This window comes from Cervus elaphus, chromosome 18, assembly GCF_910594005.1.
Source record: "Cervus elaphus chromosome 18, mCerEla1.1, whole genome shotgun sequence".
NCBI lineage: Eukaryota > Metazoa > Chordata > Mammalia > Artiodactyla > Cervidae > Cervus > Cervus elaphus.
The window spans coordinates 111,826,027-111,896,998 of record NC_057832.1 but is presented as its reverse complement, the minus strand read 5'-3'; the positions used below and the strand labels follow the sequence as shown (position 1 = coordinate 111,896,998).

At 45.2% G+C, this 70,972-nt stretch overlaps 2 protein-coding genes and 1 non-coding gene across 7 annotated transcripts; 2 read left to right on the top strand and 1 right to left on the bottom strand.

The window, feature by feature from the left end:
- Window positions 1-38,824: 38,824 nt before the first annotated feature.
- Window positions 38,825-65,389, top strand: KEL (Kell metallo-endopeptidase (Kell blood group)). Of its 5 annotated transcripts, none has more exons than XM_043873496.1 (19): window positions 38,825-38,983; window positions 39,361-39,466; window positions 39,669-39,813; window positions 40,073-40,249; window positions 42,211-42,335; window positions 42,647-42,793; window positions 49,415-49,474; window positions 49,568-49,756; window positions 49,993-50,141; window positions 52,336-52,465; window positions 60,753-60,863; window positions 61,931-62,029; window positions 62,269-62,346; window positions 63,020-63,120; window positions 63,275-63,385; window positions 63,533-63,600; window positions 63,824-63,993; window positions 64,351-64,446; window positions 65,020-65,389. In XM_043873496.1, the coding sequence occupies exons 2-19, from the start codon at window positions 39,419-39,421 to the stop codon at window positions 65,179-65,181; spliced, it is 2,166 nt and encodes a 721-aa protein (XP_043729431.1). In that variant the 5' UTR covers window positions 38,825-38,983; window positions 39,361-39,418; the 3' UTR covers window positions 65,182-65,389. The 5 variants fall into 5 exon arrangements, with proteins under 5 accessions (XP_043729431.1, XP_043729432.1, XP_043729430.1 ...); XM_043873497.1 differs by having other exon boundaries at window positions 38,903-38,983; window positions 39,381-39,466; XM_043873495.1 differs by having other exon boundaries at window positions 38,916-39,038.
- On the top strand, window positions 43,792-43,863 carry TRNAY-AUA. The gene has a single exon. It is a non-coding gene; the product is annotated as a tRNA-Tyr (tRNA).
- Window positions 65,390-65,595: 206 nt separating the features above from the next.
- LLCFC1 (LLLL and CFNLAS motif containing 1) lies at window positions 65,596-66,763 on the bottom strand. Its single transcript, XM_043871625.1, has 2 exons — window positions 66,577-66,763; window positions 65,596-66,035 (listed from the first exon to the last, which is right to left on the bottom strand). The coding sequence occupies exons 1-2, from the start codon at window positions 66,716-66,718 to the stop codon at window positions 65,857-65,859; spliced, it is 321 nt and encodes a 106-aa protein (XP_043727560.1). The 5' UTR covers window positions 66,719-66,763; the 3' UTR covers window positions 65,596-65,856.
- Between the last annotated feature and the right edge of the window lie 4,209 nt (window positions 66,764-70,972).

Sequence of the window (70,972 nt, the reverse complement as noted above, 5' to 3'; positions counted from 1 at the left end):
GGTCTTTTCCGATGAGTTGGCTCTTCACATCAGGTGGCCAAAGTACTGGAGCTTCAGCTTCAACATCAATCCTTCCAAAGAATATTCAGGGTTAATTTCCTTTAGGATTGACTGGTTTGATCTCCTTGCAGTCCAAGGGACTCTCAAGAGTCTTCTCCAGGATAACAACTTCTCCTTTAAATCAGTAGAAGTTATTATCATGAATAGAATTGTTTTGTCTGCCTGAAACTCCTCCCTCCTTTCTCTGAGGCAGCACCTCTTTCTCTTGGTTTCTTTCCCCTTTGCAAACATTTGGCTTAAAAAATATGCAATTTTCTTTCCAACTTCAAGCTCCCCACAAATATAATAGTCAGTCCAAAAGGCAGGTATCTAATCCAAACTGAGTCAATCATGTAACCAACCACTTCACCCCAATTATAATTGATCATGTAGGTATCTAGCTGACCCTGGCAAGACCAATCACAGCTCTTTTTCATCACTTTTCAAACTGGACTTGGAGGAGGAGAGTCACTCCTTCCTTGACAGTGAGAATTAAGAGACATGCATCCTTGGAACTGTAACCACCCCTGTGAAAGAGGCCAGGCCGCACAAGATCATGGAGTCAATATTAGAAAGAAGCCGTGAAGAAGGATGGTGAGCAAAGTAATCCAGCTATAACTACTGCTTTGCATTCCTTCTCGCTGTTACATGGGGGAAAATTTTTCCTTTTTGATTAAGTTAGTTCAAGCTGAGTTTCTGTCCTTCACAACCAAAAACATGCTGGTTAACTAGAACAACAAAACAGAAAAGGATGGGCACACGAATATGTTTATTTGCTTCCAACTTCATTTCAGTGACAGTGTAGTAACGCTAAGTTGCTTCAGTCATGTCCAACTCTTTGCAACCCCATGGACTGTAGCCCACTAGGCTCCTCTGACCTTGGGATTTCCCAGGCAAGAATACTGGAGTGGGCTGCCATTACCTACTCCCAGGGATCTTCCCGACCCAGGGATCAAACCCACATCTTTTATGTTTCCTGCATTGGCAGGTGGGTTCTTTACCACTATGTGAATCTAAAAAAGACCTGATAATACTTGCAAGTGTACAGATTAGGATAACTATAACGTTTAGAATCTAAATGATAAAGTTCTGGAATAGGGGAATATTTGTATATTCTTAAAGAATATGTTTCCCCAAAGACCATTTTTCTCGTTGAGTAATCAATCATTTGGGGAAAAAGAGTAGAATGAATAGTCACAGTTTCAAAGACCAGGGAGAGATCTTCTGACCACATATCTCATCTCTAAATAAATTTAAAAGTTATTTTCAGCAGGTTACTGTGTGAAAAAACTAAGTTGAAAACAACTGCTAGGTGAATATCATAATCGCTATAACGCTGAGCTTGAAAGAATGTATGAGATCAAAAAAGGGAATTTCGACATGGCACAACTGGTGCAAAGCTTCATGTCAGAGAATGGAGTCCAAAGTTCCTGTTTCTGGTGTTTAGCATGAATAGAGATAAGAATGTTTTTGTTGTTTAACCTTTTAGAATTGAATTAAATGAAGCTATCTTCAACCCATTTTAGAAAATAGTACATGTAAATGTAGTCTATGTATAAAAAGGCATAACTGTTAAAGCAAAACAAAATGACAAGTAGAGAGGGGAGAAAAACAATTTAGTAGAGTGGATTTCAGGCTTAACTACTATTTTTCAAAAACATAAAATTCACTTTTCAAGAAAAGTCTCATCCTATATTTAAAAACAAAGCTAATTTATAAAGCTTAGAAACAGAAAATGAACTAAGACCTCACTACTAATTTATAGAAAAAGTGTAAATGGCATTCAATATACTAGAAGACAAGGCATAAATCATAATAGTCACTGAATACATAGTGAAAAGGCACAATAAAAAGAGAACATTTAAAAAATTTTGCATTCAGTCAAGGTAAGCCTTAAAACATGCTGGTGTTGTTGTTGTTCAGTTGCTAAGTTGTGTCCAACTCTTTGCGACCTCATGGACTGAAGCATGCCAGGTTTCCCTGTCCTTCATTATCTCCCAGAGTTTGCTCAAACTCATGTCCATTGAGTTGGTGATACCATCCAAACATCTCATTTTCTGTCATCCACTTCTCGTGTCCTCAATCTTTCCCAGCATCGGGATCTTTTATTGGAACTTCAGCTTCAACATCAGTCCTTCCAATAAACATTCAGAGTTGATTTCCTTTAGGGTTGACTGGTTTGCTCTCCTTGTAGGCCAAGGGACTCTCAAGAGTCTTCTCCAGCACAGTTCACTAAAGGTAACAAAATACCTCCAATCCAGCTCAGCTTCCTTATCAGATTGACTGGACCCCTCAAACTTACAAGTGGATCCCCCTTCAAAAAAAGGCTTGCCAATTTCAAGGAATAAATGCTATCAACCTCAGTCTCAACTGTTCTATATATAATGTGCAGAATTTAATTTAAAAACTTGAGAGTGGGACGAATTGAGAGAGTAGCCTGGAAACGTATACATTGCCATATGCAAGACAGATAGCCAGTGGCAATTTGTGTATGACTCAGGGGGCCCAAACCAGTACTCTGTGACAACCTAGAGGGGTGAGATGGGGTGGGAGGTGGGAGGGAGTCTCAAGAGGGAGGGGACACATGTATACTTGTGGCTGATTCATATTGACGTAAGGCAGAAACCAACACAGTATTGTAAGGCAATTATCCTCCAACTTAAAAAAAAACCTTGCAGTCAGGTTCTAGTGGAACATGAGCATAACAACACAGGTGAAGGTGAAGCTGTTAGTCGCTCAGTCGTGTCCGACTCTTTGTGACCCCATGGACTGTAGCCCACCAGGCTCCTCTGTCCATGAGAATTTCCAAGCAAGAATACTGGAGTGGGTTGCCATTCCCTTCTCCAGGAGATTTTCCTGACCCAGGGATTGAACCTGGGTCTCCTGCACTGCAGTGGATTCTTTACTGTCTGAGCCTCCAGGGAAGCCCTAAGAACACAAGGGATTCCTCATTTTCTGTCTGATCTGTTCAGTCAGTTCAGTTGCTCAGTCATGCCTAACTCTTTGCGACCCCATGGACTGCAGCACACCAGGCTTCCCTGGCATTGCACTGACCTATAGATAAATCTGTCATCTGCACCCCACTGACATCTTCTTCTTTTGTAAATAGCAGATACATTTCATTGAGTATTTACTGTGTCCAGACTCTGTGCTAAGTACTTTAAACACATGATCTGATTCAACCCTCACAGCAACTACCAAGTCAGTCAGTTCAGTTAGTTCAGTTGCTCAGTCGTGTCCAACTCTTTGCGACCCCATGGACTGAGGCACACCAGGCTTCCTTGTCCATCACCAACTCCTGAAGCTTGTTCAAACTCATGTCCATTGAGTCGGTGATGCCATCCAACCATCTCATCCTCTGTCACCCCCTTCTTTTGCCTGCAGTTTTCCCCAGCATCAGGATCTTTTCCAGTGAGTTGGCTTTTCCAATCTGGTGGCAAAAGTATTGGAGCTTCAGCTTCAGCATCAGTCCTTCCAATAAATATTCAGGACTGATTTCCTTTAGGATTGACTGGTTTGATCTCACATTCCAAAGACCCTTGAGAGTTTTCTCAAGCATCACAGTTCAAAAGCATCAATTCTTCAGCCCTCAGCCTTCTTTACGGTCATCCATACATGAGTACTGGAAAAATCATAGCTTTGACTATACGAACATTTGTCAGCAAAGTGATGTCTTTGCTTTTTAATAAAACATACTAATGATAAACTATTTAAAATGGATGAAAGAATGGCAATTGTCAGAACTCTTCTTGCAGTCCTGCAAGTCCATGTACTAACTGAGGAGAGTGCCAGCTGCTGGCTCCAAAATCCATCACAGTGGGAGGCTCTGCCCCCCAAGGCTGTTTCCATGGCATCTAAGGCACATCCATCCCTGAAGACAAGGGACTCCTCTGACTGATGCTTTAGTGTGAGGACTCCCCAATGATTTCCCATGCCTCCTTCAACTCTGTGGCCGTTTAATACTCTTCCACTTTCCCTCTCTCCTTCTTCCCTTCACTCCAGGTCAAGCACTTCATGGTACTTGATGCATCTCCCAGCCTTCTCTGGCTCCCTCCCCATATTCTCTCCCAGGCATTTCCCTAGCAAACATATGCATAGTTAACCTGCTTCCCTGTATAACCCAGACTAACCTAGTTCAGTTCAGTTTCTCAGTCATGTCTGACTCTTTGCGACCCCATGGACTGCAGCACACCAGGCCTCCCTGTCCATCACAAACTCCTGGAGTTTACTCAAACTCATGTCCATCAAGTCGGTGATGCCATCCAACCATCTCATCCTATCATCCCCTTCTCCTCCTGCCTTCAATCTTTCCCATCATCAGGGTCTTTTCAAATGAATCAGTTCTTCACATCAGGTGGCCAAAGTATTGGAGTTTCAGCTTCAACATCAGTCCTTCCAATGAATATTCAGTACTGATTTCCTTTAGGATGGACTGATTGGATCTCCTTGCAGTCCAAGGGACTCTCAAGAATCTTCTCCAACACCACAGTTCAAAAGCATCAATTCTTCGGTGCTCAGCTTTCTTTATAGTCCAACTCTCACATCCATACATGACTACTGGAAAAACCATAGCCTTGACTAGACAGACCTCTGTAGACAAAGTAATGTCTCTGCTTTTTAATATGCTGTCTAGGTTGGTCAAAACTTTTCTTCCAAGGAGTGAGAGTCTTTTAATTTCATGGCTGCAGTCACCACCTGCAGTGATTTTGGAGCCCCCCAAAATAAAATCTGCCACTGTTTCCCCATCTGTTTGCCATGAAGTGATATGACTGGGTGCCATGATCTTTGTTTTCTGAATGTTGAGTTTTTTCACTCTCCTCTTTCACTTTCATCAAGAGGCTTTTTAGTTCTTCGCTTTCTGCCATAAGGGTGGTGTCATCTGCATATCTGAGATTATTGATATTTCTCCTAGCAATCTTTATTTCTGCTTGTGCATCATCCAGTCCAGCGTTTCTCATGTTGTACCCTGCATATAAGTTAAATAAGCAGGGTGACAATATACAGCCTTGACGTATTCCTTTCCCTATTTGAAACCAGTGTATTGTTCCATGTCAAGTTCTAACTATTGCTAGAACAAGATGACCTGCATACAGATTTCTCAGGAGGCAGGTCAGGTGGTCTGGTATACCCATCTCTTTTAGAATTTTCCACAGTTTGCTGTGATCCATAGTCAAAGGCTTTGGCATAGTCAATAAAGCAGAAGTAGGTGTTTTTCTGGAACTCTTGCTTTTTTGATGATTCAATGGATGTTGGCAATTTGATCTCTGGTTCCTCAGTCTTTTCTAAATCCAGCTTGAACATCTGGAAGTTCATGGTTCATGTACTGTTGAAGCCTGGCTTGGAGAATTTTGAGCATTACTTTGCTAGTGTGTGAGATGAGTGCAATTGTGCGGTAGTTTGAGCATTCTTTGGCATTGCCTTTCTTTGGGATTGAAATGAAAACGGACATTTTCCAGTCCTGTGGCCACTGCTGAATTTTCCAAATTTGCTGGTGTATTGAGTGCAGCACTTTCATAGCATCATCTTTTAGGATTTGAAATAGCTCAACTGGAATTCCATCACCTCCACTAGCTTTGTTTATAGTGATACTTCCTAAGGCCCACTTGACTTCACATTCCAGGATGCCTGGCTCTAGGTGGGTAATCACACCATCGTGATTATCTGGGTTGTGAAGATCTTTTTCATATTGTTTTTCTGTGTATTCTCTCCACCTCTTCTTAATATCTTCTGCTTCTGTTAGGTCTATACCATTTCTGTCCTTTATTGAGCCCATCTTTGCATGAAATATTCCTTTGGTATCTCTAATTTTCTTGAAGAGATCCCTAGTCTTTCCCATTATATTGTTTTCCTCTATTTCTTTTCACTGATCACTGAAGAAGGCTTTCTTATCTCTCCTCACTATTCTTTGGAACTCTGCACTCAAATGAATATGTCTTTCCTTTTCTCCTTTGCCTTTCACTTCTCTTCTTTTCACAGCTATTTGTAAGGCCTCCTCAGACAACCATTTTGCCTTTTTGCATTTCTTTTTCTGGGGGATGGTCTTGATTACTGTTTCCTGTACAATGTCATGAACCTCTGTCCATGGTTCTTCAGGCACTCTATCAGATCTAATCCCTTGAATCTATTTATCACTTCCACTGTATAATTGTAAGGGATTTGATTTTGGTTATACCTGAATGGTCTAGTGGTTTTCACTACTTCAATTTAAGTCTGAATTTGGCAATAAAGAGTTCATGATCTGACCCACAGTCCACTCCTGGTCTTGTTTTTGCTGACTGTATAGAGCTTCTCCATCTTTGGCTGCAAAGGTTATAATCAATCTGATTTCGGTATTGACCATCTGGTGATGTCCATGTGTAGAGTCTTCTCTTCTGTTGTTGGAAGAGGGTGTTTGCTATGACCAGTGCGTTCTCTTGGCAAAGTTCTGTTAGCCTTTGACCTGCTTCGTTTTGTACTCCAAGGCCAAATTTGCCCATTACTCCTGGTATCTCTTGACTTCCTATTATTGCATTCCAGGGCCCTATAATGAAAGGGACATATTTTTGGGGGGTGTTAGTTCTAGAAGGTCTTGTAGGTCTTCATAGAACCATGCAACTTCAACTTTTTCAGCATTACTTGTCCAGGCATAGACTTGGATTACTGTATATCGGATGGTTTGCCTTGGAAACAAACAGAGATCATTCTGTTGTTTTTGAGATTGCATCCAAGTACTGCATTTCAGACTCTTTTGTTAACTATGGAGCTACTCCACTTCTTCTAAGGGATTCTTGTCCACAGTAGTAGATATAATGGTCATCTGAGTTAAATTCACCCATTTCAGTCCATTTTAATTTGCTGATTCCTAGAATGTCAATGTTCACTCTTACCATCTCCTCTTTGACCACTTCCAATTTGCCTTGATTCATGGACCTAACATTCCAGGTTCCTATGCAATATTGCTCTTTACAGCATCAGACTTTACTTCCATCACCAGTCACATCCACAACTGGGCGTTGTTTTTGCTTTGGCTCCATCTCTTCATTCTTTCTGTAGTTATTTCTCCACTGATCTCCAGTAGCATATTGGGCACCTACTGACCAGGGGAGTTCATTTTCAGTGTCCTATCTTTTTGCCTTTTCATACTGTCCCTGAACATACTGTTCCAGGACTGTTCAGTACTGTTCCATACTGTCTTGGGGTTCTCAAGACAAGAATACTGAAGTGTATTTGCCATTCCCTTCTCTAGTGGACCACGTTTTGTCAGACCTCTCCACCATGACCCATCCATCTTGGATGACCCTACATGGCATGGCTCATAGTTTCATTGAGTGAGACAAGGCTCTGGTCCATGTGATCAGATTGGTTAGTTTCCTGTGATTGTGGTTTTCAGTCTGTCTGCCCTCTGATGGAGAAGGATAAGAGGCAGAGAGGGTGAAAAAACAATGCATTTGAATTGTATTTTATATGCAGTCAGTACTCAATACTGTCAGAGTGCATAGTGTCAGGACACAAGTGACCTTGGCAAGTTCAGTAGCAGGCCTGCTAGAAGCTTCACATGTGAGATGTGGCAGCAGAAGGCAGCGAGAATTAAACTTAACAACTTAGTGACTTTCCAAGGTGGGTAGATCCCAGGGGCAAGCAGATTTGGAGGAAGCAGAGTTCAGCACTTTGAGAAGGTCCCCAGTGGGGCCTCAAATGCAGGACGTGTTAGCACCAGGTAGTAACAGGGACACATAATGGTAAGTGGCTCATCTCTTCATTGAGAGCCGAGGGTTCAGGGATCAGCATCAAGCTTCCCAGGGAACAGCAGTCCTAGTGGGTGGGATCACAGACAGAAAGGGACACAGAAGTTCTATGGCATCGGTCATTGTGGAGGTCACAGTGGGAAAGTGACGACCCAGGAAGCTCATCCAGCCACCACAAACCATCTGTTAGGAGCACTCCTCGCAAACTCTCATGGTACAAATACCTGTATGTAATCTTATTGGTTAGGATTACCTCACAGGATGGTGATTCTTAGAGACAGGAAACACAGAGATGGACAATACCAACATTATAAAATAGTAAATGAAAATATTAAAAATGTGGAGAGTCCAATTATTCAGGCAATTTAAATAAGTGCTTAGAAATTAGATGAGAAAATGCAGAATACACTTGTATATACTGTCACCCAAAAAATTACAAACAAACCATGGATGTATTTTTAAAATATCAGCCACCAACCTCCTAACAGCAGGAATTCTGCTAAGAAATTCTCTAACCGTAACCCATCTGAAGAAGAAATGAATAATAAAAATATTAACAAATTGTTTAATTTCTTGGTATATTAAAAAATACTTTTAGTAAGTAGTAATTGGCTTAGGAAAGAAATTAAGAATGCAATAAAAACTATTTTAAAAATAATAAACATATTATTCTGCATATCAAAATGTGCTGGGATGTGGCCAGAACAGTGTTTAGAAGAAAATGTACTCATTTAAAGGTCTTTAATAAGAAGAAATGTTTAAAAAGAGATATTAAGGAAAAAACTATTATATGGTAAAACTCTAGAACAGAATGAAGTTTAAATTTAAAGCAAGATAGAAAAATAATGTAAAAGTATAAATGAATAACATGGAAAATAACTCGTGTAAACTATTTATAAAATTAAGAACTAGCTATTTGAAGAGGGGAAATTAATAAACTTCTAATAAATTAAGACATAGAATAATTCTAGTGCATAGAGAAATCTGGATAGATGCCCACACATCTGTCCCATCTCTTGGATTGTCTGCAACATCTACCTATTAAAATATCAAAGTACACACACATGCGAGGGCATGAACACACACACAGATGAAGAATCATAACATCCCCCCCAATTAATCTTCTTTGTTGGCTTCTCTTTCTGGTCTTCAAGTATTGGAGAGGTCCGTGCTCTCATCTCTTAGATAGATCTCTGTGTGATGTCCTCTAGTCTCTTGACATTAAAGGTAGTCTTTTAAAATTAAAATTTCCAGTGTGTTATCTCCATCTTTGACTTTTCTGTAGATCTCTAAATGTTTATATTTAGTTCCCTACTCAACATCTCAACTTCTATGTCTAATATCTTTCTCCAGGCACCCACTCACAGTTTGTTCCTCTCTCAATGCTCTTTCCCTTAGGAAATGACACCGCGATTCATCCAGCTATTCTGGTATCAAACTTAGGCATTGTGCTTGATACCTCTCTCTCTCTTTTCACTGCACATGGAATCCATCAATTCGTCTTATTGGCACTGTCTTAGAATATGTCTAGATTTCAGCTGCTTCTTACCACCTCCATTGCTATCACTTTAATCCATATCTTCATCATCTCTTGCCTGGATTTTGCAATGATTCTAACAGCCTCCTGCTTCTATTCAGCACCACCTCCCCTGGGAGACTGGGTGACTCTTTAAAAAACTTTCCAATGTCTTCCCATCAGACATAAAGGAAAGTTCAAAGTCTTCCTTCCAGTCACACGGCTGACTGACTCCTTCAATCTAATGCCAGAACACATTATCAAAAAATGGAACTTCATCATCACTAGCCTCCCCATCTCTCTCCAATCCGCTTTATTTTTTCTCACAGTTATAGCTACCAAAAACAGTTATAGCAGTTATAACTACCTAAAATTGCAGTATTTACTTGTATATTGTTTGTTGTCTGCCTGTCTGTCCCTCTGGGTGCCATAATATTGCACACACCCTTGCCCTACCCTTGACCCACCTTTAATACTTAAAAAAAAAAAATCTAGAAACAGAAATTTCCAAAAACAGGCAGAAAGGTGGCATGGAAATCTAGAAGGTAGTATATAGTCTGAAGCTGTGGGAAGCCTCCATGTATCATGGTCAGAGACAGGTAAAATGAGCACAGTAGTTTCAACACACTCTAGAGGTTGCAGTTTTTACACAAAATTAAGAAGCTATGACCCCAGTTTAAAAAAGTGTAGTAATGAATGTCTGCTAGAAATATAGGCAAGGCCTGGAAGTGCTCCCTGCAATCCATAAAGAAGAGAATTGGAGTTGAAGATCATTGGTTTAGATTTTCTAGTTCCTAGGTCACTTCGTGGCAAATAGATGGGAAAACAATGGAAACAGTGAGAGACTTTATTTTGGAGGGCTCCAAAATCACTGCAGATGGTGACTGCAGCCATGAAATTAAAAGATATTTGTTCCTTGGAAGAAAAGCTACAACCAACCTAGACAGCATATTAAAAAGCAGAGACATTACTTTGCAGACAAAGGTCGATCTAGTCAAAGCTATGATTTTTCCAGTAGTTATGTATGGATGTGAGAGTTGGACTATAAAGAAAGCTGAGCGCTGAAGAACTGATGCCTTTGAACCATGGTGTTGGAGAAGAGTCTTAAGAGTCCCTTGAACTGCAAGGAGATCCAACCAGTCCATCCTAAAGGAAATTAGTCCTGAATAGCCATTGGAAAGACTGATGCTGAAGCTGAAACTCCAATACTTTGGCCACCTGATGTGAAGAACTGACTCATTTGAAAAGACCCTGATGTTGGGAAAGATTGAAGGCAGGAGAAGAAGGGGACAACAGAGGATGAGATGGCTGGGTGGCATCACTGACTTGATGGACATGAGTTTGGGTGGACTCCGGGAGTTGGTGATGGACAGGGAAGCCTGGTGTGCTGCAGTCCATGGGGTTGCAAAGAGTCAGACATGACTGAGAGACTGAACTGACTGAGGTGGAGCTAGAATGGGTATATTTCTCTAAGTGCATCTCAAGGTGTCAACAAAGTGTGCCAGCTTTAACCCACATTTCGGGGAGAAACTTAGATCAAAGAAAGGATGAGAGAATTATTTTATGACTTCTCACTACTCCAGGGACAGACAGTACATGGAAGTGCTTGGAGAGAAGTCTGGGGGTCATCACCTTGACGGTCTGCATGCCCTCCAAGAAGTTGGCTGTATGTTTCACGAACCTCAGGGAGTTCAGGAGTAGTAGCCTGCACAGAGGTGCACGTCCCGTGGCTTCAAATATCCACAGACAGATAGCCTTTGGATCACCTCTTTTCAGGAGAACCACACAGTGTAGTTCTGACCCTTGTCAAGAGTGGCTAAGCGTTCCAAGCACAGTTTAACTCACTAGTCTTTTAAATATAGATTGTAAAAATCCAGCAACACTCTTACATTTCAAACATAGCATTGGCACCAAAATCCAAACTGCTGTACTAAAATCAAGCTACATCCGCCAGTTCTATATTTATGGACCACAGGCTTTAGAAAATGTAGAGGACAATCTGGAAAGCAAAGTAAGAGAATTTTATGTCAGAATAGCATTTGGTTGGGCGACTCCAGTCCCCAGGAAAAGAGTTGTCCTGAAGAGCCCTTACCAAGATAATCGATCACACAAGTAGATCTAAAGCAGGGATGGAGGCAAAATACACATTTTCTTGTTGTCATATGACAAAGCTGAAAATCTTATTTTGTTAAGAAGTAAAAACCACCTGGGAGCAGAGTTATGAGAATCTGGTGTTAGGAACTCAAATGGGATGAGGACACTTTTTAATCTCTCTACTTTTAACTCCATCTCCTGAATATAAGCTCTATTTTCACATGGGCTTCCTGCAGCTCTGGGGCTATGTGTTTTCTCCATTACACTAGTCAGACCTGGATGGTAGTAGAAGGAAGAAAACTTCCAAAAAACACGAGTCTTGAGTTTCTTAAAACTGGACCAACCTAGGTCATATGCTCACCCTTGAACCAATCTGTGGCCAGAAGAATGTCTAGCACTGTTTGATTAGAGCTGAACTAATCACCTTGGTGGGGCTTTGGAGAGTGTGTGTGTGTCTGTGTGTGTGAAATCATTCTGATTACCTTAGGTCAAATAGTTTGGTGGTAGAATCAATTTCACCTAAACTGCATTTACCATGGAATATGAGTAGAATAGGTATTGAGGAATTCACTAAAGTTATTACTAGATCCTAAATTTCAAATGATTTTTGTCTTCTTTCTTAGGGGTTTTTTTGATTTTCAAACTGGCTCCAATGAACTTGTATTTTGTAATAAGAAAAAAGAGCTGAAATAAAAAATAAAATTAGAAGTAAAAAGAATCTGTAGCAATGGAAGAAATGTTGAAACTAAGAAATGTTAGGCACACTGAAATCAATCAAAAAGGTCACTGAAATGAATGCCTTGTTAATAAAAATACAATATACCAATACTGAATCAAGATATAAGGAATAAAAAGAAATGAAAGGAACAATATGTAACTTCCTTCCTCCACCTACCCTGTTCAATAGAATTTGAAAATTTTCCTTAAATTTTCAAAAAGTAAATAATCCCTTTTTGGCAGAACATGGTATTATGACTGGGGTAGACATGTGCCATGTTTGGCTCTGACAAGTATCTTTTGAACACCTTACTATTTGGGGAGAGTTTCCCACATTATAAACCCCTCTTTTCTAGGGTAGAACCGAGGCCATTCTCCCTGAGACTCTCCTGCAGTCAGGCACAGTAGAGACACCTGCACCAGATATTAGTGGCAGAATAAATAATAGGAGAAAGAGTGCAGAGTGTGGATCAACTTTGGGCAAATGTGGTGCAGAGCTTCTGCTGTCTGTCCCCAGCATTGCTCATGGTGGCCACAGGATCCTGGCAGCAGTGGTGGCAGGAGGGGGTACTTCGGTCAGAGCATGGTGATCCTAGTCTTTTTGCTGCATAGACTCTGACTCTGCCTATCTCCGATATCTCAATATCTTTGAATAGATTTTCTTTCTGACTAAACTATCTAGAATAAATTCTGTTGCTTGTAATAAGGAATCAAATTGCTTCATTATCCAGTTTGCTCTATGGGAGAACTTTGGACCTATCTTGCAACTTGGCAATAAAAACTTGGCAAAAAAATAAAATTAAATTTTATATTTTAAGATATCTCAAGATTCACAAGTAGTTGTATGAAACAGCATAGAGAAATCCATGTACCCTTTACTTAGTTTCCCACAATGGTAACATCTTGCAAAACTGTAATAAAGTTTCACAACCAGGAGACTGATGTTGGTATGACATTGATACAAGCAACATATATAATACATCCATCACCACAGTTCAGTTCAGTTCAATCGATCAGTTGTGTCTGACTCTTTGCGACCCCATGGACTGCAGCACACCAGGCTTTCCCGTCCATCACCAACTCCCAGAGCTTGCTCAAACTCATGTCCATTGAGTCAGTGATGCCATCTAACTATCTCATCCTTTGTTGCCCCCTTCTCCTCCTGCCTTCAATCTTTCTCAGCATCAGAGTCTTTTCCAACGAATCAGTTCTTCACATCAGGTGGCCAAAGCATTGGAGTTTCAGCTTCAGCATCAGTCCTGCCAATGAATATTCAGGACTGATTTCCTTTAAGATTGACAGGTTTGAGCTCCTTGCCGTCCAAGGGACTCTCAAGACTCTTCTCCAACACCACAGTTCAAATGCATCAATTCTTCAGCAATCAGCATTCTTTACAGTCCAGCTCTCACATCCATACATGACTACTGGTAAAATCATAGCTTTGACAAGACGGACTTTTGTTGGTAAAGTAATGTCTTTGCTTTTTAATATGTTGTCTAGGTTGGTCATAACTTTTCTTCCAAGGAGTAAGTGTCTTTTAATTTCATGGCTGCAGTCACCATCTGCAGTGATTTTGGAGCCAGAAAAAGTAAAGTCTGTCACTGTTTCCGTTGTTTCCCATCTATTTGCCATGAAGTGATGGAACCAGATGCCATGATCTTAGTTTTCTGAATGTTGAGTTTTAAGCCAACTTTTTCACTCTCCTCTTTCACTTTCATCAAGAGACTCTTCAGTTCTTCTTTGCTTTCTACCATAAGGGTGGTGTCATCTGAATATCTGAGGTTATTGATATTTCTCCTGGAAATCTTGATTCCAGCTTGTGCTTCATCCAGTCCAGCATTTCTCATGAAGTACTCTGCATATAAGTTAAATAAACAGGGTGACAATATACAGCCTTGATGTACTCCTTTCCCGATTTGAAACCAGTCTCTTGTTCCATGTCCAGTTCTAACTATTGCTTCTTGACCTGCATACAGATTTCTCAGGAGGCAGGTCAGGTGGTCTGGTATACTTATCTCTTTAAGGATTTCCCAGTTTTCTGTGATCCACACAGTCAAAGGCTTTGGCATAGTCAATAAAGCAGAAATAGATGTTTTTCTGGAACTCTCTTGCTTTTTCGATGATCCAACGGATCTTGGCAATTTGATCTCTGGTTCCTCTGTCTTTTCTAATCCAGTTTGAATATCTAAAAGTCCACGGTTCATGTACTGTTGAAGCCTGGCTTGGAGAATTTTGAGCATTACTTTGCTAGTGTGTGAGATGAGTGCAATTGTGCAGTAGTTTGAGTATTCTTTGGTATTGCCTTTCTTGGGATTGAAATGAAAACTGACATTTTCCAGGCCTGTGGCCACTGCTGAGTTTTCCAAATTTGCTGGCATGTTGAGTGCAGCACTTTCAGAGCATCATCTTTTAGGATTTGAAATAGCTCTACTGGAATCCATCACCTCCACTAGCTTTGTTCATAGTGACACTTCCTAAGGCCCACTTGATTTTGAATTCCAGGATATCTGGCTCTAGGTGAGTGATCACACCATTGTGGTTATCTGGGTCATGAAGATCTTTTTTGTATAGTTCTGTGTTTTCTTGCCACCTCTTCTTAACATCTGCTTCTGTTAGGTCCATACCATTTCTGTCCTTTATTGTGTCCATCTTTGCATGAAACGTTTCCTTGGTATCTCTAATTTTCTTGACGAGATCTCTAGTCTTCATGTTCCACTTTAATGGCTATGCCCACTTCCATACTACATCTACCCTCCTTAACCCCTGGCAACTGCTAATTTACTCTTCTTTTCTATAGCTTTGGCGTGTTAAGTGTATTATGTAAATGGAATGCTATAGTATGTAATCTTTTGGGATTGACTTTTTCCACTAAGCATAATTCTTTGGAGATTTATCCAGCATGTTGTATGTATTGAGAGTTTGTTGCTTTTCATTGTTGATAAAATTTCCATGGTGTGGGTTCAATTCAGTTCAGTCACTCAGTCATGTCCAACTCTTTGCGACCCCATGAACTGCAGCATGCTAGGCCTCCCTGTCTGTCACCAGCTCCTGGAGTCCACCCAAACCCATGTCCATTGAGTCGGTGATGCCATCCAACCATCTCATCCTCTGTCGTCCCCTTCTCCTCCTGCCCTTAATCTTTCCCAGCATCAGGGTCTTTTCATATGAGTCAGCTCTTCGCATCAGGTGGCCAAAGTATTGGAGTTTCAGCTTCAGCATCAGTCCTTCCAATGAACACCCAGGACTGATCTCCTTTAGGATGGACTGGTTGGATCTCCTTACAGTCCAAGGGACTCTCAAGAGTCTTCTCCAACACCACAGTTCAAAAGCATCAATTCTTCGGTGCTCCGCTTTCTTTATAGTCCAACTCTCACATCCATACATGGGTTACTATAGTTTGTTTTCATCATCTACCCATTGAAGGACATCTGAGTTGTTTTCCAGTTTATCTATTATGCATAATGCAACTACAAATATTTGTGTACAGGTTTTGTGTGAATATAAACTTTTATTTTTCTGAGATCCATGCCCAGGAGTGCAATTGGTGTGTCATTTAGGAGTTGCATATTTAGTTTTTTTTTACAAACTGCCAACTGCTTTCTAAAATTGCTATACCATCTTACATTCATGGGAAATGTATGAGTGATGTAATTTCTCTTCGTTCTCATAGTGTTTGGTTGTCACTGTATGTTTTAGCCACTCTGATATTACTACTAATATCTCATTTAAGTTTTCATTTTCATTTCTCAAATGACTAATGATATGGAACATATTTTGGTGTGTTTGTCATCCTTATAAGCTCTTTGAAGAAATACCTTTCTGTGTCTACCACCCATTTTCTTTTTTAAAATTAATTAATTAATTTTTTCCTTCTTTTGTTTCAAATTATGAAAGGATGATAATACATTTACAGGAGACTTGGAAAATACAGAACAAAGTTACATATAGTTCCATTATATGTGTGTGGGTGTGTGTGCTAAATCACTTGAGTCATGTCTGACTCTGCGATCCTATGGACTGTAGCCCTTCAGGCTCCTCCATCCATGGGATTCTCCAGGCAAGAATACTGGAGTGGGTTGCTACACCATCCTCCAGGGAATCTTCCTGACCCAGGGACTGAACCCCTACCCTTACATCTCCTACATTGGCAGCGAGTTCTTTACAACCAGTGCTACCTGGGAAGCCCAGTTCCACTATATATACTGCACATTTGCTAACTGGCTTATTTATTTTTTTTAAGGTTGAGCTTTGAGAAGTTTTTAAATGTGTGTGTACATGTGTGTGTCATATATATATGACTTCCCTGGTCATATATCTGCCTGCAATGCAGGAGCCGTGGGTTCTATCCTTGGGTCCAGAAGATCCCCTGGAGAAGGAAATGGCAACCCACTCCATGACTTAGTGACTAAAACAACAACAAGCAAAGGACATTTAAATCTACTTTCAACAACTTTCAAGTATAAAACACAGTATTGTTAACTATAGTCACCATAATAGATCTCCCACATTTATTCATATTATAACTGGAAGTTTTTACCCTTTGACCAACATCAGTCCATTTTTCCCACCCTTTGTCACTGGCAACCACTATTCTAATCTCTGTCTGTACATGTTCAACTTTTCTTTAGTATCCACATACAAGTGTTATCATATAATATTTGTTTTTCTCTGACTTACTGCACTTGGCTTAATACCCTCAGTGTCTATACATGTTCTCACAAATGGCAGAATTATCTTATTTCTTATAGTGGAATAGTATTCCACATATATTTTACCACATTCATATATACTATGTATATATTTATGGGCTTCCCAGATGGCTTAGTGGTAAAGAATCTGGCTGCCAATGCAGGAGCCGTGGATTTGGTCTGTCTTTTTGGTAGTAGTCATTCTAACAGGTGTGAGATGGTATCTCACTGTGATTTTGACTTTCGTTTCCCTGATGATTGCTATTGTAGAACAACTTCTCAAATATTTGATGTCCTTTTGTGTGCCTTCTTTGGAAAAATGTCTATTCCATTCCTCTGCCCATTTTTAATGAAATTATTTATTTCCTTGGTAATGAGTCACATGAGTTCCTTACATATTTTGCATATCAACCCTTTATCTGATATACCCTGGTAGCTCAGACCATAAAGAATCCACCTGCAATGCAGGAGACCCACGTTCGATCCCTGGGTTGGGAAGATACCCTGGAGAAGGGAATGGAAACCTACCCCAGTATACTTGCCTGGAAAATCCCATGGACAGGGGATCCTGGTGGGCTACAGTCCATGGGGCCGCAGAAAGTCGAACACAACTGAGCAGCTAACACTTCCACTTTGAAAATATTTTCACCCATTCTATAGGTTGTCTTTTCATCTTGTTGATTGTCTCTATTGCTTTGCAGAAGCATTTTAGGTTAATGTAGTCCCATTTACCTATTTTTGCTTTTATTGCCTGTGTTTTTGGTGAAATATCCATGAAATCTTTTCTGAGATCAATGTCAAGAAGCCTCTAACCTATATTTTCTTCTGAAAGTTTCACAGTTTCAGGTGTAAGACCTGAAATTAAAACTTTAACTCATTTTTACATTGATTTTTGTGTGTGGTTTAAGATAAAGGTCTAATTTCAATTTTTTGTTTGTGGATATCCCATTTATTGAAGATACTATCCTTTTCCCATTGTGAATTTTAGACTCCATTGTCTATGATCAGTTGACTATATATGTGTGGGTTAATTTCTGGCCTGGCTATTCTAGCCTTTTAACCTGCATGTCTGTCTTTATGCCAGTGTCATACTGTTTGTTAGGTTTTTCTTTTTTTTTCAGGTTTTATTTTGTTAGAGCAGTTTTAGTTTTAAGTTCGCAGCAAAAGTGAAACTAACAGAGATTTCCCATCGTTCCCTACCCTACCCAAGCAAAGCTTCTCCATTTTCAACATCCCCTACCAGAGTGATGTATTACCATTGATTAATCTACATTGACACGTCACAATCACCCAAAATCTGCAGTTTACAAGAGTTCACTCACTGTATAGTATATGTGTTTGGACAAGACTGTAATGACGTGTATTCATCAGGGTTGTTTCACTGTCCCCAAATTTCTCTTTGTTCCACTTATTAATCCTACCTTCCTCTTCTGAAATCCCTGGCAACCACTGATCCTTTTACCATCTCCATAGTTTTGCCTTTTCCAGAATATCACATAGCTGGAATCATACAGAGTGAAGCCTTTTCAGACTGACTTCTTTCACTTAATAGTATGCATTGAAAGTTTCTCTATGGTTTTTCATGACTTGTTAGCTCATTTCTTTTCAGTGCTGAATAACATTCCATTGACTGGATACACTACAGTGTTTTTAATCCATTCTCCTACTGAAGGTTGCTTCCATGCTTTGTCAATTACGAATAGAACTGTTATAAACATATGTTGTGCAGGCTTTTGTGTAGACATAAGTTTTACCGACTCAGTGGGCATAAATTTGAGCAAATGCCAGGAGGCAATGAAGGACAGAGGAGTCTGGCGTGCTGCAGTCCATGGAGTCACAAAGAGTTGGGCACCACTTAGCGACTGAACAACCACAAAAGTTTCCAATTCCTTTGAGTAAATACCAAGGGGCACACTTGGCTGGATCATACAGGAAGAGTATGCTTAGTTTTGTAAGAAACTGCCAAACTGTTTTCCAAGGGGGCTGTGCCATTCACACCAGCAGTGAATGAGAGTTCCTGCTGCTTGGCTTCCTCTCGAGCCTTCAGTGTGGTCAGTGTTCTGGATTTTGGCCATTCTACTAGGTGTGTGGTGGTATCTCACTGTTGTTTCAGTTTGTATTGCCCTAATGACGTGTGGAGAAGACAATGGCACCCCACTCCAGTACTCTTGCCTGGAAAATCCCATGGATGGAGGAGCCTGGTAGGCTGCAGTCCATGGGGTCGCTAAGAGTCAGACACGACTGAGCGACTTCACTTTCATGCATTGGAGGAGGAAATGGCAACCCGCTCCAGTGTTCTTGCCCGGAGAACCCCAGGGATGGGGGAGCCTGGTGGGCTGCCATCTATGGGGTCACACAGAGTCGGACACGACTGAAGTGACTTAGCAGCAGCAGCAGTAGCAGCAATGACGTGTAATGTGAAGTATCGTTTCAAATGTTTGCTTGCCATTTGTATATCTTCTTTGGTGAAGTGTCTTTTAAGATTTTAGAACCGGATTTTGATCAGGTTGCTTGTTTTCTTAAGCATTATTTGTGCATTTTGGATAACAGTTCTTTGTTGGATGTGTCTTTGGCAAATATTTACTCCTAGTCTGTAGCCTATCTTTCCATCCCATTGACATTGTCCTGCACAAAACAGCAGTTTTAAATTTTAATGAACTCTGACTCAGTCAATTATTTCTTTCATGGATCATGCATGCCTTTGGTGTTTTAGCTAGAAAGCTATTGCAAGGCCATAGCCTGGGTCATCTAGGTTTTCTCCTGTGTTATCTTCTAGGAGTTTTATAGCTTTAAATTTGATATTTAGGTCTGTGATCAATTTGGGGTTAACTTTTGTGAAGAGTATAAGGTCTGTGTCTAGATTCTTTTTTTGTTCTTTTGCCTTTGGATATCTACTAGTTCTATCATGATTTGTTGAAGACTTTCTACTATATAGCACAGGGAACTCTGCTCAATGTTCTGTAATAACCTAAATGGGAAAAGAATTTGAAAAGAATAGATACGTGTGTATGTATAGCTGAATCACTTTGCTGTATTCTTGAAAGTAACATAAAGTTGTCAATCAAATATATTTCAATATAAAATACAGATTAAAAAAGAAGAGTCTCTTGCTACATTCTCTTGCCTTTGCTCCTTCATCAAACATCAATTGGCTATATTTAGGTAGGCCTTTTTCTGGGTTGCCTATTCTGTTCCATTGATTTGTTTGCCTAGTCCATCACCAATAGCACACTGTCTTAATTATTGTAGCTGTATAATAAGTCTTGAATTTTGTCGGTCCTCTAGCTTTGTTCCTTTCCTTCAATATTATAATGGTGAGTATTTCGCTTCTCCATATAAATTCAAAAACAATTTGCCAATCCACGGATAACTTGCTGGGATTTTGACTGAAATTTCACTGAATTTATAGATCAGTTGGAAAGAACTTACGTCTTGACAATGCTGAGTTTTCCTCTCCATGAAAATAGAATACTTTTTCATTTATTTAGTTCTTCTCTGATTTTGTTCATCAAAGTGTTGTAGTTTCCCTTACATAGATCTTGTACATATTCTGTTCTGTTTCTACCTAGGTATTTATTGGGGGGAGGAGTACTGATGTAAATGTTATTGCATTTTTAATTCCAAATTCTGCTTGTCCACTGATGGAGTGCCATGCTGTTTTGAATATATTTTGAAATCAGGAAGCATGATGCCTCTAGTTTAGTTTTTCTTTCTCAAGATCACTTTGATAGTCTGGGTCTTTTGTAGTTCCATATGAAATTTATGATTGCTTTTTCTATTTCTGTAAAAGAAAATATCATTGGAATTTTGACAGAGAATGTATCTAATCTGTAGATTGCAGAGTATCAGAGGAATAACCACGTTCATCCGAAGGATGCTATTTCTAGATGATGAAAAACATCTAAATCTCAAGATACTCATGAGATTTGTGTAAGAGAAGATAGAATTTTCTTCCCAGCTTTGAGTCAACATTGATTATCTGGGCCTTGAAGAAACAATGCATGTGCCCAATGCCTTGCAAATTCAAATACTCTTCAAATCACTTGATTCTGTTTGCATACCAGTTACCTGACCTCTTCTGTCCTTCTCTATATCACAAGGATCTAAGTTTCCTAAGGCTCCCTCCTCTGTGAATTTTAGGGAAATTCAGCCAAGAGGAAGAGGGTGGAGGTGCAGTCAGAGCCAGGGGATTCACCCGTCTCTCTCTGCTTCAGGTAGAACCTCCCGGGCCAGCGGTATCTCCTCTGGGGCTACAGCTCCCACTGGACTGCTTTCTCTTCTACTGTCCAAGCTTGCTGAGCAGATCCAATATGACTCCATCTTTGCTGGGCAGCCCCAACTCCAAATCTCTGGTAACTTTCATCCCTTTGTTTTCCAAGCCTAAAGGATCGTAGTAACTTCTTGATGTTAATTTTTGGGTTGTTTCTCCCCAGCAGCGCCCCCCCCGCCCCCCCCCCCCCCCCCGCCTTTGACTTCTCAATTCTTGCATCATTTGTGCATCCATTTACATGTATCAAATTTCCTCTGTTTGGAATATCTAGAGTGGTTCCTGTTTTTCTTGGACTTCAAATATTAAAGGCTCTTATAAAAATAATGCCAAGTTGAGCAGTTTGAACAAGGACATCAAGGTCTCTTGGCGAACCATAAAGCAGTATAGGGATAACACGGCAATATGAGATCTACTTGCTCTTCCACATTATGTCACTTGTTAAGTATAGGGTTGCCTTGTGACACCATGATATGAAAAACCATTCTATTCCAGGTACCTGGCATTCCTTAGCGTTGTGCAGTTCACAACATGGTCACCTGCATCTAACAAACTTGGGTAGGTAGATACTGCCCAAACATCATTTTTCTTGGTTAGTGGCATTTGGTTATTAGTAGGACTAAAGTCAACTCAGAGATAGATAGAAAAAAAAAACAATAGTAATCTAAATAAAACAGTAATTTTCTCACATATAAAAGTGTGTAGGGTGAAGGATGCAAATGGAAAGTGGATGTCATATTATAAATGTATCCAGTGGGCAGTATGAAGACAGATTGTGAGGACCCATGGGAACAAAGAGCCTGTTGAAGATGAACAAACAAGTTGTGTTTTTTAAGTAGTTGTGAAATGGAAATGGATTATTTTGTTAACTGAAGGTAAAAAATGGCAGCAACAAAAACCTCATAATGGGGCATTTTTCAAAATTATCAACTATTTTGGCCACTTCAACGTATTTCTTTTAAGAATTGACTGGGTTTTAAATTTTTATTTATTTGCCTCTGGCTGTGCTGGGTCTTTGTTGTTGCGTGGGTTTTTCTCTAGTGCGGCGAGCCGGGGCTACACTCTAGTTGCGGTGTGCGGGCTTCCCATCGCGGAGCACAGGCTCCAGGGCAGGCAGGCTTCAGGATTTGCAGCCCGTGGGCTCTAGAGCACAGGCTCAGAATTGGTGCATGGGCTTAGTTGCTCCACAGCATGTGGGATCTTCCTGGATCAGGGACTGAACCGGTGTCTCCTATTGGCAGGTAGATTCTTCTCCACTGAGCCACCAGGGAAGACCCTGAACAATTTTTAAAGCAAAGTAAAGTAAAAAAAAAAAAAAAAGATATAAATAAACCAATGTGGGTGTGCTAAGTTGCTTCAGTTGTGTCCAACTCTTTTTGACCCTGTGGATGTAGCCCACCAGGCTCCTCTGTCCATGGGACTCTCCAGGCAAGAATACTGGAGTGGGTTGCCATGCCCTCCTTCAGGAGATCTTCCAGGCCCAGGGGATCAAACCAGCATCTCCTATGTCTCCTGCATTGGCAGGTGGGTTCTTTACCACTAGCGTCACCTGGGAAGCCCCAAATAAACCAATATTCAATATTAAAAAATAAGTCTGTAGGGATGCAGTTTGGGGCTGGTATGGGTCCTCATCTCCACAAAGTCCACAGTCACCCAGACACTGGATTCCTTCTAGTTCACCGATTTGCTGTGTCTCAAGTGTGAAACTTATTCCTACTATCCATGAAGCATGTTGCTTCCAGACAGCAGACTGGAAGGAAAGACCAAAAAAGGCAGGAGGAGGGTATAGGCAATGGGAAAATGCCAAATATCTCCTAAGGAAGGTTTCAAATAGCTACCACATGACACTTATGCTGGGTAACCTTTGGCCAGAACTTCCAGGAGTGGGGGTGGGAGGGCCTAGTTTGTTCCTTCTCTGGTTTCTGCTTATTTTTTAAGGGAAAAGAGAAACAGTTCCCATAAGTTAATGCTGATGCTCTGACCTTGTATCTATAGAGACTTCTAAGACCTCCAGAGAAGGAAGAAATAGAGACTAAATCAGAAACCTAGACTCACAGGCTTTGAATATTAGATTTTACAGCTGTGGAAATGTAGGTAAAAATCACACAGCTAGTTTGTGAGAAATGTAGGATTGAAAACCAGGTGTTCTGATCCCTGGTTCAGTGATCTCTTCGTGATGTATCACCTCACGGGGAAGGTTGTTCTTTGTTTCCCTGTGGTATGTCGTTCCACCATTCAGTCGTGTCTGACTTTTGGGACCCCATGGACTCTAGCCTGGCAGGCTCCTCTGTTTATGGAATTTTCTAGGCAAGAATACTGCAGTGGGTTGTCATTTACTCCTCCAGGGGATCTCCCGACCCAGAGATAGAACCTGTGTCTCCTGCCTTGGGCAGATGGATTCTTTATCACTCAGCCACTTGGGAAACCCATAGCCAGAAATTCAGCTGCAGGCCCTCTCCTCAGATGGTGGGGTTTTACTTTTCTATTCCTTGAGTCTGGGCAGGCACTGAACTTGCATTGACCAAGAGAATACAGCAGAAGTGATAAATGAATTTTAAGCCTAGGTCTCCAGATATTTCCAGCTTCCCCTCTAGTTTTCTTGGAATCCAGTTGCCATGGGGCCTCTAGGGGGGTCCCGTGAAGAAGATTAAAGATGTCTTTGTCTGGCTGATTCATGTCAATGTATGACAAAAGCCACTACAATATTGTAAAGTAATTAGCCTCCAACTAATAAAAATAAATGAAAAAAAAAAAAAGATGCCTTGGTCAACAACCCCAGCCAACCACCAAATAGGTTAGTGAGACCATCCTGGACAAGGCAGCCTTGAGCTGCCATTTGAAACCAAACACATAAATGAGCATAGCTGACACTCCAACTGTACCTAAATTACCAAGCCATAGAATGGGGAGACAATACATTTTTTTAAGGCACCAAATTTGGACATTGTTTACTATGGAACAACAAATAACTGGTATATTTCTTAATGAGCCAATCAATCATATTTCTTGTGGATTTTTTTTAAGCTTCACAAAGGAAGACCACATAATGTGTTCCATTCTCCTATTTTCTATTGTTCCAAGTGGGAAAATCATTGTTCACCAATCCTTTAAGCAAAACAGAATACTCACTGAGCATTAGATAGGACCAGTCCATGCTAAATGCTTTATAGCATTCATATTATTAAGGTAGATCAATGCGTAAGTGTGTGCTTCCCTGGTAGCTCAGCTGGTAAAGAATGCGCCTGCAATGTGGGAGACCTGGGTTCAATCCCTGGGTTGGGAAGATCCCCTGGAGAAGGGAAAGGCTACACGCTCCAGTATTCTGGCCTGGAGAATTCCATGAACTGTATAATCCATGGGGTCGCAAAGAGCTGGACACGACTGAGCAAGTTTCACTTTTCACGTATAAGTATAGTTCTCTCATTCTTCACATGATAAGAAAAGTCAAGTTCCTTGTCCTTGATCATGCAGCTAATGTAGTTGGTTTAATAAAAGACTAGACTCCTCAAGGCCCAAGACCAATTGCCTTTATTCTCTCTTACAACTGTTCCCATAAAACCTGTTCTATTTGGCCTTTTCATAACTACTGGATGAAATTTTTCACTTCTGGGTAAAATCTTGGGGAAGTCCAGTAGCTTTTCAGTTACTTTAAGTAGTAAGAAGCTCTCCGGTTATTTCCAGCTAATAACTAGGGCATTCTTGTCTACCCCCAAAACTTTGGACTGTTGTTGCTTTCAAAGTTTTCCCCCTTCCCAAGTTTGCACTTGCCTCAAGCTTCATGGCTACGGTGGCAAATGCAGGTCATGGTCAAGTTATAGTCTCTCTCTCTGCCTGCCTTCTTTCTAACTTGCAACTGCAGTTTTGGTTCCTTACAGGCTGATGCTTGGGAAGGAAGGAGAAGTAAGGGATGGAAGTAAGGGCTTCCTTACTTACTTAAGAAGAAGTAAGGGCTAAAGCCCTCTGGATGCAGCCAATAACCAAAGCTGTCTCTTTTATGGATTCCTTTGTGGGCTCTTCAGAGTTGTTTTCACTAAAAACATCTGCCTCAAATTGTCCAAACTGAATTACACTTCCCCTGGCTTAAGTAAGTAAGTCTAAGTGAAAGTTACTCAGTCGTGTCCAACTCTTTGTGACCCCATGGACTATATAGTCCATGGAATTCTCCAGGCCAGAATACTGGAGTGGGCAGTCTTTCCCTTCTCCAGGGGATCTTCCCAACCCAGGGATTGAACCCACGTCTCCTGCATTTCAAGTGGTCTCTTTACCAGCTGAGCCACCAGAGAAGCCCCAGAATAATCGACTGGGTAGCCTATCCCTTCTCCAGTGGATCTTCCCGAGCCAGGAATTGTACTGGGGTCTCCTGCATTGCAGGAGGATTCTTTACCAACTGAGCTTCCTGCCCTTCATACTTTTGCCTTTATTTTTAATTCCAAAGGTGCCTGTCCATCCTCTTCCTTCTGGGTGGTCCCTCTTCTGGCAGGAAGCCCTGCATCGTGTACATTTCGTATCAGCTCCTGGCCAGCTCCTTTCCACGGGATCCACAGAGCGCAGATGGTTCATTGAACGTGGACATCTGCAACAGTGCACCTAGTGTCCACGGCAGTGTTCTTTGCTCTACAGTTATCCAGACAAATTCTTTTGTCTTTATAATGTTCAGGCACAAGTCATTTGCTACTTCCTGACATTTCAAGTTCTTCAAATCATTCTCTTTCATCTCCATACTTGGCTCAAAGTGAGTGATAAACATGATTCATGGTGAGGCAAGGAAAAACACACAGTGTCCCCAAATTCTTTTTAGAGAAGACATTCTCTAATGTCTTCAACCTCTCGGTGAATTCTTAGCCTTGTCTGATATTCCATCGTGATCTGAGACAAACCAGAAGTGGAACAACCAGGTTCAGAATCTTTTATCCTTTACTGCACAGATGATCTGATACTATTGCATTGATCTTGGAAACTCTGAAATGATACAAACAAACACACGCAAGTGGTGATAGCAGTCATTTGTTGTTGGTCTACAATTTGCAAGGCAGTGTACAAAACACACCTTTCTTTATTTAGTCCTTATGGTAATCTGTCATGAAAGGTGTTGTTGTTCAGGCAGTAAGTCCTGTCCAACTCTTCCGTGACCTCATGGACTGCAGCATACTAGGTTTCCTTGCCCTTCACTATCTCCTGGAGTTTACTCAAACTCATGTCCATTTTATTCTGTGATGCTATCCAACCATCTCATCCTCTGTCACTCCCATCTCTTCCTGCCCTCAATCTTTCCCAGCAACAGGGTCATTTCAAGTGAGTCAGTTCTTCGCATCAGGTGGCCAAAGTATTGGAGCTTCAGCTTCAGCCTTCTCCTTCCTTCCCGTGACAGCTCCAGCCCCAGTCACGGAAGGTAAGATGATTTACGGAAATTAGAGGTACGGATTCATTAAGAGATTTTCCCAAGATTGCATGACTGTAACCGGTAGAACCCAGATTCAAATCAACTCCAGCGTGTCTAGAGCTAAAATTCCTGCTTTACACTAGACCACATCATTTCTATTGCAAAATACACTGAATATATTTACTAAGGCTGTCAGGTGAAGAATGATAGAACCAAGATAAACAGGGAGATGGGGGAGGTTAGACCACAGGAAAGATGTGACCTGTTGAGATGTCAACCTCTCTGATTGTCCTGCTGCTGGGAAGGAAAAAGGGAGAGAAGATCTAAACAGTCTGTCAACAGTTCCAGCAAAAGGCAGATCTTTAAAAATAAAGGAAACAGAAAGCTACAATCCTGGAAACGATATTTTTTAGATGATGTTCTCTGTGTGTGCATGTTTGTGTTTCAATAGAGGTAAAGGGTTTAACTGAATTTTAGGGAGAATCAAAGGAAGAAAAAGAGTAAAAGGTTGGAGATATGACTGTGATTCTCAATTTCAATTCAGAGTAGACTTCCCCTTTTGGGTGACAATACAGTTAATCAACAGATAGTAAATGATATTGGTAGCAGATGTTCTAACTTAAGAATCAGGTGTCAGTGAAAAAAAGATGCGGCATACACACGCACATATGTAGCTGTAGCTGTATATAGACAGATATATATGTATATATGCATATATATGTATATGCACACACATACACACACAGTTGGGTATTACTCAGCCATTAAAAGGCTTCCCTGGTGGCTCAGTGTCTGCAATACAGGAGACACAGTTTTGACCCCTGGGTCAGGAAGATCCAGTGGGAAAGCAACCTACTCCTGTATTCTTACCTGGGAAATGCCATGGACAGAGGAGCCTGCTGGGCTACAGTCCATGGGGTTGCAAAAAAGTTGGACACGACTTAGGGACTAAACAACAACAAAACAGCCATAACAAAGAGTGAAATATTGCCACTTGTGACTACATGGGTGGAGGGTATTACGCTGAGTGAAATAAGTCAAAGAGAGAAAGGTGAATACTGTATGATGTCATCTATATGCAGAATCTACAAAACAAAACTAATGAAACAAGCACAACAAAACAGAAACAGAGTTATGGATATAGAGAACAAACAGGTGCTGGCCAGAGAAGAGGGGTTGGGAGGAGGAAAAAAAGTAGGTGAGGGAGATTAAAACGTGCAAACTTAGGTTTGAAATGTATGAAATGTACAGTGTAGGGAATATAGTTAATACCTATATAATGTCTTTGTGTGGTGACAGGTGGTAACTAGACTTATCATGGTGATCATTTTGAAATGCATAGAAATATTCAATTACTATGTTGTAGAAAAGGAGCTAACATGGTGTTGCAGGTCAATTATACTTCAAAAACAAACAAACTAACTAATTTAAAAAGAGATTGAATTTCTGGTAACCAGAGGCTGAGGTGGGGGAGGGGAAATTGGATGAAAGTAGTCGAAAGGTACGAACTTCCACTTATAAGGTAGATAAGTACTAAAGATGGAATATACACTATGAGAAATATAATTAACACTGCTGCATATTATATATATAAATTGTTAGGAGAATAAAAATTCCTAAGAGTTCGCCTCACAAGGCAAAATTTTTTTCCAATTTCTGTATTTTTTCTTTTCCTTTTCTTTTTTTTTAAAACCTTTTTATTTTGTATTGTGGTATAGCTGATTAATCATGTGATAGTTTCAAGTGAAGAGAGAAGGGACTCAGCCATAGGTATAAATGTATCCATTCTCCCCTGACCTCCCCTCCCATCCAGGATGCCACATAACATTGAGCAAAGTTCCATGTGCTAAACAGTAGTTTCCTGTTGCTTTAATTTTGTATCTGTGACGTGAAATATGTTCTGCTCTATGCTCTACCAGTAAAGACACCTTTTCAAAATGTAAGTTTCTGAACCCAGGTTAAAAGAAGCCAGCTACTTTGGAAGCCATCAGCTACTTCCTCTCTAGTAAGTGCAGAGAGCTGGGGGGACTGGAGTCTCAGCCATCTGCTGCATCAGCCATCTTTTACAGTAAACAAGGAATTAGGAAGTGAACAATAAAGAAAGCAGGATTGGCCCCAGGTAGTTGGATGCATATGAAAGAATGCTTTCACCAAGCCTGGACCCTTGCATCTTCCCATACATATAAGATAGCTAAATCTCTTCACGTGAGAGATTTAGGTTTTCTTACTTAACCTTTCAATATTCAGATTACCTGCCCCTTGCTGCAAATTTGTATATAGCCTGGCTCCTCGCCTGCCTCCTCAGAGTCAGCTCTCTTGGGATCATGTGAGATACTGTCTCCCAGGCCCAAGTCCTAACATTCCCAGCGAATAAAACCAAGCTCTCAAAACTTTTAGGTTGTGTGTATCTTTTTCCGGTTGGCATATCTATATGAGATGATGGATATTTACTAAACTTATTGTGATAATCATTTCATGACATATGTCAGTCAAATCATTATGTTATACATCCTGAACTTAGAGAGTACTATATGTCATCTATGTACCAATAAGAAAAGAACAAGGGGGATGGGGGGCAAAAAAAAAAAAAGAAAAGAACAAAAAAAAAAAACTGGAAGCAGGGTTGCAGTGGGAACCAAGTCAGGGCATGAGGCCAGGCAAAGGGGATTGTTTGGACACCAAAGACACCACACACAGCTGACTGCTATCTATGCAAATTTCTCCAGGCTCTAAAGTTAGACTCTGTTTTGTGTTGGCTCAGCCTATCAATAACTAATGTGGTTAAACCAGCTCTTGTGGTGCTTACTATGATGGCAAGATGCCTTTTAGCAATAACTACCAGGAAGCTCTGAAAAAAATAAAGGTTTATCACTTGCAAGACCTGGAAATTACATAGCACACCTGGGGCCACACGGTGAGGTCACGATTAGGAAGAGAGAGAACGCAGGAGCTTGGGGTTCTGCTTTTTGGGGTCAAGGGAGGGGGCCTAGGGTTTTCTGGCTTGCTCTTTATTTGGTGAATTTAAAACGTAAGAGGGAGATTTTAAAGCACAGGAAGAGGAATAAAACAAGTAGCCCAAATGATCAGTTACTGAAATCAACCAGGATCTCTAATACAAAGATCTCTAATACAAAGCATCCTCAGTAGGGGAGGTGGCCTGGCCCTTTATCTATGGCTGGAGATAGTTGGCTTTGATGCCTCCTGAAATGGACACCTAGGCAATGTTAAGTCAGGCGCCTGCATCACAAAAAAGGAATTACAAAAACCAAGAACCACCTGTCAGGATACCTTCTTCTGGAGCCTAGTTTCCTTGCCAACCCCTGGCAGCTTCATTCCATCTCTAGTTCTTGAACTCAACACAGCTTACTGATGACCCGGCCTCGATTTTGGAGTTTTTCTACTCATGTTTTCCAAAGGATCTCTACCATCTGTAATCCCAGTTTATGGTCCACCTGGGGTATTATCCAACCAGTGCTGCAGACTGAGAATAGAGCTGTCTGGGTGTGGAGTAGACTATAAGACCTTTCCTGATTCTGCCGGCAACTGAAGATCCAAGGCATGAATGTAAGCCAAAATTCTCACAGTTTGTACAAGTTTAAACCTGCATAACCAAGCTCAGTCAACCCTGAACACTCATTGGAAGGACCGACGCTGAAGCTGGGGCTCCAACGTTTGACCCACCTGATGTGAAAAGCATCAGGAAAAGCCCCTGATGCTGGGAAAGATTGAGGGCAGGGGGAGAAGGGGGTGACAGAGGATGAGATGGTTAGATGTCATCACCGACTCAGTGGACAGGAATTTGAGCAAACTCTGGGAGACAGTGAAGGACAGGGAAACCTGGCGTGCTTCATCCATGGGGTCACAAAGTTGGATATAGCTTAGCTACTGAACAACAAAAACAGCAAATCAAGCTCAAGGATCAGCGGTGAAGGACGTGTGCTAGACCTAAAAGAGGGGACAGAGCCAAGAGTCAGCAGAGAACCAGAAAGAAATTAAGTGATTCAGGTCTAAATTAAATTGGGAAGTTTTGGAGGGAATTTTTTCTGCGGAAGTAGGGTGGCGTTTGCATGAGTGGACATGTTGGTGTAAAGTTTCATGGACGAAAGAATGTCACATCACCACGTGTCCTGAGATGCCCTGCAGGGCCTGAGGGCAGATGAAGCAAGAGCCACTGTTTATGTGGCATAAGTCTGTGGTTTTCCTCACGTAGAAGGCTGACCCATTTAGGTTCCTGTCATTTCTTTCCTGGATAGTTTTTGCTGGTTTCACTTAGGTGTTAATATTTCTGCTACCACACAGGTGAACCAAGCCCTCTCACACCAGCTAGAAAGTATGCGAGCTTTTCAATAAGTAGGTACAGTAGTTTGGATTATTATTTAGCTGATATTAATTATTCTTCCCCTCCTATGTGCAAAGTGTTCTCCCTCCTGGTCCCTTGATGTTGACTTTGGCCACATGATTAACTTTGACCAAAGGAACCCTGATGAACATGATAAAAACTGAGTCTTAATTGTGGTTGTTGTTTAGTCATTAAGTTGTGCGTTGCAACCCCCATGGACTGTAGCTCGCCAGGCTCCTCTGTCCTTGGGATTTCCCAGGCAAGAATACTGAAGTGGGTTGCCATTTTCTTCTCCAAGATCCCTGCAATCTTCCCAACCTAGGGATTGAACCGCGTCTCCTGCATTTAGGCATATTCTTTACCACTGACCACCTGGCATGCCCTAGTCTTAATTGCTTGTATGGGTTGGCTTGAACCTTTGCACTCTGGTGATTCTTTATGGGGAAACACGGCTTACTTAGCTTCTGTCCCTTCAGCCTGGGCCTGGAAGGAACACATGCAGCAGACTTACAGAAACATATAGCCTAGATCCAGGCCCATCCCAAATGTAGCCCAAAGCACAGATGAACACGGTTTACATCAGTGGAGACACACCAGATCTTTGAACATGAGAACAAATGCTTGTTTTTGCAACCACTAAATTTTGCATGATTTGTTACCAGGCATTATTATGGCGTTAGTTGACTAAGACAGTAGACTTAGCAAGATCTTATGCAAATTCTTTTTGAGGACACATAGGGAGGGATTGGGGGCAGGAGGAGAAGAGGACGACAGAGGATGAGATGGCTGGATGGCATCACCGACTCAATGGGCATGAGTTTGAGTAAACTCTGGGAGTTGGTGATGGACAGGGAGGCCTGGTGTGCTGCGATTCATGGGGTCACAAAGAGTTGGACATAACTGAGTGACTGAACTGAACTCAACTGAACTGATATTGAATTGAAACCTGTGTTGATTAGAGTCTCCTATATCCAGAGTATTGCCCTGGACACCTGTTGAATTGCGAAGAAGGGAGTGGTGTGTGCATGCCAAGTCACTTCAGTCATGTCCGACTCTTTGTGACCCCATGGACTGTAGCCCACCAGGCTCCTCTGTCCATGGGACTCTCCAGGCAAGAATACTGGTATGCGTTGCCATTTCCTTCTCCAGGGGACCTTCCCGACTCAGGGATCGAACCTGCGTCTCTTTAGTCTCCAGCACTGGGAGGCGGGTTCTTTACCACTAGTGCCACTGGGAAGCCCAAAGAGAGTGGCAGCTTGGAGTAGATACCAAGAAAAGTGAGGATGAGGATTCCCCTTTTAAGATGTGTCAACTTACACATTACAAACTTTAGGCTTTGAGGTGTTACCTTCAAGTTTTTGCCATATTCAATACCAACCAAACTATCACTGTTAAATATATTTTTGGTTGATTTACTATTTTATTTGAACAGGGAGTATGTATTCTAAAGTGAAAAGTGAAAGTGAAAGTTGCTCAGTCATGTCCAACTCTTTGCAACACCATGGCCTATACAGTCCATGGAATTCTCCAGGCCAGAATACTGGAGTGAGTAGCTGTTCCCTTCTCTGGGGGATCTTCCCAACCCAGGGATCGAACCCAGGTTTCCTGCATTGCAGGCAGAGTCTTTACCAGCTGAGCCACCAGGGAAGCTGAAGAATATTGGAGTGGGTAGCCTATCCCTTCTCCAGCAGATCTTCCTGACCCAGGAATTGAACCGGGGTCTCCTGCATTGCAGGTGGATTCTTTACCAACTGAGCTATCAGGGAAGCTATGTATTCTAATCATAACTATAAAAGAAAAAGTATGTATGCAAATTAAAATAGTAAGAGCATTCCATCTACTTACCACTTAAATTTCTTTAAAAGCCATAAACTCTTCTTTTCCAAATGTGATCTTCAACTCTCAATAATGACTTCTTTTGAAAGAGCAATTAGAATGCCCCAAACTGACCCAGGAATATGTTTCTTCCTTGCCTTATCAAACTCCTCGGCATTGCCTATAACATCAAAGCTTTCTCTGGCTCATTCAGAAATAGGTTTATTGCCCCTTAGAAGGTAGCTTCTTGGTTGTTAGTACCAAAATCAAGCAGTCTTAGAAGATAATTGCCACCAATGGATACATGTGAGCGTGCCATCATATGTAGACAAATGGCACATTCTTGATTTTGATACCTTAACCATTGTGGATGGTGGCTGATTGCGGACACACAACAAAGACCATGTTTTTCCAAATGGGAGATTAGATATTTGAGTGTTTGGAGAATAACACCCCTCAAGGCAGTCACAGAACAAAGTCAAGTCAGCAAGGATAGATAGTTCAAAGAATTTAGACAAAAGACTGACTAGGAAGAGATTTCCAAACACTAAATCTTAGTGACTGAGAGATTTAATTGTTAAGGCTTTGGCTCCATTCCCAGCTCTGATAATTATTGACTTTATAACTCTGGGTAAGTTTATTGTACTGGAGAAGGGAATGGCAAACCACTTCAGTATTCTTGCCTTGAGAACCCCATGGACAGCATGAAAAGGCAAAAAGATAGGACACTGAAAGATGAACTCCCCTGGTCGGTAGGTCCCTTATGATTATACAGTGGAAGTGAGAAATATATTTAAGGGACTAGATCTGATAGACTGCCAGATGAACTATGGACAGAGGTTTGTGACATTGCACATAAGACAGGGATCAAGATCATCCCTAGAAAAAGAAATGCAAAAAAGCAAAATGGCTGTCTGAGGAGGCCTTACAAATAGCTGTGAAAAGAAGAGAAGCCAAAAGCAAAGGAGAAAAGGAAAGATATACCCATTTGAATGCAGAGTTCCAAAGAATAGAATAGCAAGGAGAGATAAGAAAGCCTTCCTCAGTGATCAATGCAAAGAAATAGACGAAAACAACAGAATGGGAAAGACCAGAGATCTCTTCAAGAAAATTAGATACCAAGGAACATTTCATGCAAAGGTGGGCTCAATAAAGGACAGAAATGGTATGGACCTAACAGATGCAGAAGATATTAAGAAGAGGTGGCAAGAATACACAGAAGAACTGTACAAAAGAGATCTTCATGACCCAGATAATCATGATGGTGTGATCACTCACCTAGAGCCAGACATCCTGGAATGTGAAGTAAAGTGGGCCTTAGGAAGCATCACTACAAACAAAGCTAGTGGAGGTGATGGAATTCCAGTTGAGCTATTTCAAATCCTATAAGATGATGCTGTGAAAGTGCTGTGCTCAATATGCCAGCAAACTTGGAAAACTTAGCAGTGGCCACAGGACTGGAAAAGGTAAATTTTCATTCCAATCCCAAAGAAAGGCAATCCCAAAGAATGCTCAAACTACTGCACAATTGCACTCATCTCATACGCTAGTAAAGTAATGCTCAAAATTCTCCAAGCCAGGCTTCAACAACACAAGAACTATGAATTTCCAGATGTTCAAGCTGGTTTTAGAAAAGGCAGAGGAACCAGAGTTCAAATTGCCAGTATCCGTTGGATCATCAAAAAAGCAAGAGAGTTCCAGAAAAACATCTATTTCTGCTTTATTGACTATGCCAAAGCCTTTGACTGTGTGGATCACAACAGGCTGTGGAAAATTCTGAGAGATTGGAATACCAGACCACCTGACCTGCCTCTTTAGAAATCTGTGCGCAGGTGAGGAAGCAATAGTTAGAACTGGACATGGAACAACAGACTGATTCCAAATAGGGAAAGGAGTACGTCAAGGCTGTATATTGTCACCCTGCTTATTTAACTTATATGCAGAGGACATCATGAGAAACACTGGACTGGATGAAGCACAAGCTGGAATCAAGATTGCTGGGAGAAATATCAATAACCTCAGATATGCAGATGACACCACCCTTACAGCAGAAAGTGGAGAAGAACTAGAGTCTCTTAATAAAGGTGAAAGAGGTGAGTGAAAAAGTTGGCTTAGAACTCAACATTCAGAAAACACAGATCATGGCATCTGATCCCATCACTTCATATTAAATAGATGGGGAACAATGGAAACAGTGGCTGACTTTATTTTTCTGGGCTCCAAAATCACTGCAGATGGTGACTGCAGCCATGAAATTAAAAGACACTTACTCCTTGGAAGAAAAGTTATGACCAATCTAGATAGTATATTAAAAAGCAGAGACATTACTTTGCCAGCAAAGGTCTGGCTAGTCAAGGCCCTGGTTTTTCCATTAGTTATGTATGGATGTAAGAACTGGACTATAAAGAAAGCTGAGTGCAAGAATTGATACTTCTGAACTGTGGTGTTGGAGAAGTCTTGAGAGTCCCTTGACTTCAAGGAGATCCAACCAGTCCATCCTAAAGGAAATCAGTCCTGAATATTCATTGGAAGGACTGATGCTGAAGCTGAAACTCCAATACTTTGGCCACCTGATGCGAAGAACTGACTCATTGGAAAAGGCCCTGATACGGGAAGAGATTGACAGCAGGAGGAAAAGGGGTCGACAAGGATGAGATGGTTGGATGGCATCACTGACTCAATGGACATGAGTTTGAGTAAACTCCGGGAGTTGGTGATGGACAGGGAGGTCTGGCGTGCTGCAGTCCATGAGGTCACGGAGAGTTGGACACAACTGAGTGACTGAACTGAACTGACCAAAGTTTACTGTACTTCCATGTAGCTCAGTTTTGTCATCTATAAGATGGAAGGGAAAAAAGATCTTATCTCCCTCATGGAATTACTGTGAAGACTGAATGGGAACATATATGGAAACAAAGCATTTATTGTAGCCCCTAAACAGTAGGAAGTGCTCAGTAAAAACTGTGTTCTGAACATAGCTGCTATGATTTTTGACATCATTATGGTATCAAACAAAAGATCTTGGGATTGAAATGCACAGAACCATGAAAGCAATCCGGAGGCAGTGTCAGCGAAGATAAGTGTGCGTCTGCTCCCTGGGCCTTGGTTCTGAGCTGTGGAGCCGCCTTGCCTTGAAGTCAGTCAGGGGTGTGGAGGGACTGGGTGTAGCTGGGGAGGCGTGGATGCTGGTGATGAAGCAACGTGGAAGATAAGGTGCTTTAGGCTCCAGAGGCAGCAGCCAGAGCAGAGGCTTCTCCGCCTTCACTAAGGCAGTGGGATGGGGAGGGGTGGCCTGGCAGCCTTATCTCCAAGGTTGGCCCGGAGCCTAAGCCCAGGCCACGGTGGCTGTTTACAGGGCTGGTTATAGGGCATGCCTGTGCCTCAGCTTGCTCTTATCTAATCTGAATTGTCCTTGTTATCATTTCCTCGAGAAACTGCAGCCCAGGGGACTTGGTTGGTGGAACAGGATCGGGGAGGAGGGGTAGGTGTGAAAGAAGCTGGAAGTCCATCTGTAGAGAATTGGACTTTGGGGGAAGGGAAGGGGACAGAGAAAGCATGGTAGATTTGTATCCAAACAGACCAAAAGCTCTCAAAGTCCTGAGTCATCATTTCGTTCTCAGTCCTTAACCTGCTGGCATGACTGTCCTGCAGGAGTGCTCAGTCATTCAGTCATCGTGACTGTTTGTGACGCCACGGACTGGAGCCAGCCAGGCTCCTCTGTCTGTGGGATTTTCCAGGCAAGCGTACAGCAGTGGGTTGCAATTTCCTCCTCCAGGAGATCTTCCCAACCCAGGGGCTGAACCTGCATCTCCTGCGTCTGCTTGCATTGACAGGCTAATTCTTCACCACTGAGCCTCCTGGGAAGCCCCCGAATGTAGACAGATGCAATTTTAAGAATCAACTCAGTGGGTCACTGTTCTCTTAGACATTCAGAAAAAAACGGGGAAGCTCATCTGTGGCTGCTATCCACTGACTCCCGCCCCACCCCACCCCCATTTAATTGGTTTCCATGACTTTGTCTTCCTCTGTAAATGTTTTCTTTCCATGTGTTCGCCCCTCTGCCCTCAGCCAGGGCCTGGCCTCTCTATATCACTCCTGCTCCGTAGAACCAGCACTGTGTCTCTTGTCTTTTATCAACCCAGAACCCCAGCAGCAGCCATTTGTAGGGATTATTTTCAACATGTCATGAAGTGAAGTGAAGTGCAGTCATACAGTCGTGTCTGACTCTTTGCGACCCCATGGACTGTAACCTACCAGGCTCCTCAGTACATGGGACTTTCCAGGCAAAGATACTGGAGTGGGTTGCCATTTCCTTCTCCAGGGGATCTTCCCAACCCAGGGATCGAACCCAGGTCTCCTGCATTGCAGGCAGATTCTTTACCGTCTGAGCTACTCTTCCTCAAAAGCCTTTGGTCCCTTTTTTCTAATGTTGAAGTCATGACTTTTCTTCGAAGCTTGCACGATGCTTTACAATATGGTGTCCGTCAACACAGGAGCTTTATTCCTCATCTCCAGCCATGGAGCCGTCCGTCCTTACCCACATCCCAACAAATGCACCATAACACAGTACTGGTCGGGAAATACTGCTGAGGTATCATTAGTGTGACTGTCCTAATGAATCCCATTTTACCTGAGATGGGGAAACAAAGAATGGTGGTGAAATACTTTCTTTCATAAATGTGCTAAGACCTACCCCAGGTGAGGGCTCAGTATGATGTGAGAAAGAGAATTTCTGTCTTAGAATGCAGTTCATTCCTACAAGTGTTTAGGAAACATCTTATGAGGGTGTGAAAGAGAAAGGAACCTTGTTCCTGTTACCAAAGAGTTTGTAATCAATAGAGAGATATTATACAAGTTTGATATATTATACAAGAGAGATATATTTACAAGTTTGCAAAGTCGCTTCAGTTGTGTCAGACTATTTGCGACCTTATGGACTGAAGCCCATCAGGCTCCCCTGTGCATGGGATTCTCCAGGCAAGACTATTGGAGTGGGTTGCCATACAAGGCAACTGGGTAATAGCACAAGAGGGTCAGTCATGCCTCTCTCAACTGGAAAAGAAATGCACAACTTGAAAGTTGAGAATTATGTTTTATCTGGTGGACTTAATGAGGACTTAAGTCCAGGGTACAGCCTCTTAGATAGCTCTGAGGGACTGTTCCAAAGACATAATGGAGGAGCCAGGTTATATAAGAGTTGTTGCAAAAACAGCAACAACAAAAAAAAGGTAGTAGAATATCAAAAGTATGTTAGTCGCCCAGTTGTGTCTGACTCATTGTGACCCTATGGACTGTAGCCTGCCAGGCTCCTCTGTCCAAGGAATTCTCCGGACAAGAATACCGAGTGGGTAGCCATTCCTTCTCCAGTGGATCTTCCTGACCCAGGTCTCCTGCATTGCAGGTGGATTCTTTACCACTGAGCCACCTGGGAAGCCCATCAAAAGATTACTGCTAATTAAAGAAAAACTATACATCTCAAGTTCATGACTTTAGTGCTTTTCTATGTATGGGAAGATGCAGTCGTCAGGACTTGTTGACATTATTCCTTTGATATGTACTGTACTATCTAGGGCCAGTAACCTGTTTTTCCTCCATCCTGAATCCTCTCAGCATGCATCGTTGGGGCAGCTGCCATGGCTGATGGCTTGATGGCTGAAGCATCCTTTGCTTAATGATATGACAGGCAACATTCTTTGTCCACACTTCATTCATTGGGGAAGGCATGAGACTGGGTGAGGCTTTCAAAGGGAAATATCATCCTCATTTTCCAAATGGTGAAACTTACCTGCCTGAGAGTTTAAGTGGTCATTCACAGTCACAGGGCTAGTAATGAGCAGATTAGGGTCTCCTAGCTTGTTGCTTTTTTTCCTGGACTGTTCTGCCTGCAACCTGCAGGGCTGTGACACTCCCTGGGAAGCTATCAAGCATGCTTGGGAGCAGGGGGAATGGGCATGGAGCTGGCAGACCTCCCAGGGGAGGGGACATCTGACCTGAGAATTAAAAGGCTCAAGATATTCCCATCATATTAGAAAGGAGAGAAGAAAGAATATTCCAGAAATAAAGAAACTCTGTGAGCAGAGGCACAGAGCAAGTCAAGAGGAGCCGCCCAGGGCAGGATTGCTTGGGGAATGGAGACTGCCTCCCTTTGCCTCCCCTGAGAGACTGAGATAAAGGAGCCAGGAGAGGCTGGGGTGTCTCCAGACCGATAAACAGGCTCCACCCAGAGGCCAGTAGAATGTGTGTGGGGACAGGGACTGCGGGTGGCACATGCGCCCTTTCTCCAAGAAAAAGGAACTGGGGTGGGGGTCAGAGAGAGGCTATTTCCTGAATCCCCGTCCTCAGACTCAGCACCTAGAGCAGAGGAAGGACGGATTCTGAGAGCAAGAGAGACGGCCAGACAGACGGCAAGTCCCCTAGAGAAGGCCATTCCCTTTGGGAGTCAGACGCCTAGGGTGGGAGGTAGAGCCGGCTGGTGTGTGTGTGTGTGTGTGTGTGTGTGTGTGCACGTGCGTGCATGTGCATCCCCTGTCCCCCTCCAGAGAGGACAGATGTGGGACTTGGAGAGTAGGAACCGGGGAGGAGAGGCAGGTGACGGGAGATGGAGGGAAGGGGGAACCTCAGGAAGAGAATTTCATTCTGAAGCCTGCCTAGGAGCACTGCCCTGGGATGAGCATACATGTGTGTGTGTTGGGGGTGGGGGTGGGGGTAGGGGGGCAGGTGGGCAGGAGGTCTCAAAATGACCTGATATAACTCTCTGTGATGTACCCCCTTCCTGAACCAGCTTCTCTGTCCTGCCTCCAGTTCAGGAGGGTGGAGACAAAGAGTCGGTGGGGAGAGCCATGCGGACTGAGCAAGCGAGTGGATCAGGGACACGCAGGAGACGGGTGGTAAGTGCTCAGGGCAGCGTTCTGACAGCCCTTCCAGCTCCCAGGGGTCCAAAGAAGACTGGGTTCAGGAGAATAAGGGGCGTTATCTCTGTACCAGGGGACCCCAGCACCAACTATCTGTTCCTTCTTTCTCCTTTCCCCCTCCCTCCCCCATCCCAATCCTCTCCATCATGTGTTTTTAATTTCCTGGTTCTCTGCACAGAGATTTCCAGAAGAGGAGCCGCCCACCGCACAGGATGGATGGTGGCAAAAGACCTTGCGGGCGCTAAAGACCCTTCTGCTCTTCAGTATAATCCTTGGTGTTTCTCTGCTGCTTTGGGGCTACGTGTTCCAGGGCTGTGGTCCTTGTAAGCGAGATCCTAGATCCCCCCACAGCCCACTCCCCATCCACCATCCATCATCCCGAGACCCACCACGTATCCTGACCCCTGGGGGCCCCGGGTTCCCAGCCTCGTGCCCCATGAATCCCTCTCCTGCCCATCAGTCAGACGATTTGCTCCTCATCAGGGTCTCTGTCCCTTTCCCTAACCAGACATTTCTTTGCTTAGTCCCTTGGGGGGAGTCCTCATCGCTTCCTCTTTCGCAGCTCTGAGCTTTTTCCCACAGCCCCTTGCAAGACATCTGTGTGTCAGAACCTCCTGGCTCTCTACCTGGCCTCTGGGAACACCAGTGTGGCCCCCTGCACTGATTTCTTTAGCTTCGCCTGTGGAAACGCCGACAGGACAGGCAGTCCTTTTCAGGCTCTTGAGGAGGAGAACAAGCGCCGAGTTCGAAGAATCCTGGGTAAGGGAATCAGGATGGAAGGTTCTCTTGCTGTACGTGCCGCGGAGCCTGGAATGATCACTGCTGTCCCTCCCAAGCCTGTGTGGCTAGGGAACAACCAGTTTGTACCATGCTCCACTGGCTCCTAGGGACCTGCTCGATTTGCTTCTCCATCGCCATACATTTCACAGCAGATCCTGCCTCTCCCATCTCTTCTGGTCCCTCTCATCCTCGTTTCTTTACCTAGTCCCTATTCCCTCACCTTTCCCATCCATCCACAGATATCTGTGTTATCTCCCTTATATTTTCAGTTTCTACCCCGTGCCCGATGTCTTCCACACTGGCGTCTCCTCAACACCTATTGCACTTTAATCCCTCTCCCCATCGTCCTCATTCTCCAGCCTTCAAATCCTTCTCGTCCCCTAATGCTCCCTGTGAGTGCTACCCTCTCACTCCCATCGTTCCCCAGATCCCCGCTCTCACAGTCGTCTCCTGTCCTCTCTGAAACCTTGGACCATGGCTTGCCAGTTGAAGTGGAAGAAGCTGAAACTGGGCTGCTGGAGATGGGTGATTGGAGATGATGGGGGGAGGAAAGAAGTGGCAGAGTGGGTGAGAAGTGATGAGGGGCTTTATCTGGTTGTGTGTAAGGAAAGGAATACAGAGGGACACAAAAGACATGCTGGAGGGAGGGGAGGACCAAGTTACAAACCCTGGAGGTAGGAAGATTTCTGTAGATGGTGGTTCTGTTGAAAAGAACCAAGAGGCGAACCGTGAGGCAGGAACCCAGGCCACACAGGAAGGAGGAAGGTGTTCCCAGGATGTTGCTGGATGATGATGAGGACTAAGGGATGAGAATGCAACCAAAGAGATGCATTTTCTCTATAAGGGAGCCCAGGGAACCTGTTGACAGTACCAGTCGGAATTTGGAAGAAATAAATGTTTCCCTATGCCCTCCTTCTCTTTTTTTTTTTTTTTTTCGCCCTCCTTCTTTTGATGGGAAAGAGTGGAGGTGGGTACTCCCTGCATAGCAGAGGGTCAGGCTTTCACGTAAGGTACAGAGATAAAAAGAAAATGTACCCTTCAGACAGATTCCGTGGCCCACAATAGAACGAAAAGAAATCGGGGGGCCTGAGTGAGTGGGGTTAGATAGGAGAGGGTGGAGGGCTCCAGTGGCGTGTGTTTGGGTAATTGTCATGTGTGTTTGTCTGCTGGGATCAGAGAGAGGGGAGAGTCCAGACTAGGGGAGCCCTCACCAGTTTCTTGCCTTTACCAAACCCTTCCTCATGCTCTTCCACTCCAATCCCTCGAAAGTTCTCTGAATTCCCCGATTTTTCTGATTCCTTCCCTCATCTCCCTCTTACCTCTCGTTTCTACTCTTTCTGCTTTTTCCATACTCCAGTTATTCCATCTCTTCCCCCCACACCCTTGTCTCTTCCTCTTTATTGCCTTTCTCACATTTGCTTTCCTTTTTTTTCTTTTTTTATGGTAGCCATTCCATTCGTCTTGTGGGATATGGGATCTATCTTACTCACACCGGCCCAAGCCAAGGATTGAACCTGGGCCCTTGGCAGTGAGAATGCAGAGTCCTTACCAGGGAATTTCCTCAACTTTTCTTTATCTTCCTCTTTGTCTTCTCCACGTTCTTATTCTTCCAACAAATTGGTCCAGCTCATGACTTGCCTGGTGGTGCAGTGGTAAAGAATCTGCCTCCCAAGGCAGGGAATGTAGGTTCAATCCCTGGTTGGGGAGCCAGGTTCCCACATGCCACGGGGCAACTAATGAAGCCTACATACCTCATGAACCAGCAGAGCAAAAAAGAAAAAAAGGAAATTGTTCCCCTCATCCTCATCCCTGGGTTCCTCCCCTTCACTCCTTTTCCCTGGGAATCTTCCCTTCCTTGCCTATAACCTTTCCATCTCCCACCTTCCCTGCTTGTTTCCAAGCTGCCTCACTCCTTTAATTCTCCCCTGCTTCCTTTCTAGAAACTCCAGGTTCCTGGCGCCTGGCCCCTGGGGAGGAGAAAGCCTTTGGATTCTACAACTCCTGCATGAACACGGGTGCCATTGAGGCAGCAGGGGCCGGTCCCCTCAGACAGGTTATTGAGGAGGTAAGACCGGCACACCTACTTTTCTGGATGCAGAAAGCACTCAAGACCAATGTGTGCTCAGGGCTGCCATTTTTTCTTGCCCATAGAGGATGGATCTCTTTCCTAAGGGTTTGGGAGGGAGGTGGACATGGCAATGATCTGTGGACATATCAAGACCTCGGCTGAAGGTAGGAAAAGGGGGACAGAGGTGGAGCCCTAGAAGGGGCAGGGGACTCAGGGTAGAAGTCAGGATGTAGTCAGAAGTCAGCTGGTGAGGGATGTGTTTTGAGAGACTGTATCCCTGTGTTGAGCGCTGTTTCTTTTCTTCCCAGCTTGGCGGCTGGCCGACCTCTGGTAACTGGACTCCGTCAGATTTTAACCAAACTCTGAGCCTTCTGATGAGTCAATATGGTCACTTCCCATTCTTCAGAGCCTATTTGCAACGTCTTCCCACCCCTCCATACCTGCCAGTCATCCAGGTGAGGGCTGCGCTGGCAAAAATGCAGGCCTGCCTCATATTTGTTCGTAGACCAAAAAATGTGCAATCCAGGAAAGTGACTTAACTTTCTTGTTGTTATTGTTCAGTCGCTATGTCCTGTCTGACTCTTGGAGACCCCATGGACTGCAGCATGCCAAGCTTCCCTGTCCTTCACTATCTCCTGGAGTTTGCTCAAACTCATGTCCATTAAGTCAGTGATGCTGTCCAACTATCTCATCCTCTGTCATCCCCTTCTGCTGCCCTCAATCTTTCCCAGCATCAGGGTCTTTTCCAAGAGTCAGCTCTTCCCATCAGGTGGTCAAAGTGTCAGAGCTTCAGCTTCAACACCATCCTTCCAATGAATATTCAGGGTTGATTTCCTTTAGGATTGACAGGTTTGATCTCCTTGCTGTCCAAGGGATTCTCAAGAATCGTCAGCACTGCAATTCAAAAGCATCAATTCTTCGGCATTCGGCCTTCTTTATAGTCCAACTCTCACATCCATACGTGACTACTGGAAAAACCATAGCTTTGACTACATGGACCTTTGTTGGCAAAGTGATGTCTCTCCTTTTTAATACACTATCTAGGTTTGGAAGAGCTTTTCTTCCAAGGAGCAAGTGTCTTTTAATTTTGTGGCTGTAGTTCACTGTCAACAGTGATTTCGGAGCCCAAGAAAATGAAACCAGTCACTATTTGCACTTTTCCCCTTTCTATACCCCATGAAGTGATGGGGCCAGATGCCATGATCTTAGTTTCTTGAATATTGATTTTTAAGTCAGCTTTTTTACTCTTCTCTTTTACTCTCACCAAGATGCTCTTTAGTTCCTCTTCACTTTCTGCTATTAGAGTGGTATCATCTGCATATTTGAGGTTATTGATATTTCTCCCAGCAATCTAGATTTCAGCCTGTGATTCATCCAGTCCAGCATTTCTCATGATGTACTCTGCACATAAGTTAAATGAGTAGGGTGACAACATATAGCCTTGACGTAGACTTCCCTGGTGGCTCAGATGGTAAAGCATCTGCCTATAATGCGGGAGACCCAGGTTCAATCCCTGGGTTGGGAAGATCCTCTGGAGAAGGAAATGGCAACCCACTCCAGTACTCTTGCCTGGAAAATCCCATGGACAGAGGAGCGTTGTAGGCTACAGTCCATGGGGTCGCAAAGAGTCCTACACGACTGAGCGACTTCACTTTCACTTTATTCCTTTCCCAATTTTGAACCAGTTGTTCCATGTAAGGTTCTAACTTGCATACAGGTTTCTCAGAAGATAGGTTAGGTGGTCTGGTATTCCCATCTCTGAGAATTTTCCACAGTTTGTTGTGATCCACACAGTCAAAGACTTTACCATAGTCAATGAAGCAGAAGTATATGTTTTTCTGGAATTCTCTTGCTTTCTCTATGATCCAACGAATGTTGGCAATTTGATGTCTGATTTCTCTGCCTTTTCTAAATCCAGCTTATACCTTTGGAAGTTCTCAGTTCTCGTACTGTTCAAGCCTAGCTTGAAGGATTTTGAGAATTACCTAGCTACCATATGAAATAAGCGCAATTGTGCAGTAGTTTGAACATTCTTTGACATTGCCCTTCTTTGGGATTAGAATGAAAACTGACCTTTTCCAGTCCTGTGGCCACTTCTGAGTTTTCCAAATTTGCTGACACATTGAGGGCAGCACTTTGATGGCCTCAATTTTTAGAATTTTAAATAGCTTAGCTGGATTTCTATCACCTCCACTAGCTTTGTTGGTAGTAATGCTTTCTAAGGCCTACCTGACTTCACATTCCAGGATGTCTGGCTCTAGGTGAGTGACCACACTGTTATCTTTAGGGACATTAATTAATGTTGGAACCAGGGACTTGAGGTGAGAGGGAAGAGAGCAGCAGGGCCAGTTCTGGGAAGACCATCTTTCTGGTCTTCCTTGTTGCTTCTCTGAATCATCCCTGGACACTGGACTCATTCCTCCTGTGGCCTCTACTGCTCTTCTCTTATTTACTTTTCAGTTTCCCCAGAGGGAGCTTTTTAAACCTAGAGCTAATTATGCTATTGTCTCTGTTTAAATGCCTTAAATGACTCACTGGGTCATCAGGATCCGGCTCTTAATCCTTAAGGAAGCCTTGCAAGTCTCCCTCTTACAAACTCCTCCAGGCTTATCTCCTCCTTATGCCCCAAGACAAGCTCTTGCACTTATAGCTCCAAGGAGAGTTCTCGGTTCTTTGCGTACAATGCTCCGTTTGCCTGCGGCACCACTCCTCAATTTGCACACTCAGCCTGGAGAATTCCTACATTTCACATTTTGGTCTTGATGACTATCCCTTCCAGGATGTCTTCACTGACCCCCTGGCTGCGATGGAGGTGGGCCTCTCTGTCCTCCCATTTCACGTGCTCTCAGCCTTGAGCCCTGTGTTGAAGACTCAGCCTCTTAAAGACAGGCTCACACTTCATTCATCTCTGGTCCTCGGGACCTGGCACAGGGCCAGGCAGCTAGAGGCCCACGCCAGGTGTTTATTGAGTGGGTTAATAAATTACATTCTTGGAGGCATCAGTATTGTGGGAGGCAGTATGGTGCTAAATATTTGGCCCCTACTTTCCAAAATTCCACAAAATTACACGAGCATGAATATACAAGAACTGATGATCCTTGTGAGGTATTCTCAAGTTCACCTCTACACAGTGCACTGAGGAGTGTAACTGGTGCGGCCTTGGGAAATTAGTTAAGATCTGAAATGGTTAAGGAGAAGTTCAGAAGGGAGAACGTGGGCTGAGCCCTGAAGCCTGGTTGATTCACCCAGGTGACAGGGAAGCTAAAGGGACTTAAAAGGACTGTAGGGAAGTCCTGATATTAGGGGGGAGCCAGGAGCAGTGTGACCCTTCTGCGGGTCAGTGAGGAGGCTGGTCTGTTGAACAGAGGATTTGGGGTTGGGCTGGGGTTAGCGGTGGGAGGCAAAAGTCAGGCTGAAGACATGAAGTTGAACCTGACTATTCCCAGCCTACAACATCAGACCGAGGTGATAACTTTTGACGTAATAGGGGAAAAAAAAAACACAAAAACAGCTATGGAAGCCTTTCAAATGTGATGGGTTTAAATAATGCCCAGGTAGAGTCAGTGGGTTTTGAGGTCAATCTGGAAGTGCTGAGAAATCTAGTTGAGCAACCTTGATTCCAAATGGAGATGATTATGACAGAAATGGAAATTGGGGCCAGGAGGATGTAGACAACTTCATCCTAGTGGTGATTGATGGTCCATGGTGATTGGAGAGGACCTGATGCCTGACTGAACATCAATAAAAGAAGTGGAGAAATTAGAAAAGGACCCCACAGAGTTGGTTTGGTGTGAATGGAAGGAGGGTGGCTCCCGTTACCTTGAGACTAGATGGTCTCTGAGGGGATATACAGGTGGAGAAAATGACTTGAAAAGGGACACCCCAATGAGGTGGGGCCAGAGAGGAGGAAGAAGGGCCAGGAAGTGGGAGTCAAACCAGTTCCACCGAGTCACAAAGAGCAGGGGAGAGGCCTGTTCAGGTGGGAGGAGTCATCTTTGATTCCAGAGACTTCTGAGCTCGGAAAAGTATGGAGTGAGGAGACACTATTGGAAACCTTCTAGTTGTTGTTGCTCAGTCCCTAAGTCTTGTCTGACTCTTGTGACCCCATGGACTGCAGCACACGAGGCTTCCCTGTCCTTCCCCATCTTTCAGAGTTTGCTTAAACTCATGTCCATCGGGTCGATGATGCTCACATCTCATCTTCTGTTGCCCCCTTCTTCTCCTGCCCTCAATCTTTCCCAGTATCAGGGTCTTTTCCAATGAGTCGGTTCTTCCCATCAGGTGGCCAGAGTATTAGAGCTCCAGCTTCAGCCCTAATCCTTCCAGTGAATATGCAGGGTTGATTTCCTGGTTTGATTTTCTAGACATAACATCAAAACAATCATGAAAATGGATTCAGTTTGTATGGAGTTAGGAAGGAGGGAAGTTGAAGTAGATGCATAGATTACTTTTAGGTTTTTAAAGTTTGGACATGAAATGTGACAGAAGAGTCAAGTGAAAGCTTTTTTCAAGATAGCAGAAAAGTTCATAGCTCCAGGAAGAAGTCTGGGATTGAAGTCAGATAAGACAAGCCAAAAACATGGGAGAAAAAATCTTCAGGACAGCGATAAGGACACACCAGTGCCAGAACTAGAGTGAGGCACATGAGGGTAGCAGGCTATTTTCCTGGGGTGCAGAATTTAAGAGGGTACCAAAAACTCACTAATCAAATAGTATTTCAATAAATATTTTTTAAAATGTCAAAACCAATGCAAAAACTCACGATGAACAAAACATCACATTTTTGTTCACTGTGAATTTAAGAAAATTTTTTTTTCCTTCCCAAAATGGATCAAAACTCTATTGCAGACTTTTGGGGAGATGTCTATGATTTTTAAAAATGATCAAAAATACATTGTGGATTTTAAGGGGAAATGCATGATGAGCAAAGTTTTACTATTATATTCTGTATGGATTTTTTTAAAGCATTAATTTAGATTTTTTTTCATTCATTTTTATTAGTTGGAGGCTAATTACTTTACAATATTGTAGTGGTATTTGTCATACATTGACATGAATCAGCCATGGATTTACATGTATTCCCCATCCCGATCCCCCCCTCCCACCTCCCTCTCTACCCGATCCCTCTGGGTCTTCCCAGTGCACCAGGTCCGAGCACTTGTCTCATGCATCCAACCTGGGCTGGTGATCTGTTTCACCATAGATAACATACATGTTTCAATGCCGTTCTCTTGAAACATCCCACCCTCGCCTTCTCCCACAGAGTCCAAAAGTCTGTTCTGTACATCTGTGTCTCTTTTTCTGTTTTGCATATAGGGTTATCATTACCATCTTTCTAAATTCCATATATATGTGTTAGTATGCTGTAATGTTCTTTATCTTTCTGGCTTACTTCACTCTGTATAATGGGCTCCAGTTTCATCCATCTCATTAGAACTGATTCAAATGAATTCTTTTTAATGGCTGAGTAATATTCCATGGTGTATATGTACCACAGCTTCCTTATCCATTCATCTGCTGATGGGCATCTAGGTTGCTTCCATGTCCTGGCTATTATAAACAATGCTGCAATGAACATTGGGGTGTACGTGTCTCTTTCAGATCTGGTTTCCTCGGTGTGTATGCCCAGAAGTGGGATTGCTGGGTCATATGGCAGTTCTATTTCCAGTTTTTAAAGAAATCTCCACACTGTTTTCCATAGTGGCTGTACTAGTTTGCATTCCCACCAACAGTGTAAGAGGGTTCCCTTTTCTCCACACCCTCTCCAGCATTTATTGCTTGTAGACTTTTGGATAGCAGCCATCCTGACTGGCGTGTAATGGTACCTCATTGCAGTTTTGATTTGCATTTCTCTGATAATGAGTGATGTTGAGCATCTTTTCATGCGTTTGTTAGCCATCTGTGTGTCTTCTTTGAGAAATGTCTGTTTAGTTCTTTGGCCCATTTTTTGATTGGGTCATTTATTTTTCTGGAATTGAGCTGCAGGAGTTTCTTGTATATTTTTGAGATTAATCCTTTGTCGCTTCATTTCCTATTATTTTCTCCCAATCTGAGGGCTGTCTTTTCACCTTCCTTATAGTTTCCTTTGTTGTGCAAAAGCTTTTATGTTTCATTAGGTCCCATTTGTTTATATTAATTTAGATTTTAAAAATTTCAATGAAAATATGATTGATCTTGATTACTGAGTTTTCAGTACCTCTCTTTTATTATGGAGCATAATTGCTTTACAATGTTGCATTAATTTCTGCTGTACAACAAAGTAGATCAACTGAATGTACACATATATCCCTCCCCCTTGAGCCTCCCTCCCATGGCCCCTACCCCCTCCTATAGGTCATCACAGAGCACCGAGATGAGCTCCTGTGCCATACAGCAGGTGCCCAATAGCTATCTATATGAAGCATGGTAGTGTATTTATGTCAATCCCAGTCTCTCCATTTGTCCATCCTCCCCTTCCCCCACCCCCACCACTATCCACATGTCCATTCTCTATGTCTGCGTCTCTGTTCCTGCCCTGAAAACAGATTCATCTGTAACAGTTTTCTAGATTCCATATATATGTGTGCATAGATGATTTTTTTTTCTTTCTGATCTACTTTACTCTGTATGACAGACTCTAGGTCCATCTACATCACTACAGATGACCCAATGTCATTCCTTTTTCATGGCTGAGTAATATTCCATTGTATATATGTACCACATCTTCTTTATTCATTCCTCTATCGATGGACATTTAACTTGCTTCCGTGTCCTGGCTATTTGCACCCAATATGGGCATCTCACACCATTTATCCTGGCCCTAGCCCTGGCACAGGCAATAGTTCCCTACAGGACATGGGTTATTATGCTTCTCTCTTGCTGAGCACCCCTAAACTAGTTGAAACACCCTCTTTGTACGTTTGCATGTTGGTACTCTTCCCCTTGTCCCTTAGCCCCAGTCCCCTCTCTTCTTTGGTTCTCCTGCTCCTCCTGCAGTCCATTTCCTGGGTCCCCCTTCCTGGTCCATCCCCATAGCCCCACACCTGGCCTCTCCTTCCTCCACATTCCCCACTTCTCTCAGCCTCTCTTGTGTCCAGATAGACCAGCCAGAGTTTGACGTTCTCCTCAAGCAAAAGCAGGAATCGAATTATGCCCAGGTAAGATGGTGTCACGGACAAAGGTCCTAACCTCTCACTCTGGAGAAAGGCAGGGGTCGATGGTGGCTGTGACTGAAGTTGCCTTTCCCCCAGATCCTGCGGGAATATCTGAATTACCTGGATCGCCTGGTAACCTTGCTGGGAGGAGACCGAAACCAAGCGCAAAAACACGCCTCCTTTTCCCTCGCCATTAACTCACAGTTGAACCAGATGGTGGGGCCTAGGGAGCAGCAGCGTGCCCAGGACAAGGTCTTCGAGATGGTCACGATTGACCAGCTGCAGGTGCCTTGAGCCAGGGACTGGGAGAAGATGGGCATGAGGGTCTTGCTCCCAAACTTTCTTGATCTTCAGGTCTTCTTTCTCCTCACTTCCTTAATTCTTAGTCCATCCCCTAACTTTCCTGACTCCATCCTTTTCCCAACCAACCCCCTTCCCATTCCCTCCTCTATCCTGAGGGAGGGGAACCCCCCTCTCTTTTCCTGTCCCCCCACCCCCAACCTCTGTCTCTCTCCTTTAAGAGAATGGCCCCTACCATTGACTGGTTGTCCTGTTTGCAAGCGACGTTCACACCGATGGCCCTGAGCCCCTCTGACCGCGTTGCAGTCCATGACCTGGCGTATTTGAAGAACATGTCGAAACTGCTTGAGATAAAGCTGTCGGAGCACAGGTTTGCTCCACATTGGGGTGGGGGTGGTGGTGATGGAAAGAAGGTCTGAGGACCTGGAGGTCTCAGGGACAAAGGACACTGGAGGAGGCAGACTAGTAAGGGCCTTGCAGGAGGATGGGAGCAATCCAGGGCCATGTGAGTGCAGGGAGAGGGTGGGATGGGCAGCCTAGGAGGGCATAGAGGAAATAGGAAGAGGGGCTCGGAGGGCATGGGTAGAGAAAACACAGACGAAATGAGGGATCCAGGTAACCAGTAAGACACAAGGTGTGCTGAATGGAGCAGAGGACATTTGCGGCATTTGTGTCTTGTCAGCAGCTGAGGGGTGTGGGTGAGAGAAGGAGGCACATGGAGGGGTTGGTGGAGGAGACAAAGGCTGGGGAAAGCTGGGGAAAGGCTGCTCCTCAGCTGTATTCGAGGATTCTGGGCCCCTTGTGGGAAAGATCAGGAAGGTCTTGATGGACCCTGAAGGTCGGGAGAGGGAGGGTGAGGCTCTGTGTTGGGCTCACTGCTGATCCTGAGACTGTGTGGCCGCCCCTTGGATACAGTGGCTTCCTCCCGGGACCTTGGGCTCAAAGCCGTTCTTCATAGTAACTCAGTGGCAGCAACATTTAGAAGTTCCTTCAGAGGGAAGCAAACAACCATTCACACAGGTGCAAACCAATCTGTGTAAGGATAAAAGTCAAACCCAGTGAGAAAGTTGCCAGCAGGGCAGAGAAAGGTCCTGGGTCCCAGCTTTGGTGTTCTTAGAAGATGCCTCTTAAGAGGAGCTGAGGTGTCTCGGTTGTGGAAGTATTTGAATCTGTTTTGTTAAATCGAAGTCCAGCCTTCTCCCCACTGTGACTTGAGAGGTCTCCCTCTTCATCTGGTTCTTTCTTTCGTCATTCTCCACCGCCAAGCCAACCCACATGAAGCAAGTGTTAGTGTTAGTCATTCAGTCATGTCTAATTCTTTGTGACCCTATGGACCGTAGCCCACCAGGTTCCTCTGTCCATGGGATTCTCCAGACAAGAATACTGGGGTGGGTAGCTATTTCCTGCTGCAGAGGATCTTCCTGACCCAGGGATCAAACCCGAGTCTCCTGCATTACAGGTGAATCTGAGCCACCAGGATAGAAAAACTCTTCTTAAAACAGACAAAAGTTTTGAACAGTGGCTGCCGGGGGCTGAAGGGTGGAGAAATAGAGATAGATTGGTGAAAGGGTGCCAACTTTCTGTTATAAGATGAACACTCTCAGGCTCCAGTATATTGGGTAGGCCAAAAGGTTTGTTCTGGTTTTTCTGTAAGATATTATGGCTAAGATTGAGGGCAGGAGGAGAAGGGGGAGACAGAGGATGAGATGGTTGGATGGCATCATTCATTCAGTGGACATGACTTTGAGCAAATTGGGAGATGGTGATGGACAGGGAAGCCTGGCATGCTGCAGTCCATGGGGTCACAAAGAGTTGGACATGGCTGAGCAACTGAACACAGCAACTATGGAAAATCCTGAACGAACCTTCTGGCCAACCCAATATAATATGGCGGCTATAGTTGATAATGTATTACAGGCAGAACTCATTTAATTTTGCCTTGCTGTATTTCATTTTGTTGTTGTTTGTTTGTTTGTTTTAACAAATTAAAGGTTTTTGGCAACCCTGTGTCAAACAAGTCTGGGGGCACCATTTTTCCAATAGCGTTTGCTCGTTTCGTGTCTCTGAGTCACATTTGGGTGATTCTCATGATATCTCACCCATTTTCAGTATTATTTTAATGGTTAAAGTGATCTGTGATCCATGAGCTTTGATGTTACTATCCCAATCATTTTGGAATTTTTTTCACAGTGAAGTGTTTTTAAATTAGGGTAAACAAGAAAAAAAGAAAAGCTCTTCTTGACATGTTCACATGTCGGGTAGTTATTCTCTATAAAGAAGGTTTCCCTCATAGCTCAGATGGTAAAGAATCTGCCTGCAGTGCAGGAGACCCAGGTTCAATTCCCAGGTCGGGAAGATCCCCTGGAGAAGGAAATGGCAACCCACTCCTGTATCCTTGCCTGGAGAATCCCATGGACAGAGGAGCCTGGTGGGCTGCAGTCCATGGGGGTCGCACAGAGTCGGGCACGACTGAGCGACTAATACACACACACACAAAAAGGGAGGGTTTTCTGGGGGCTTTCCCGGAGCCTGGGGTCTACCATCGGTCTCTTTTCTCTCCACAGGGACTTGCTGCAAAGCCACATGATCTTCGGGCTGGTGAAGACACTTTCTCCAGCCCTGGACAGTCAGTTCCAAGAGGCACACAGATCGCTGAACCAGAAATTGGGGGAACTGACAGGACACCCACCCATGGTGAGGAGAGCAGGGGAGGAATTCTCCCAGGTGGGGTGCTAACGGAGCATCTGCCGTCTGGGGGACACACGTGGGCATAGCTCCCTCGGCAAGGGGCGTGGGAACTAGATGTCCCCCAACATCTGGGCCTTCCACAGAAGCCCTCAGCGCTTACACTGAGAGCTGGGATGCCAGGGAGCAGACCTTTGGGCACATGTCTGGCTACCTCCAGGGCCTTTTGCTGAGTGTTAAAATCTAGATAGACAGCTCTAAGCTGATCAAGAACTGCTTTTCCTTTGTCGTGACCCCTAGACTATTTGCCGGGTTATCCTGAGCACTGTGACTTGAGGAGCTGGACTAGAGTGAGACACGGTGTGGTGGGCAGAAGCCTTTGCTCCGTCTAGGTGGTTCCAGTGTTCCGTGTCCAGATATGCTTCATCAAGAGCTCATCCCTGACCACCCCCGGGGTCTGTTGGCCGTGCCGTGGGCTTCGTGATGCCGATTCTGATATATCAGAGCACTGGGCTGTGTACCAAACGTGCTCCACTAACCAAAGTCCACTCTGACCGTACTCAGGACTGTGAACTTTGAAATCCTAGGTGGACACATCCCAATGTAAGAGGAAGCATCTAGAACATTAGATGCCCTCCAGCCTCTGTGAAGCTTCAGGGCAGTCTTGCTCATCACTGGGTTTCTTTTCTTAGTAATTTGTGGATCATTTCTCTGCCTTGGAGGAATTCGTGGCTTTGGCAAATCTGAACTATCTATAGAATTTGAAGAAGGGAATTGTAAACACGGGGTCTGGAATGTAGTTGTTGCCTATGGAGACTTTAAACTGTGCTAAGCATTTTTCTAAGCCCTTTAAATGTAGGAGTTGATTTGATCCTCACAGCAGTTCCATGAGGAGGACAGACCATGCGGTCCCTGTTTTATTGGTAGGTAAAATGAAACCCAAAAGTTAAGGATCTCACTCAAGGTGATAGAGCTGCTGGGTTGTTAGAGCTAGGATTTGAACTCTGGCTTCAGCATCTGTGTGCTTAGTCATTGCAAAAAACAAACAAAAAAACCCACAAAACACAAAACAAAAAGAATTCACTAGGATATTCCCTCAGGTGGGCTAGTCCCCAAGAGCCTTCTGCCCAGTCTTTCTCTTGACTCAGATGAGACAGAGCACCAAGCCCTCATAGTTGGGATTGCTAGAAAATCCCCAGCAACAAACAACTTTGTGTAAATTCCAGAACTGTGGCCTGGTAGTACTTTTTGAAGGGTATAAGAATGCCAACATTGAAATTCACACTTAAAAAATTTAGAAGGCTTACGAATTTCTAAAGTCATCACCCTTTATACATACATACATATATCCTAAACATATATATGTATATCCTATACATATATATATTATATAATCCTTATCTCTCTCCATTTGTTATTGCTTAGTTGCTAAGTCATGTCCGACTCTTTTGTGACACCGTGGGCTATAGCCCACCAGGCTCCTCTGTCCATGGGATTTCCAGTGTAAGAATGCTGGAGTGGGTTGCCATTTCCTTCTCCAAGGAATCTTCCTGACCTAGGGACTGAACCCATATCACCTGCATTGAACAGGCGAACTCTTTACCACTGAGTCACCAGGGAAGCTTTTAGGATGTGTAATTGTCCTTGGACTTAAAAGCTGAGTCAGACTCTACCAACAGATAGTTCTGTGACTTGTTGAAGCCCTTTCCCTGGTCTGGAATGGCACCAAATATGATGCCAAATATGATGGCACCACATAATAATAATAGCTGAAATACGTTGAGTAGTTACTCTCTATCAGGCAGTGCTTATTTTATTTACCACTCTCAGAAATGCTCTGAGGTCCTCAAAAGGACAAGTAACTTTCCCAAGACCAAACACCTCATAAGTGAAGAAATAGACTCTAGAACAGGTCTGCCTGACCTGTGAGGTCACATTTTTAACCACAAACTGCAGGGTTGAGAAATAGTGGGTGGTAACAAAAAAATGCCTTGGCAAATTCTTTCTTTAAAGATCAAGATAGTAAATATTTTTAGCTTAGTGGTCTATGTGACCTCTGTTGCAACCATTCATCTCTGTCTTTGTAACATAAGAGCTCTCATATGCTCAGTAAATGAATGCGTGTAGCTGTGTTCTAAGAAAGATCTTATTTAGATGCTCTCAGAATTTCCAAGAGAGAGAGATCAGGGTTTAAATGGTCAGTGAGATAGCTGAGCAGGAGGTAGGAAGTAAGGAAGCAGTGTCTAGGGAGAGGAAAGGGTTTTCCGGGAAAGGAAAGAATGCTGTCTCATTGCGACCAGGGAAGGCTAGTTGAAGCATGGTGCAGTGTGAGGGACCCTCTTGGTGGCTCTGGCTGAGAAGAGGTGACAGGGCTTGCTGGAAGGCTGTCCTGCTTGCCTGGGGGGTTGAGAATCAGCCTGGAAACCAGTGCAGTTGAAGCAGAGAAAGCAAATAGAGTAAGAGTAGGGAGGAAATCAGGGCTTCCCAGGTGGCTCAGTTGGGTAAAGAACCCACCTGCAATACAGAAGACATGGGTTCGATCCCTGGGTCAGGAAGATCCCTTGGAGGAGGGCATGGCAACCCACTCCAGTATTCTTGCCTGGAGAATCCCATGGGCAGAGGAACCTGGGAGGTCACAATCCATGGGGTCGCAAAGAGTCAGAGGCTACTGAAGTGACTAAGCGTGGCGGGGGGAGGTAAGTGTGGGGAGAGGAAATCAGAGAGGGGACGAGGGGATTGTACCAGGCCTTGGTCAGTCACCGTAAGGTCTTGGGTTTTTCTCTGCATGTAACAGGGGCCTGTAGAAGGATTTATCTATTTTATGTTTTAAAAGAACATATTCTGTAGGTAAGCAGCAGTCTCCTGATGGATGTTTGGTGTGAGAGGGGGAGTGGAGTCAAAGACACCATGAAGCTTTTGGCCTTAATTGGACCAAAATGTGTATTTCTATCCGATGTTTATGAACTACAGCTGTCTCACCACGTTCCTCTGAATGGACTCCAATTTGTAATGCTCTTATTCAGAAGGAATGTCAGGTCTCATCTGACCATATTTTGTTTATTAATTTTGGGTATATGTAGTCAGCGAAAATGGCTGTCAAGCCAAGTTTTTCTCTTATTAAACTTGAGAAACTGAGTTTGGGAAATTAAAAGCAGAACTTCACATTAGTGCCTGTTAGGAGTGAACTATTTACGTTCACGCCAACATCTGTGTTTACTCAGGGGATTTCAGCCTTTGTTTTAGTGATCTGTGATTTCTGCCTTGGGTCATTTGTGGTTTTATTTACTGCGTCTTCATCTAGATTATTGGTAAGATTCTGCAGAGGAAAGAGTATTGACTCAGGTTATTGAAGACCAGTGTAGTCAGCAATCCATTTATGCAACAAATATTAATTGAGTCCCTATTATATGCCAGACGCTTCTCTAGACTCTTTGGATTCTTCATGAACAAAATAGATAGAAATCTCTGTCCTCAAATGCTTCTATTCTAACAGAGACAGAAAGACCATAAGCTAAATAAAATACATTGGATGGTATTGAAAAAAAAGTGAAAGTGTTAGTCGCTCAGTCGCGTCCCATTCTTTGTGACCCCATAGACTTGCCCGCCAGGCTCCTCCATCCATGAAATTTTCCAGGCAAGAATACTGGAGAGGATAGCCATTCCCTTCTCCAAGGTATCCAGACTCAGGATTCGAACTCAGGTCTCCTGCATTGTACACAGATTCTTTACCATCTGAGCCACCAGGGGGTGGTATTAAGTGTTATGAAAAAAGAAAAAAAGGAAAGAGGGAGAGAGATACCTAGTGTGGACATGTTACAGTGTTGGTGGGGCAGTCAGGGAAGCTGGTACTAAATTGGAAACATTAATCACTGACATTCCCTTCTGGGTCAGCCAGTTCAGAATCCACTCAAACAACACTGTTATTTAACATGGATTTCTCCATTGATTTCACGAGGACATAACTTATGGTTTTACCAGATGGTATCTTGAAATCAAGATAGCACCAACAGAATGGAGTAGAACTTTAGAATTTACAGAGCACGTTCTGTGTAGTATTTCCCCGGTTCTCCCAAGCAGCTCTGTGAATCAGAACAGGCATCAGGCTCCTATATACAGCTTGTGTAATTGAAGTGCGAGGGTGTAAGTTATTATAGTAATTCACATTTAGTAAATGCTGAATTCTCTATGCAGAGGGAGAACTGCCGTGATCCTGGAGGATGAATCTGGTTCATGGGTGTGTTTTGTTGGACTCTAAAGATTTTACCAACTTTTAATGAGTGGCCGACTTTCAAAAATTAGGCAATAACACACAAAAAGAGTTCCAGCCCTTTGGGTTGTTGTTTTCAACGTGAGTGCTGAGTTAGCCTTCTCCCAGGGCAACAGATGACTGGAGCTGAGGGATGCAGCCAGTAGGCCTGGATATGGGTTTTCTATCACCCCTTCTGGTCCTGGGGTTCTGATGTTGGGCTGCTTCTGTTATTTATGGTACCTCACAGCCCCTATTTGAGTTTGTGACACTTGATCTACTGTTCATTCTAATTTAGTGACCCTTTAAAAATGATGACATTTATTTTTAGTGCTATGAATTTATTTATTCATACAGTCACATTACTTTTAAAAACTATTTTATATTGAACTATAACTGATTAACAATGCTGCGATGGTTTCAGGTGAACCGTGAAGGGACTCAGCCATACATACATGTATCCATTCTCCCCCAAACCCCTCCTCCCATCCAGGCGGGCACATAACACCGTTCAGAGTTTCCTGTCCTATATAGGAGGTTCTTGTCACCCAGTCGCTCAATCGTGTCCGATTCTTTGCAACCCTATGGACTGTGGCCCGCCAGGCTCCTCTGTCCATGGGATTCTCCAGGCAAAGATACTGGAGTGAGTTGCCATTTCCTCTTCCAGGGGATCTTCTCAACCCAAGGATCAAACCCATGGGTTGAATCCACATCTCCTGTGACTCCTGCATTGGCAGGCAGATTCTTTACTAATAGGCCACCTAGGAAGCCCTCAGGTCCTTGTTGGTTACCCCTAAAAATGATGACATTTGAAAATAATTTTGACATTATTCATCCCCAGTTATCCTACACTGGCCCTCAGAGTGTTAGTCACTCAGTCGTGTCCCGAATACCGAAGTAGGTTGCCATTTCCTTTTCGAGGTAATCGTCCAGATCCAGGGATTGAACCTGGGCCTCCTGCATTGCCGGTAGATTCTTTACTGTCTGAGTCAGTGAAGCCACCAAGGGGCCCCAGAAGTTACACATTATTTTCCAAGTGTTCAAAAACAATCAGTTTAATGATTCATTCTAGAATTGTGTTTCAAAATGCACATTAAGGATTCCTGGCTCACCTGTAATCTCTAAAATCTACTTTCCCCTTACTGAAAATTGCACAGAAATCCGCTTCCCTCCAGACTCTTGGAGTTTTTCTTGATTTCTGTCATGTTTGTCATTACTCATGGTTCAAAGGTTATATCTGCAAATATCTTTCTTTCTTTTTTTTAATTTATTTTATTCAAGTAGTTGATTTAGAATATTTGTTAATTTCTGCTGTATAGCAAAGTGATTTAGTTATATATATATATAATTTATAGAGCACGTTCTGGGTAGTATTTCCCCTGTTCTCCCAAGCAGCTCTGTGTGTGTGTATATATATATACATACACACACATTGCTTTTCATAGCCTTTTCCATTATGGCTTATCACAAGATGTTGAATATAGTTCCCTATGCTACAAACAAGTAGGACATTGTTTATACACTCTCTATATAATACTTTGCACCTGCTAATCCTGAACTCCCAATCCATTTCTTCGCTACTCCCATCCCTACAAATTTTTTTCTGTTTCTTGTTATATTGAGCCTCATTATTTTGGATTTGAAGTATTTCTTCCATCTTTTATATTTTAACAGTGATTTTTTTTTCTCTTTCTCTACAATTAATATGGTATACTCTATCATCTCACATTTTGAGACAACTCAGATACTGATAACCCCCAGCAGATGAATACATAACCTGTCAGCCTCCACCCCTGAGACTTAACACTCATTTTTAGATCCTGGAAGTTACTTTCCTGCGTATGGAACATACGACTCAGCACAGTTGTGACCTGAAGCGTCGCAGAGTGGCGCAGGGACAGCAGTGAGTGGTCCGAGGTGGTCTCCATATGCTTCAGGAACCAAGTCACGGTCTACCATGGCCCAGGCTATGGGCCCTAGCGTGGAGCTGACAAAGCCTGCTAAGGGCAAGTGTCGGCAAAAGGGGTCAGGAAACAACTCAAGAAGCAGGAGGGGCAGACGGGACAGGCAGAGCCACATCATCAAGCTCAAGGCTCATGTGCTCGCTGCTGTTCTGGGTGCAGCCCTCCACCCCCTTCAGCTGTCTGCTGAGAAACAGTCTCAGAACTGAGCTTGTCCTCAGGAGGCTGCAGGAGATGAACCCATAGGTGGCCAGCAGAGTCTGCACCTGTTCCCGGCATTGCTGTCAGACCCAGGGGCCTTTCTATTTGTTTTTCATGTTTGTGAGTTTCAGAGCATCAACTAATATAGTATCAAAAGTGTCTGAGTCCCTGCTCACCAGGAGAAGGTCCTTAATAGACCTCATGGTGAGGGGGCAGACAGGAACACAGAGACGTGGGCAACTGGGTCTAGAGCAACCTCCAAAAAGGTAACCATTCTAATAGGCAGGCCCAGGAGTGTCTTCAGCAACAACAGTACTGGCCTTCCTTTCTCTTTCCTCTTCCGTGGGAAGCCCCATAAGCAATCTCCAACCTTAGGGCCAGAATGGTGGCAGACTACGCCACTTTCCTGCCAGGAGGCCCCGGTGGGTAAAGAAGTAACAGGAATGAAGTCTTGTGATTTCATCCCACTCAAACCAAATTAGCATATTAATATGTTTTTCCTAAGTCCCTGCTCAGCTTTCCTTACCCTTGCTTCCTTGAATTTGTTTCTCACCTGCCCTGAGTCATCTCTTCAACGTCATCCACACCAGCATCTCTCTCTTGTTCCTTATTCTTTCCATCCTGCTGTTTAAAACCACCCTGATTGCCAAAGTCCTCTTTGAGTTTTTATCTATCTGTTTCTCCACCTTTGAAGATGTCCATCATCTCATCCTATATTCTTTTTTAAAAAAAATATTTATTTTGTTTTATTTATTTGACGGTGTCAGGTCTTAGTTGCAGCACACGGGATCTTTGTTGCATCGTGTGGGATCTCTAGTTGTGACACTTGGACTCTCTAGTTATGGTGTGGGCTCCGGAGCACATGTGCTCGGCATTTGTGGTGTGGACTTCACTGCTCTCTGACATGTGGGCTCTTAGCTCCCCAAGCAGGAATCGAACCCACGTCCCCATCCCCTGCATTGCAAGGCAGAGATTCTTAATCACTGGACCACCAGGGAAGCCCCTCATCCTATATTCTTTCCCCTGATTTGGCAGAAAGCTCCTTAGGTCTCCAAATTGCATACATTTAGTCTTTTCTTTTTTCCTCTTCTGCCAAGGAATATGGTATCTAAAACTCAGTTTCACTCTGATAACTTTCTTCTTTATAAGAGAAGGTCTTACCATTTGGAGAGTGGGGGAGGAAGGCAGGAGGCAGGGAGAAATTCCCTTCTTCGATTCCTAGTTTAGGTAGAGAAGCCTGGGAGGGGGGGTGTCTTCACTGGGGTCCCTGAGCCGTGCACACGGTGGGAGGCGCGTGTGGTGGGCAGGGACGAGGTGGCAAGCAGACCTGCCCAAGTGAAAGGGTGGACTCTCTGTATTGGTCGCCCAGTCGCGTCTGACTCGTTGCAACCCCAGGGACTATAACCTACCAGGCTCCTCTGTCCATGAGATTCTCCAGGCAAGAATACTGGGGTGGGTTGCCATTTCCTTCTCCAGGGGAATCTTCCTGCCCCAGGGATTGAACCCAGATCTCCTGCACTGCAGGCCAATGCTTTGCCATCTGAGCTACTAGGGTTGAATCCAGTCTTGTCCTTCCCAGGAGCCCTTTAGTTATCCAGAAGGATGGCTCCCAGAGGCCTTGCTTTCAGATTCAATAGGCAAGAAACAAGGATAGTTTGCCCAGCCCAGCCTCATGACTGACGCTGGAGAAACTCTGAGCCTGTTTGTGCTAAGCAGCGAAGCCCCGTGTGTGTCAGCAAAAGGGTTTATAGACCAAAGGGAGACAGACCCAGGAAGTCCAGAAAAGAGAACGTCCCCTGGGGGAGAGGGTCGAGGCAAGACTGGCCCAGAAAAGTGGATGAGGAAGAACTCTTGGCAGGAGCCGCTCATTCCAGCTTTGTCTCCGCAGCCGGTCCACCCTCGCTGGATGATGTGCATGGAGAAGACAGAAGCCTTCTTCGAGCCCACACTGGCCACCTTGTTCATCCGGGAGACTTTCAGACCCAGCACCCAAAGTGCCGTACGTGAGGGCTCCTCTTCAGCCGACGTCCCCCACCCCTTCCCACCCAACCCATCTTCTCCACTTTGCCCTTCTTGATGGTTTCCGTGGTCAGAGAACCAGGCAGTTTAGAGAATCCAGAGAGGGACACGCTGCACCCCCAGAGTCTGCACGGTTTAGCTCCGAGACAGAGTCCGCACGGCACACAGTAACCTGAACAAGCCTCCCAGCCTTACTGCTCATGTGTTTCTTCAACCATAAAATGAGAAAACTGAACTCCGTGACCTCTAAGCCTACTCCTTGTCTGTCTATGATTTTTGAACAACTTGTGAAACGATGTAAGAATGGCATGCCATCACTGTAAGAAGCACCCATGGTAACTACTGAATACTTAGCAATGGCTACCATGTGCGTGGTACTCTTGCAAGCGATTTGCACGACCTGCTTTAATTCCTGGTTTCACAGAGGGGTTAAGTGATTTGCCCAAGCCCACACAGATTCTCCAAATAGTGGAGTCAAGGTTTGAACTCAGGTTGCTGATACTGTCATCTATTTTCCTCCATCTAGAAAGGAAATACACAGGATGGTAGACAGCGGAGAAAGTGCTAACTCCACAGTCAGGGTGCAAGGCTGGGATGGCTTTAGCTTGTTGGGAAGTGGACGAACCCAGGAAGATGGGGAGAGGAGATGAAGGCCTCCAGAAAGATGGTGTGAGGAGGGCTCTTGAGAGCAGAGAAGGGGATGGTGGTCCTCTTCCTCCCCCAGCCTTCTGAATGGATTGCCTGGCCAAAAGGACGGTGTCTTCCCCACAGGCTGAGGTCTCCCCACAGAAAGAAGCTCTCTCCCCCATCGGTTCTTAGGAGGCACCCATCCCCACCTTCCTGTTCTGTGTTTGGTACTGCCTTTCCATCTCCACAGCTCTCTGCCCTGAGTTTTTGCTCACCTAGTAGATACCACTTCCTCTTTCTGAGGTCTTCCTCCTGGCAGCTCCTCCGGGCCGAGGCCCCTTCCTGGAGGGCTGGTGGGCAGGACCCAGGACTAAGACTGATCCTGATCCTGATCTTCTCCCTGCACTTTCCTGCCTGCAGGCCATGGAATTATTCACTGCCATCAAGGATGCCTTCATCAGTCACCTTCATACGGTTCCCTGGATGGATGGAGAGACCCGGGCAGAGGCCCAGGACAAGGTAAGGCCAGGAGAAAGAGACAGCGTGGGGCTGTGTAGTGGGTGTCAGCGGAGCATGGGATCAGGAAAGCACGGTGACTGGGGGAGGGTGCTCAGGGCATGAGGCAAGTGTAACCACCAACGTGCCACACGGACATCCTGGTGGCACTCCCAGAGGAGGGGACAGGGCAGCAAACAGGAGAAAGTCCTTATGGTAGACCCGAGGTCGCTGGAGTCCTCTTCCTTCATGTCTCTTCCCAGCTTACCCAACTGCAGGTGAAGATGGGGCCCTCGGACTGGGCCCTGAAGCCAGACCCGGCCAGACAGGAATACGACGACGTGAGTCCCTGCCCTTGCCAGGTCCCTTCTAACCCTCAGCTTCCTCATCCCCTGCGCGACCTGAGTAGCAGACAGTCATTTTCCCTGGTTGATCCTAACCCACCCCTTCCCTGCCCTGGTGCTGACTGGGCTTGATGGCCGAGCAGCCACACGATGGGGCTTCCCTGGTGACTCAGTGGTAAACAACCTGCCTTACCAATGCAGGAGATGTAAGAGAAATGGGTTCGATCCCTGGGTGGGGAAGATCCCCTGGAGGAGGGCATGGCAACGCACTCCATTCTTGCCTGGAGAATCCCATGGACAGAGGAGCCTGGTGGGATATATAGTCTGTGGGGTGGCAAGGAGTCAGACACGACTGAAGCGACTTAGCACACGCAGCCACACTGTAGGTTTTGCCAGCAGGAGAACAGAGCTTTTTCAGGTGATGGTGAGTGTGTGTGCACACTCACACCCATGCATTTGCGTGACTTGCTTGAGTGTGTGTGTGTGTGTTGGTACGTGTGACGCTGGTTTGCAGTAGCACATGGCTGTGTCCTGGCGCTAGCTTTCCACTGTCGTGGGGATGTCTCTGTGTTAGGGCTTATCTGTCTGGTTCAGACAACCACATCAGGGTGTATCAGTGTGCATCTACATTTGTCTTCATGTATTTGAGTCACGTCCTGCCTCCTCCCAGATACAACTTGGACCCAGCTTCCTCCAGACCTTCCTGAGTTGCGTCCGCTCCCGCCAAGCCAGAGTCGTCCAGGAGTTCTTGCAGCCTGTCTCCAATCACAGGTATGAGAGCCGGGGAGACACAGACACCACATCCCAGAGACATCTGTCCGCAATTCCTAGGAGAGAAACAGAGGTTCGGGGGAGCAGCAGCAGTCCTTCAGGAAGGACTGCAGGTAAATGATGGAGCTGGAGCTCAGGCGTGCTCTTCCCACAGGTGGCAGGTGCCCCCCTGGGGCCTCCAGGCTTACTATTCAACACCTGACCACGTGATGGTCTTCCCAGCCCGACTCCTCCAACCCCCGTTTTTCCACCCTGGCTATCCCAGGTATGGGCCATTCTCTGAGGTGGGCAGGAAGTCTCCTGAGAGTCATGGACCAGTGTTATGATGAATGATGGACGGGACTTGTGGTTGGAGAACAGGGGCCAAACCTTGGAAGGATTCTGAGGGTCAGACGAGCCCTTGTCTCCCTAGAGCCGTGAACTTCGGTGCCGCTGGCAGTATTATGGCCCGTGAGCTGTTGCACATCTTTGACCAGCTCTGTGAGTAGCAGCAGGCCCCTGGCAGGTGGGGCCATCGGGAAGGCGGGTGAGGTCCCCAAACTCGACCCAGAGCAGGAGGCAGGGAGGCTGTGCCAGGGCTCCAGGTGGGCGTGGCCTACAGCTTTTGCAGCTCTCCCAGGAGCCAGTGTGGTTTGCAGAAGGCCCACGTCTTCAGCCCGGCATCACGCCTCACCGTTTCCCCCGCTTGCCCCATTCTCAACAGTACTCCCTGGGGGCTGCCCGGCCTGTGACACCCGTGCCCTGCAGAAAGCGCTGCTGTGCCTGGAACGCCTCTACACTGCCTTACCCTCACCCAAGGGAACCTCCTTCGATGTCTCCCGCACGCTCCTGGAGGATGCTGCAGACGCCGGGGCACTGGCCATTGCGCTCAAGGTAACACACCCCAAGGGCTGGGATCTAGTTTTACCAGCGGAATAGACAGCCTGTCACCAGCGTTTCCTTCCACCATCCCTCATGCAAATATGGAAAAGCCTTCTGCCCTTCACATCCCCACTGAACAGCTGGCACCTTGAGGACTCCCCCCATCCCACTCCACAAGCCCTCTCTTCGAGGATGTCCATCGATCTTACAGCAGGGATGTCTTCTCCTGGCTCAGACCATTGTGTCAGGGCTGAACTTGGGAAGAAGGACCAGGAGCTGGTTTTGGATATTGTATATAGGGCATCAGACTTCCAGTTGGGTACGGGTTTGGAACCTAAGGGCAATTCTCCATCCCACCCTCATATCCAGGCATACAAAAAGAGGCTAGTACTGTTCCGTGGGGAAACCATCCTGCCCAGCCTAGATCTCAGCCCCCGGCAACTCTTCTTCCGAAGCTATGCCCAGGTAAGCCGCCGACATCTCCCACTAGGGCTTAATCCATGTCAGATAAATACCCTACCGAGTCTAGCACTCCCTTCAAAAAAAAAAGAGGAAAAAAAAAAACAACTTCATTCCTAAATTCCTCCTTGAGATGAGACCAACTTTTGTCTTCTCTCATTTCTTCTAGAAATATAGACCCCTTCCAAAAGAGCCTTAACAGACTATCCACTGATCATATTCCTCCTTGGAGACCCCGGCCCTAGGTGGGGTCCCCACCTGACATATCCCCCCGCCCAGTGCCATGTATTCCTTCAAAAGACACTGTCGCCAGTTCCCCAGGGCACTTGAAGACCCCCACAGAGTTCTCACAACAGACCTGCCTCTAGGGCACTTTTAGAATTCTGATGACACAGTTCCGATGTCACCAGATTCCCGCTGCCAGATTAAATGACCTACAAATGGCAAATATCTTCTTTCTCCACGAGGCCCTTGGAGCACTGCTGTCCCTGCTTTTGTCTTCGTCTGCTGTCCCTGGTCACCAGGTCAGCTGTATCCTGCTGATCTCCTCACCCTGTGTGGACCTCTTTTTCTCCCCAGGTGATGTGTAGGGACCCCAGCACCCAGGATCCTCAGGACATTCACAGCCCTCCTACCCTTCGCGTCCACGGGCCCCTAAGCGACAGTCCAGCCTTCGCCAGACACTTCCGCTGCCCCCAGGGGGCCCTCCTGAACCCCTCCCGCCGCTGCCAACTCTGGTAACCTGGCTGGCTCCCAAAGAGATCTCAGTACAGGTGTATCGGCATCTCTGTGCCCCATCCCTGGAACCAGGGCAACACCTCCTCTGCCCTTCCATGCCAAAAATAAAAGCTGGCCCTTGGCTTTTGCCTGTCTCTTAAGAACACTTTCCTGCTGTGGCTGGAAAGTCAGAAAAAGTGAGAGAAGGCCAAGCTGAGTTCCATGGACGTGAGCTAAAGCAGCAATCATTGAGCTGAAGGTTGGTGGGCCAAAGGCTGCATGGCTAAGCAGACTGGTTAGAAACAGAATGAAACCGCCCCCAGTTGTTTACAGGAGTTGATTGATATTACTTTTATTGTTGCTGCCTCCTCTCTCCGGTGTGTTGAATAGAGCCGGGAGAGGCTAGGGGAGAGAAGGGCAGGGGTCTGGTGTCTTGGCTCTTGGAGATGGCACTCAGAGCATGGGGAGGCAGGTGGGCAGTGGCTGTGGACGGCCCACAGGCCAGCAAGGCATCTCTCTGATGCTGTGTGACCCCAGGGAGAGGGCTGCTGGCAGGAGCCAGAAAGCCACGTGTTCGTCTCCCTTGGGAGAAGCACCCTGGAGCCCCGGGGGGAGAGGGTCAGTAAGCTATCATAAAGCGGAGGTAGATGTCCAGGTCCTCATCCAGGAACCAGGCCACCACCTCCGCCTCAATGTCCCTCATAAAAAAACCATGATGCTGGCCAGGTTAAAGCAGAAGGCGAGGTCAAACAGGTGGTCACGGATCGCCGCCACCTCCGAGGTCTTGTCATCCTCCTGTTGGGCCATGTCTACCACGTGCCACATCTCACCCACCGAGGAGGCCATGAAGCGCTCTTCGAACTGTTCTCGATCTTGGTCTGGAATGGGGCAAGGGGACGGCACGAAAGGAGGGGTTCTGACTGCCCTCCCCCGGCCCTGCGCTGCCCTGGAGACGAGGAGTTGGGGAATGTGGGTACCCATCGGCCCACACCCTTGACCACAGAGGTGATGCTCCTGGCGGGGGGTGGGGGGCGGTTCAGTCTCTTCCGGTCCGTGTGCAGCCCTAGTCCCCACTTAAGGACACACACATCCCACTGCCAATGCAAACTGCGTCCTCCAAAGTGCCACCTCATGTGGGGAGTGAGGGGCCGTCTCAGAGAAGGATGAACTTCAAAGACGCTCTTTCCATCTCCACAGGGTCCCATGCACATCAGCTGGCCCCAGCGTGCCCTGAACACGGCTCTGGCCAAGAACCATGGCTCTAGACCCTTTACAGGACACTTGCTCTGCAACAGTACGCAGGGCCCGGGCGATCGCCCATACCAAATCTAGCTCAGCTTCCCCTCCTGCCTGACCAGTGATCTGGCTCCACAGAGGCCTGATCCCTGTCTCCAGGCGTCCTCCTCCTTCTTCCCCTACCTGTAGAGGGTGTCTTCTCTTTCTGACTCCTCTCATCTAAGCCTGGGCTCCCTCTCTGGGTCTTCACCCCCTTGACTCGCAGCAGCAGCAGGAGGGCGCCCAGGAATGCTGCCCTGCAGAGCTGGGAGCCCAAGGAACTCATGGGCCTGCCCAGCCGCTGCCGTCGGTCTTCCCTTGTCCCAGTGCCCAGCTGGTCACCCCCCTGCTCCCTCCCCTGTCCGTTGTCTGGGCCCTTCCCCCTTCCCAGCACCGTTTTCTCCCTTCCCTTCTATAGGACGTCTGATGTCATGACCTCTGTGACATCACAGCCACGGCCTCGACGCTCATCCCAGCTCCCTGGAGAGTTCCATTGGCAGACAGGAGCATGGAGAGTAGTCCGCAGGGGACAATAGAGGCTCTGGGGAGGACCGCCGTGGACCTCAGCAGTGGAGGGCCACGACAGTCACCTAAGAGTCCGTGCAGTCCTTTCAATGCCATTATGTCATGAGATCCATGTGGTAACCAGGACTCAAAGTCGCGACATCGCCTTGATGAGGCCATTATATAGATGAGGAAACCGAGGTGCACAAGAGAAATGACTTGCCCACTGAAGGTCACACGGATAATAAGGTGCAGAGCAGGGCTCTTGCCGATTCTTTAGATTCTAAAGATCACACCTTCCCACCCCACTCTTCTGTGAGGCCTTTCTCAAAGGAAAGCGACTTGCATAAACTGAGGCCCAGACCCATGTCGAAATGAGTCTCTTCAAGTCCTGGGCTGTGCGTGAAACTCAGGTCCAACCAAAATGAGGGCAGGGGAGGACCTAATTGGAGAAGGAGGTAGGTACCTGCTTTGGGTGTGACAGCAGAGTACTCCGGACCCAAGTGGAACCACGCTCTCATTCCTTGTCCTGCCCTGGACTATCCTCAGTCCTAGCTTTGCCCTCTGGTACTGACAGACTGAATGTGTCCTGCCTCATTTCACACCCTCCTGTACTCAGACAAAGCTCTTAGAGACTCAGTGTCTAAACTCAGTCTCTAAAGGGCGGGAGGAAGAGAGTCTTCATAGAAAAACCAGCATGGCAGAGGTGAGGATCCCAAGTAACCGATCTTAAGAAACCTGCCTTCATGTCCCAGGGCCCGCCCTGCCCGTAACCCTGGTGAGCACAGACCCGTTGGCAGTAATAGGTTGGGGCTAACTGACATCTGCTTCCTGGAGCAGAGGGCTGGGGAGACGGGATGAAGGCCAGCTCTGGAAAAACCAGAGACAGTCACAGGCCATGAGGGACAGCCGGGTGCCCGGACCGTGAGCTCACATCACTCCCGGCATCCACACATGCTCGCCTGAATGAACCATCAAATGCAGGGGTGAGACGTGTCCAGAAATGCGTGCTCTTCCTGAAAGGGGGCAGATGGCCGAACGGCAGGGCCAGCAGAGCCTCCTTCCCAAGGATGCCACCCTCGCCAGCCGATGGGCTTACTGGGAGACTCTCTCCTGGACGGCCGACACAGCCTCCTATATACTTCCGTGACCCAAGCCCGGTGACAGGTGACTGGGGTGCGTCACAGGAGGTCACCTGACGACGGGAGAGGCAAGCTTCAGTAAGCCGGTGACCCCGTTCACCCCGCCCTTGCACTCCTTGACCTGCAGGTCCAGGAAATGCTGCTTGCAGGGAAAGAAATCACTAACCTCCTCCTGGCTATTTGAGGGAGGAGCTTCTGGGTTCCTGGCTAACTGAGAAGCCGTCTCCAACTCTGTGAGTTTGGACGGGGTGGGTGGTTGGGGTTGGGTCTGTCTTAGGGGAGCAACTGGAGATGAAAGGACCAACTGGCTGGCACAGACCACCACAGCTCTAATTTCCTCTCCAGACACCCGCCCGACGCCCTGTGCCTAGGAGATAAATCTTCATAGGAAACCAGGAATCCCTTCATCCGTAGTTTTTTTTTTTTTTTTTCTTATTACAAAAGTATATTTAAAATTTATGAAAAAAAGGCAAATAATTCCACCATCCTATGACAATTCCTCTTCATATTTTTAAAGATAGTATTCAGATTCTTTCCCTACAGGGCTGTGGGCAGGTAGGGTGGGAGTGTATGACCTAAATATTGAAATCCAGGTTTACATGTTGTCCTCCTTTCTGGGCTCCCCTGGTGACTCAGACCGTAAAGAATCCACCTGAAATGTGGGACACCTGGGTCCGATTCCTGGGTTGGGAAGATCCCTTGAAGAAGGGAATCATTACCCACTACAGTATGTCTAGCCTGGAGAATTCCATGGACAGAGGAGCTTGGCGAACTACAGTCCAGAGGGATGCAAAGAGTCAGACACAACTGAGCGACTCACACTTTGCTCCTTGTCATGTCAGAATAAGAGGTCTGGTGCCTTTGATGTCAACGGGCTCTGAGATAAAACAGTGAGGTTTTATCAGGGGCCCTGGACCAGCTCTTATCTACTCTTGCGAGACCCTGGGGCATCACCATCATGCAGGGAAGCATCTGCCTGCGGGAGGGAGGTTGTAGGACTCTTGGCTTGCAGAAAGCTCCCAGAGGATGAAGACTGATGAGAGGAGGGAGGAGAGGGTGGCCATGCAGGACCTGACAAAGGGGATGGAGGACTGGGGAGAGTAGCCAGAGGACAGAGGAGGAGAGAGCTCCCTAAAGATAAGGAAGTGAAGTGGAAGCCACTCAGTTATGTCCGACTCTTTGCGACCCCATGGACTATCCAGTTCATGGAATTCTCCAGGCCAGAATACTGGAGGGGGTAGTCTTTCCCATCTCCAGAGGATCTTCCCGACCCAGGGATTGAACACAGGTCTCCCTCATTGCAGGCAGATTCTTTCCCAGCTGAGCCACCAGGGAAGCCCAAAGATCAGGAAGTCATTTCTAAATCTCCAGCCTACCAGGTGGGATGAGGGGACAGTTTGGTCTCCTTCAGGAGGCTTGTTCCTGCCCTCCCCACCCCTCCTGAAGAGAACAGTGCAGACAAAGGAGTGTGCAAGTGGGAAGGGAAGACCCAGAAGCGGAGGGCCCCCTGCCCTCCTCCAGGACCCGAGGACCGTGCCCTTGGTGGCCAGCCTGTGCACTTGCCCTGTGCGGCTCTGACCGGGCCCTCCCGCCCCCACTCCCTCCAGGACTAGCGTTATGGGCTGGGTATTGCTGGGCAGGCGCTCCTTTCCTCTGCAGCCCCGCTTATCAGCATATCTACACCCCCACCTCACCCCTATCACTCCCTCCATCTCCTTAGACTGGAAGTCTCAAGGCTTCGGAGATCATTACAGCCACACACTGCCCCACCCCCCAGCAAAGCAGAAAAATGTCCCGCAAGGTGACCCCTCCCCCTTCCCAGCCGGCATCTGCCCCCTCCCTGGGGGAGCCCATGCTTCCTGCTGTCTCAGGCACCTCCTCTTTCTTCCCTTGCTTATTTTCCTTTCAGTTCTCACCCTTCTCGAAAGGTGCTTTTGTCCATCCTTCAGTCTCTAGAGAAGCACTCTCACTTTCCTGCAACAAAGGATGTGAGGGGCCCCTGCCCCAGAAGACCCCCAAGGCGGAGGGTCCCCAGCCTATCTCCACCCACACCTCTCATCTTTATAAGCAGAAGGTTCCCAAGAAGCAGTGAGGTCTGACAGGTGACTTGGACCTGAGGTTCCACCTGGCAAGCCAGCTCCAGCTTTGCCTCCCACCAGCCGTGGGGAGTCACATGCATCTCTCTCTGCTCTGTCTTCTCACTTAGGAGCTAGAGAAGCTTCAGCCTGCACCCAGAGAACTTGGGGATCTCTTGAATGACTACAGTTCAGGAGGTATATCTGAATATATCTCTTTGGAAACAATCAGGAAGAAAAATGGAAACTGTTATATCATAAAATAATTTAACACTGTCTTATCTTTACTCGTGCTCCTCCTGTTTACTCACTCCTGGAGGGAGACCTGTGATTTCCTCCACCGCTGCTCAGTCCCTGCTGCCTAGCCTCTGTGGACGTGCAGGGCTCGCTGGGCTCTCCTCTGCCTGGAAGGGAGGAGCTGGAACAGAAGAGGAGGCCCTGGACTTCTCCAGGAGGAGGGGCAGCCAGGAGACCTGCTGGCTGCGGGGCTTGGGGTACTAGGCAGAGCAAGCAGTTCTGGGGGCTTTTGAGCCCCTCTGTGGAAGAAGAATCAACTGTCCTTGAGCTGTTATGATTATGCTTTACAGACTCTGCTGTGAGAGCATGTAAGTATCACCCCGATTTTACAGATGAGAAGACTGAGGCTCAGAAAGCTCACCTAACTGACCTGCAAGGACCGAAAGCCAGGATTCAAACCCAGACCTGCCTGACTGCAGAGCTGGAGGGCTTTGCTTCTCTACTCCCCTGCATCAGAGGTAATTGCTCAGCTGGCTCGTAGGACCCACCTTTGGGCTCTATCCCAGCTCCCAGGTCAGATTC

Coding starts and splice junctions, on each gene's coding strand:
- KEL (XM_043873496.1), top strand. CDS start 39,419: ATGCGGACTGAGCAAGCGAGTGGATCAGGGACACGCAGGAGACGGGTG. Junction 60,864..61,930: donor GACCCAGCACCCAAAGTGCC/GTACGTGAGGGC, acceptor TCCTGCCTGCAG/GCCATGGAATTATTCACTGC. Junction 64,447..65,019: donor TCTTCCGAAGCTATGCCCAG/GTAAGCCGCCGA, acceptor TTTTCTCCCCAG/GTGATGTGTAGGGACCCCAG.
- LLCFC1 (XM_043871625.1), bottom strand. CDS start 66,718: ATGAGTTCCTTGGGCTCCCAGCTCTGCAGGGCAGCATTCCTGGGCGCC. Junction 66,036..66,576: donor AGAGAAGACACCCTCTACAG/GTAGGGGAAGAA, acceptor GCCCCATTCCAG/ACCAAGATCGAGAACAGTTC.